This window comes from Bidens hawaiensis, unplaced genomic scaffold (genome assembly GCF_021521415.1).
Source record: "Bidens hawaiensis isolate Kalapana, Puna unplaced genomic scaffold, B.hawaiensis_p1.1 tig00000237_1, whole genome shotgun sequence".
Lineage (NCBI taxonomy): Eukaryota > Viridiplantae > Streptophyta > Magnoliopsida > Asterales > Asteraceae > Bidens > Bidens hawaiensis.
In genome coordinates this window covers 1353019-1425107 of record NW_027491021.1, presented here as the reverse complement: position 1 = coordinate 1425107, position 72089 = coordinate 1353019, and the positions used below count along the sequence as shown (strand labels likewise).

The 72089-nt window shown below is 40.8% G+C and overlaps 1 protein-coding gene across 1 annotated transcript; it reads right to left on the bottom strand.

Annotated features, from left to right (window-relative positions):
* Positions 1-35417: 35417 nt before the first annotated feature.
* LOC143602620 (NADH dehydrogenase [ubiquinone] 1 alpha subcomplex subunit 8-B-like) lies at positions 35418-38852 on the bottom strand. The gene is made up of 3 exons (XM_077079685.1): positions 38772-38852; positions 38410-38628; positions 35418-35693 (listed from the first exon to the last, which is right to left on the bottom strand). Exons 2-3 carry the CDS (start codon positions 38598-38600, stop codon positions 35621-35623), a joined length of 264 nt encoding a protein of 87 aa, XP_076935800.1. The 5' UTR covers positions 38601-38628; positions 38772-38852; the 3' UTR covers positions 35418-35620.
* Between the last annotated feature and the right edge of the window lie 33237 nt (positions 38853-72089).

The window sequence follows — 72089 nt, the reverse complement described above, 5'->3', positions numbered from 1 at the left end:
AGAACGTGATGGACGGATTTATGCGCGATGCAAGAAGAGCCGGCATCCCCGAGCCAATACTTCCGGAGGACAACAAGAATGAAGATTTCTTTATTCAAGACCATCGAATCATAAATGTAGTTCCATACGAAAGTCAACCCATCCATTTTCCTGGCACGGAGCAAATGCCAATTCATATACCAAGTGATCCACCAACTCCCGAATATCATCCTTTTGGTATTCCGGACTACCACCCCTCCAATGAAATGCAAGTTGATAAGCCTATCAAATCAGAGTCTGAGCAAGACACATCCAATTGGATGCAGTGTCATTCCGATCAACGAAGATGGTGTTTTGGAACTCCAACTTATAACCCACTAGATCCTAACAATGATACTTTAGCAGGTCCATAAAGGAGACCTAAGATGAGGGTGATGCAACCTCAAGAAAAGATAAAAATACAAGTGGATTTGAACAAAGATGATGAAGAGATGTGGACTGAGGAAGAAACAGAAGAGGATCCCGAGGAAAAGGAAGAGGAAGAGGAAGATTCCGAAGAAGAAATAAGTACTGAGAAAGAAAACCCTGGTGTGCAAGATACTCCAGAGTGTGATTGTCCACCAAATATTGGTTGCCAACAACCCATGCTTCCTGTGACCTATTACTATACAAATCCAGAATCACCCATTCAGATGCCTTATGGGTATATTCCTCAAGACCCTTATGTTCAAATGTTCCCTCCAAGTTTCCCACCATACCCTGGAATTGTTCCTACTATCTCGGAGTAAGCCAACGAAATAAAGGAAAAAGAAGCAGCCGCGGAAGCTTTTTAAAACTTACCATTTGAAGCAAGTCCCCCATCACCATACCCGAAGAATCACTATGATATTGTTATGATGGGATACCATGATCGACCACCACAATATGGATACCCAAATGTTATACCCCACTCACAAGAGGAGCATCTTGATAGAGCCCTGCATGAAACCGATGACTAGAGGAAGAAGATTGCTACTAGTGGAGGCAAAAAGAAGAAGGTTGGAAATAAATTATTATGAAAATGTAGTAAGATGAAGAAGATAATCAGGGATTACATGAAGGATTAGAAATTTCACTTGTTGGTGTTTGTATCGTTTATTTCGGTTGTAACATCCCGTTTTTCGGGTTTCGGTTAATAAATTAAAATACAAGTTATTATGAGTCGGGCTAGTGTTGGGTTAAATGGATATGGGTTATGGACTTGGGCTATGAAAGAAAGAGGAAAGGACCATGGGCTTAAGCCCATGATCCATAATTATATAAGTCATTAAATGGCCTTTAATCATTCGTTTCACACATTCCATACACCTTCCAAAACAAACACTTAAGCTCTCTCTCTCTCTCTAGACCGAAACCAAGAAGGAAACCAATCCCGACCCAAGGTATGATAGTATTTTATTGTTTGAGCTTAAACCCGTTAGATATAAACACGAAACGACGAGCCGACACCGTTAAACCGTTTAAGTCACTAGATCCGGGTGGAATCGGGTATAAACCGAACCTATGATGAGCTCAGGGGTCACCCTAGGTCCGATCTGGATCGAACGGGACGAAAAACGATGAAAAACGAGTTAAAACTCTTTTTTCCGACGTGTTCGCGGTTTTCCGGCGGCCTTCCGGCAAAGGCGCCGCCGGAAAAGTATGTACGAGGTTAAGGGTTGTCAGGGAATGTTATAACATTCCCTGACCTAACCCTAGTTCTCTAAGGAATAACTAACGAATTAAAGTGATTCGCTAGCTGATTCGCCTAAGTAAACATAACGAACTAACTTCAGTTCGTTAAGGGAAAAGGATAGCGAATTACCCTTAATTCGCTATAGTTAAAAGATAATGAATTGAAAGGTCCAATTCGTTACATAGACTGGTTCGCTATGGACTGATTCGTTAAGGGTCCAGTTCGTTAGAAGGGTTCAATTCGTTAAAATAACAAGTTCGTCATGACAAGTCAATTCGTTAAGGATAAGTAACGAACTAGGAGTTTGGCAGAATGACAAGAACAGTCCCTGGACTTAGAAAGAATGATTTAATTACAAAGAAGCCCTTGGATTTTAAGTAGCAAATTATTTAATGATTCAAAATCCTAATGGAAAATGTGTAAAAGACAGTTAATGAGAATAAAATTTTTTCAAGCTGACCTGGCAGCTTAACCCCAGCCAGGGGCTCTGCCCCTTGGACCCCGATAGAGGTTGCCGCCCCTAGAACCCCGTTGCCAGGGGCGCTGCCCCCGGACCCCCGTTCGTTAAAGGTAATGATTAAAATAGAAAGACGATATGTGTAGTGACAGTTTATTAATACGTATAATTATTATACAGTTAGTCGTGCACAGCTCAAGAAGGGAATAACCGTAAACGGTGAACGCAACCGCATTGAGGCGAGTTCCTAGCCCCACTTCCTTGTTATGTTTTCGGGGCTGTGTGCATACTCGATGTGATAGTTAATACACTTATCTTAAGTGGTAAGTGTATGCCTTGTATGATGTATGTATGATGATTGCTTGACGGTGCGTGAACGATCTTCGGATATCGCATGTACCGTAAGGTGGTAGCTAAAGATGCGATTGCTATGTATGATGTAAGATAAAATGCATGTATGAATATATATGATGTATGCATAATGTACGTATGATATGTTATTGGTACGTGAACGCTCTTCGGAGATTGCACGTATAGTCAGGAAAAGTATGTAAGAACAGGTATGGTATGAAGGATGAAGGGTGACCGGACCCTAATAATATCCGAGGATGAAGGGTGACCGGACCCTAATAATAATGTCCGAGGTATGTAGGTGAAACGCCCTTTATAATGTATGGTTAGATATGAATGTGTATGGACGAATAATGAACATGATATGTATGTAATGCGTACCTTTGGGCACGTATATGTGTACGAAAAGTAAGTTATGTGATTAAATAGAACTCACTTAGCATAGCTGACTTTTAGTATGCACGCAGGCAAATAGGTTGAGGCAGCTCGCGTGACTGAAGACACATGGCATGGAAATCGAAGATACTGGCATCTCGAAGAAATATTGTGATGTTTTAAAGACTATGTTTTGTTTTAATTGACTATGAATGTTTTATAAGACATGATTTGATGGTTATGTAAAATGTTATGGTTGAAGTTTTATTATTCCGCGAAAGTTTTTGTTAACTCTGATATTTAGAACTGCGTTTATGAGTAAATCCAACGTTAAAGTAGGGCTACCGGTAACGGGGCCTTACATCGGTGTCAGTCTTTGTAATATACTCTATCCTTAGGACTCGTAATCGTTGTATGATGCTTTAAGTTATGTTTGTAAGATATTCCACTCATCGATAGAAAAATAAAAATATTTGGTTCTAAATCTATTCCTTATAATTTCAGATGTCAAACCAAAATAATCCTTCACAAAACCAAGAAGCTTCTAACGCAAGAAACAATCGAGCTAGAACCGAACTTGCTCAAGAGATTCCCGAGAATGTAATGATAAGAATGCAAGAAATGATAACACAAGCTATGAATCTATTGATTCAAGATACGAAAGATGGTTCAGTTCATAAAAGTGAAACTCGACAATCCATTAAATCCAAGACATATCCTAACCCTACTCACCAAGCTGAAGGTAGTGACCATGGATCTAATGCTGGTGATAACTTTAACCGAAACTTTAAAAAGAAACTTATGATCGAAGGTTTTCTTTATAAAGATTTCAAGACTTATGGTCCGAAAGAGTTTTATGGCGCAAGGACGCCATTGCTGCTTTAATTTGGTTAGAAGAAATGGAATCAATTGTGATAATTAGCAAGTGTACTTAGAAGGAGAAGATTCAGTATACTTCTCAAATGTTTAAGGGTGAAGCGTTAGAGTGGTGGAACACCCTAATCATGTCTAAAGGAAGAAAACCCATGTACCAATTTACGTGGGAAGAGTTCAAGAAAGTGGTGCATCAGAAGTTTTGTCTGATGCATGAGACGGACATGATCCAAACCAAGTTCCTTAACCACAAGGTAGTTGGGACTAACTTGAAAGACTACAATACTAAGTTTCAAGAGCATTGTAGACTCGTACCTCAGTTGGTAACACCAGAATCGAACAAGGTAACCCGTTACATTTGGGGTTTGCCTAGGGAAATACGAGACATGGTGAGGTATTACTTACCACAAATTGCTGATTCTACCATTGAATTGGCAGGATATTTGATTAATGGTCCTATCCGAAACAAGGAAGAGGATAAGAAAGTTGACATAACAAGTGATAAGAGAGGAAAATGGAATACTTGTTTTAAGGGAAGGAGACTGATAAAAGAACAGGGGGCTTTAATTCTAATATCCCATTGTGCAATATATGTAAGAGGCATAATTTCGGTCGATGTAGGTTTGCAGCATCTACTTCTGCAGTTTGTGGTTCGTACAACAAACCTGGACATGTTGCAGCTGACTGCTGGAAGAAATCTATAACTTGCTTTCACTGCAAAGAAACTGGGCATCTCAGTTTTGAATGCCTCAAAAAGAAAAATGTTGTTGCTAGAGGAGGTGCCGGAGGAAGTGGCACCAAGAATGATGGGAAGGAAGGAAATGCTCTAGTCTTATTACTCAACACCAAGAAGGCTGCAGACATACGAGACACTATCACCGGTACGTTCTTAGTTAATAACGTTTATGCTAGAGTTTTATTTGATTTAGGTGCAAATCAAAGTTTTATAGATTATAACTTTTGTAGTCTATTAAACGAACCTTTAACAAATTAAATAAAACTTTAAAAACGTTGAGGCAGCCAATGGTGAGATAGTTAAGATTTCCGAAACCTTAGAGAATGGAAAGATCATGTTAGTCGGTTATGTCATACCCTTTCAATTATTACCCATGACATTAGCCGGATTTGATATAGTTCTAGGTATGGACTGGTTATATGATAACCATGCCCGTATTATCTGCAATAAGAAAACCATATAACTACAAGCTCCTGATAAACGGACAATACAAATTGCCGGTGACAAGGATGCTGGTCAAGTTAGCCTAATTTCCATGATTAAAGCTAACAAATGTCTAAACCAAGGTTGCTTAGCATTTATGGCATATGTTACCGAAGAACCGAAACCAAAAGAGATAAAAGATGTACCTATAGTTGCCGAATTTTCAGACGTCTTTTCCGATGAGTTACCAGGTATTCCACCTAATCGAGAAGTCGAATTTAGAATAGACTTGATGCCTGGAACTGCGCCAATAGCCAAAGCTTCATATCGCTTAGCTCCGACGGAAATGAAAGAGTTGAAGAAACAATTGGATGAGCTGCTGGAGAAAGGATTTATTCGTCCAAATTCATCGCCTTGGGGAGCTCTAATATTATTCGTCAAGAAGAAAGACGGATCCATGAGAATGTGTATCGATTATAGATCCTTGAACAAAGTAACTATTAAGAATCGATATCCTCTACCTAGAATTGACGACTAATTCGATCAATTGCAAGGAGCAAGTTACTTTTCCAAAATAGACTTACGTTCAGGGTATCATCAATTGAAGTTTCAAGAAGAAGACATTCCGAAGACAACATTTCGCACAAGGTATGGACATTTTGAGTTCACCGTAATGCCATTCGGACTCACTAATGCCCCAGCCGATTTCATGGACATGATGAATAGAATTTGCAAACCCTATTTAGATAAATTTGTAATCATATTCATTGACGATATACTCATTTATTCTAAATCGGAAGAATATCACAAAGTGCACCTTTGGATCTTACTTGAAATACTTAGGAACGAGAAATTATACGCTAAGTTTTCAAAGTGTGAATTCTGGCTTCATGAGGTATAATTTCTTGGTCATGTGGTTAATGTTGAAGGAATTCAAGTCGTCCCTTCCAAAATTGAAGCAATAGCTAAGTGGGAAATTCCAAAATCGCCAACCGATATCCGAAGTTTCTTAGGTTTGGCGGGATACTATCGAAGATTTATTGAAAAATTCTCATGAATAGCCGTTCCTTTAACTTCATTAAATCGAAAGAATGTCAAGTATGAACGGGGAACCAAACAATAAGAAGAATTCGATTTACTTAAACAAAAGCTAACCAACGACCTATACTGGCTTTTCCAGAAGGTACGGAAGATTTCGTTGTGTTTAGTGACGCATCCCATTCGGGTTTGGGTTGTGCATTGATGCAAAGAAATAAAGTTATAGCTTGTGCTTCTCATCAATTAAAAGTACATGAAAAGAATTATACAACTCACGATCTAGAGTTAGGTGCCATAATTTTCTCCTTAAAACTATGGAGGCACTATCTCTATGGAGTTAGATTTATCGTGTACACTGATCATAAAAATTTAAAGTATATCTCTGATCAGAAAAAGCTTAACATGCGTCAAAGAAGATGGATGAAAACCCTAAATGATTATGATTGCGAAATCATCTATCATGAAGGTACAGCCAAAGTAGTGGCTGATGCATTAAGCTGAAAAGAACATGAGAAACCCAAAAGGGTCCGAGCTTTAAGATTAGAACTACAAATAGATCTAATCGAGCAAATTAAGAAATCTCAAGAACAAGCTATAAAAGAAAACAACATCTCTGAAGAAAAACGTAATAGCACAATTGACTCGTTAGTCAAAGGAGAGGATGGAATACTCAGACTTGGAAATAGAATATGGGTACCAATAATCGGAGAACTACGTGAAAAGATAATGAGTGAAGCCCATAAATCAAAATACATGATGCCCCCCGGTAGTGATAAGATGTACCAGAATCTCAAGCCTAACTACTGGTGGAACGGAATGAAGAAAGACATTGCTCTGCATGTACCTAAGTGTCTAACATGTTTACAAGTAAAAGCCGAGCATCAAAAGCCTTCGGGTTTGCTTCAGCAACCCGAACTTCCCGTTTGAAAATGGAGATGATAACCATGGATTTTATAACAAAACTTCCAAAGACTACTCGTCAACATAATGCAATCTGGGTTATCATCGATAGGTTAACCAAATCCACTCATTTCTTACCTATCAACGAGTCATACTCTACGGATAGATTGGCACGAATATATGTAAAAAACATCGTGTCACTACATGGTGTGCCATTGTCTATCATATCCGATCGAGATAGTAGATTTACATCTCATTTTTGGTATAGTTTTCAAAAGGCGTTAGGAACTCAATTAAATCTTAGCACTGCTTATCATCCTCAAACTGATTGGCAGAGCGAAAGAACAATTCAAATGCTTGAAGATACGCTTCGAGCTTGTGTGATCGACTCAGGAGGAAGTTGGGATGATCATCTTCCCCTAATGGAATTCTCGTATACCAATAGTTATCACACAAGTATTCGAACCACGCCGTTCGAAGGTTTGTATGGAAGAAAATGTAGAACGCCAGTATATTGGTCTGGAATTGGAAATAACCAAATGTCTGGACCCAAAATAGTCCAAGAAACCATGGATAAAGTGTTACAAATTTGTGAGTGACTTAAGACGGCTAGAGATCGACAAAAGAGTTATGCTGATGTTCATCGTAAGCCGTTAGAATTTCAAATAGGCGATAAGGTGTTATTGAAAGTACTACCTTGGAGAGGTGTGGTCCGATTCGGAAAGAAAGGAAAACTAAGTCCACGTTTTGTTGGACCCTTCGAAGTGCTTGAGCGAATCGGCACTGTAGCTTATCGCTTACGTTTGCCCGAAGAAATGAATGGAATACACGATGTGTTCCATATTTCTGACCTACGTAAGTGTTTGGCTGAAGAAACTTTAGCTATGCCTTTAAAAGATGTTGAAATCAACGAGAATCTAAAATTTGTAGAGCAACCTCTAAAAGTTGAAGATTCTAAAGTTAAGAATCTTAAAAGGCGAAAACTGAAGTTAGTAAAAATAAGATGGAATTCTCGAAGAGGACCAGAATTTACTTGGGAATTGGAATCGGAGATGAGAAAGAAATACCCACATCTATTTTAACGAATCTCGAGGACGAGATTCATTCCAAGGTGGGGAAGATGTAACATCTCGAAAAATACCATATTTATTTTTGAGTTAAAATGTCAACTTTGAAAATAGAATGACCCAAAAATAATTTAATAAAAGTATGGTAAAGAAATAATATATGGATTAAAATAAGCTAGAAGAATTGATGTTAAAGAAATGGAGGAAAGAATTCCATCCCACATGGAAAGAGGGAAGAAAATGGAATTCCTTTCCATGGGTATAAATAAGGAAAATAAATTCCATCCCACATGGAAAATGAGATAAAATTGGAAATTGTTTATAAGAGATGGTGTTTCCATAGTAATATTCTTTTATGCTTAGCATGCATCAAGTGGTTCTAGAGGAGGGTGCGGACGACACGCACGGGCGAGGATGAGGACGATGGCGAAGGCGACAACGAAGGGCGTTGGGCGAAATGTGGTGCTTTTATGGCGCACTTTGCACTTCGCATGCATCGCCGCAAGCCGCTTGAGAGCCGCCTTATTTTTTTTGGAAAGTGGAAGAAAGACTAGGAAATGACAAGATATGAAAGTACAAGGACTAAAGGTGAAAATTCTGATTTCAAGACCCATCGCGATACGCGATGGATCAAAAGAGTAACCCATCGCGATACGCTATGGGTATATCACAGTGCCCCTGGATGGGCGGTGCTGCGATACGCGATCACCCACCCTAATGGGTCATCGCGCAGGAGAAGCAATCGTGACACGTGTCCAGCCACATGTCCACACGTGGCAGGTCTACTAGGTCACCAATCAAGCCTAGTGGGTGGTGTCGCGATACGCGATAACCGAACCTAAAGTTCCATCGCGATACGCGATGGATCCTTTTTTCGACCCATCGCGTATCGCGATAGGTCACAATCTCAGCCCTATAAATAGGGGTGTCGAGCTCTACATTTTGCATCCCATAGTCAGTTTCACAACTCACTTTCTCAATAATTGTGTCTCGACTCCGTTGTTCCGACGATCCGTTCTCGAAATGCGTGCAAAGCGTAGAAGTGTTGTTAGATCATTCCCTCGATACCGACGAAAAGTAGGAGTTCTGCTTACGTCAAGCTAAGGAACTTCTAGAATTACCAGCCATACAAGGTAGGGGTTCCGCCCGATTATTTTATTATATATGGCTTAGACCCTAGTCGAGGGTATAATATATACCTTGATATTATAATAAGTAAATATAGTTTTCGTAAGACGAGGGTATAGATTATATATTATTTCTTTATAAGTATAAAGATTTTATAATGTTTCTTAAGAAATAAGATACTTGGTATATATGTTTTTTCATAAAGAAGAAACGTAGTGTTTAAAACGATGAAATCTCTTGGACTAAAGGTCCAAGTATTTTATAAAAGTGAAATGATTATCAAGGTAATGATTATGCAAATAGACTAAAGGTCTAAAGCTAGATCACTAATATGGTATTTATAAAAGGTTATTCTCGTACTATAGGTCCGAGGTAACAAGAAGATTACATTAGTGGGTTAAACTGATTATAACAAAGGTGAATATGTCCAACTCCTTACAACTTTATTAATCGAGTCTTATAAATGATTACATGGGATTGCGTATCCCTAAAACATTATAAACAAAGGTAATCAATGGCCCTTAGGCTAACGTATACATTTGTCTGGTTCCTTTCATATGTGGTTAGACGGTGGGCACACCGCACCACACTTGATTATGCCTCCACCACGTTGGGCAGGACCTACGATATTCGTGTGGGGATAATTTTGTGTATATAGGTAGTGGCTACAATCTCGAACGCTGCGGTGTTCGCTGAGCGGTTTCGAGTTGAGCTGGAGTTTGTAAAAGTTATTCAGACTTTCAGAACTTGATTGTTTCCTAAGCCAAGTTGGGCCGAGGCCTACGATGTCTCGAGGGAATATTTAAGTATTAAAAATATTTTGTGTCAACATATTCACCAGCATGCGTTGCTGACGTATTTTAACTATTTTTCAGGTAATCGAGATTAGGTGTTTGGAGATGAAGAATAGCCATTAGACGATCTGATGGCTTAGATGGAGTTTTTATTATAAAATAATGTAAATTATGGTTTTTATGTTTCAAACACTTTTGTACCAACCATCGGGTGTTTAATTCCCGACTTCTGAAATATATTAATATTTTAATTAAAACTTCTGCTTTACAACCTTAAACTCTGATATATTTACAAAACAGGTACCAACTATTGGTCACACGTCTAGGCCCTAAGTTGGGGTGTGACATTTGGAGACTAATTTCTTTGTTTGCTAATTATTGTACTCATGATATACTTTATAAAATATTTTAAAATTTCCTTTATTTTTGTTAGTCTTTGTATGTTTTTGTATTTGATTCAAATAAGTTATGATGTCTTATAATTCATGTAAATTTATCATTTATTTATAAATACAACATTTACACTTCATTATTTATAAATACAACAATGTCATTATAGATATACCATATGATCTTTTGATTGGTGATTCATTTGATCCTATTTCTGATCTTATTGATTTTGTATATCTAGCATCATTGAAACATTTTAAAGATATTTCATATTTACAAGAAAGGTCCAAACCTGCACCTTTAAATGAGATTGTCCAGTACATTAATGACATATTTTTGTCTTTGTTTCTCGGAGAAGAAGTTGAATATCTCAATTCTGATAGTATAGACAAGTCTGATAGTGTTGGTCCTGGTTTCGATCCAGCATTACACTCACCGAATTTTCTAAATAGTTTAAAGATGTCTGGTATGCCTAATCATAGATTGGTTCTAAAAGTTGGTGTGCCAATAATGTTACTAAGGAATATTGATCAGAAGAACGGTTTATACAACGGAACGAGATTACAAGTAATTAACTTGGGGAGGCGTTTTATCAAAGTAAATGTTATTTCATGTACTAACATTGGCTTTCGCACTTACATAACTCGTAGTGGTCTAACTCCTTCAGATAAGAAACTGTCATTCAAATTGAAACGAAGACAGTTTCCTGTTACGGTTTGTTTTGCAGTGACCATTAACAAAAGTCAAGGCCAATCACTAGCAAGAGTTGGCATATACCTACGAGAACTGGTGTTTACACATAGTCAACTATATGTGGCTTTATCACGAGTGAAGAGTAGAGGCGGTGCTTAAATACTTATGTTAGATAAGGAAGGTAAAGTTACAAATAAAAATACAAATGTGGTTTATAAGGAACTATTTAGAAATTTATGAAATTCTCATTTTTAAGTTTTAGTTATCTCTAATAATAGTAAAATGGATGTTATTTTCGTTGAAAGTTATGTTTAATAATCTTTTATTTTGTTACCGGCATTATTAACAATTATATATCATGTTGTCGTCTCCACAAGTATATATATGAAATTATGTTTTCCACTTTTATATTACGTGTAGAAGTTACATGATTTATATTTTTCCACCCGTGGCGCCCACGGGTCAATAACCTAGTATCTAATGTTTAAACTCAATTACATAACAACTAGTTTAGCTTAGTGGCAAAAGGGTATTACTATCAACCAAAAGCTTGTGGGTTGTAGTCTAATTTGAACATGTTTAAGTCTATTTTTATATAAAAGTTTTTTACACAACCCAAAATGTAACCAAGTATACCCGTTTAAAAATTAAATTGTTTAAAGCCAACAAAATACTCATTTTAGTTGAGGCCCAAAATATATTTCACCTTCGGCCTAAAATATTTTTGGCTTCTCAGAGCCGGGCCTGGTTTGATCCTTGAACTGAACGGGTTTAATCTCACCCCATTGTCGTGCTTTCGAAGGAGTGTTCTTGGGCGTTGGCCTTAGGTAAGGCCAACGAATTGGGCCGCAACTCCCATTTGAATAGCAAAGTCAATCCTATACAAACGAAGCTTTGGGACTTATGAGCCGAAAAAGTGCTCATCTGAAGGATTCGTTGCCCGTTATAAAAAGTGAACCATACTAAATTGGTTTGAAAAATAAATTGGTCATTGATAATCTTAATCTTATATGTTCTAAAATAATATACCATAATTGTCGGGTATATACCAGGTAATAACCCGTCAGGCATCGGATATATATATATGTTAGTTTGTTAAAAATTAACAATGAAAATTCTAAAATATATTTCTTATTATTTTATTGTTTATATAAATTTATTACCTGCAAAATTTAGAATATGAAAAATGAAAATAAATGGATTAGTTGATTACCCTGTTATAAATATGGTGAATATATCAACTTGAAAAATATGGGATTTAGATAAAGGGTTTTAAGTAGGGATGAGCAAAATCGATACTGGTACCGGTTGATGCCGGTTTGGCTACCGAAATCTGTACCGATTTGGTACCGTCGGTACCGAATCAGTACCAAAGTTTTGAGTTTCGGTACCAGTACAGTATCCTTACTGGTATTTCCCGAATTTTTACCTTCAATACCGATCCCGAACCTGTACCGGTACCGTACCGAATATTTCGGCACCCGTACCGGTACAAAGAATTCATGATTTTCGGTTCCGATCTCATCCCTAAGACTAAGCACTTAGTTTATCTTCTAAGAGACATACATTGTATAGAATAAGTTTTCAGATGATGTTAGAGAATATAGAGTATTTGGAGTTAGAAACATTTAGTAATCAAAGCACACAAGTTATGTTATTGACAAGTTGATGTACCTTGGCTAGAGCATCCGCTAAGCACGCCAATTATCATTTGTTGAATAAGAACCATTGTGATAGAAGTGTATTCTTAAGTGAATTTTAACATTTTGTTCGCTAAATTAGCTTTGAGCAATGATTCAATGTGTATCGAGAAAGCATGAGTATCAATGATTCCAATAGAGTTGAGAACCGTCTCAATAACCACCTCATTAACTATTTGATGCATATGTAAGAGCATACAAAGGCATCAATTTGTGGAAATGTTTTTTTATAAATAAACAAAGATAAATTTGTAACAAAGTGAATTCCAAAGTGTCCTTCTCATTCCAATCCCCAATCATATATATACAGAGAATGACTATTTCTAAGTAGCAATTTAAGCTCATATAAAAGGAAACAAATAACTATATACAATAAATATTTGACCAAATATTTACAATTAATACACCCCCTCAGTCGGTGCTATAGATGATCGGAGGCATAGACTGGATCGAAAACGTGTGAAAAGTTGTATTGAGAGACCCTTGGTAAAGATATCGGCATATTGAAACTCGGAGGGAACATGTAGAACTCGAAATGCCCCTATACGAACTTTTTCTCGAACAAAATGGATGTCAAGTTATACATGTTTTGTGCGTTGGTGTTGTACTGGATTTTCAGAAAGGCAGCATGCGGAAACATTTTCACAGTATACAATAGTTGCCTTGCGGGTTGGAACAAGCAATTCAAGAAGTAAGTTTCGTAACCAACTTGTTTCGGCAACCGCGTTAGCCACACCGCGATACTCAGCTTCAGCACTTGATCGTGATACGGTCGGTTGGCGTTTAGACGACCATGTAATCAAGTTGTCTCATAGGAAAACACAATATCCCGATGTTGATCTTCGTGAATCAGGACATCCTCCCCAATCGGAATCAGAGTAGGCAATTATTTGGTTCGATTTGGATGGAGAAATGGTCATGCCATAATTGAGAGTGCCTTTGAGGTAACGAAGGACTCGCTTCAGAATCTGTTAATGCGGGTCTCGAGGGACATGCATAAATAAACAAATTTGTTGCACCGCATAGGTGAGATCCGGCCTTGTTATGGTGAGGTATTGAAGGGCCCCGACAAGTTGGCGGTACAAGGTTCCATCAGAAAGTAAATCCCCGTCTAAGGCACTCAATTTAGCGGATGTGTCGACTGGTGTGTGGCACGGTTTGCAATCTGTTATCTTGGCTCGGGATAAGATGTCATTGGCATATGAAGTTTGATCAAGAAATAACTGATTTGTTTTCTTAGTGACTCGTATCCCGAGGAAGTGATGCAAGATACCCAAATCCGACATGGCAAATTCACGTGACAAAGTGTTAATAATGTCCCGGAGAAGTGTGTTATCGGAGGCTGTTAGAATAATGTCGTCTACATACAAAAGTAGATAAGCAATCTTGTCACCTTTGTTGAAGACGAATAATGATGTAACACTAACAGTACTTTGGAACCCACATTTTGTAATGTACCTTGCAAAGCGGTCATACCACGCACGTGGTGATTGTTTCAAACCGTATAGCGATTAAGAAGCCGACAAACATAGTTCGGTTTCGTTGAGTTAGAAAATCCTGGCGGTTGAAACATGTAGACCGTTTCATTCAAGTCTCCATGGAGAAATGCGTTTTTCACATCAAGTTGGTGAATTGGCCAACTTCGTGATACGGCTAAACTCAAAACGGTGCAAATGGTGGTTGGTTTAACCACAGGGCTAAACGTCTTGTCACAGTCAACGCCCACTTGTTGGCTTTTCCCATTATAGACTAATCGAGCCTTGTACCGTTGCAATGTACCATTTGCATCAAATTTATGTCGAAAAAGCCAATGGCATCGGATGATGTTTGTGTTTACAGGTCTCGCTTCAAGTTCCCATGTATTGTTGTCTATTAATGCTCGATATTCTTCGGTCATGGCGGCATGCCAATTAAGATCGGATAGAGCTTTTAAGTGGGAGACGGGAAGCGGTGAGATGGAGGATGTGTGGAGATTTAGAGGTACTCGTGGTTTTGTGATGCCGGCACGAGACCTAGTGACCATCGGATGGTTTGGGGCAGCAAGTGGCGGATTAGATGTGTTTACAGTTTGAGATGGTGATGAGTGTGTGGTTGGTCGTGAGCTTGCATTCGAACCCGATTGGAATGAGTTGGACGTAGCGAAAGCAGTTGATGTGTTGGGCTGTGAGCAGGGGGCTTTGGGAGCTGACTGTGATGTTGTTGTTGGGGTGGAGAATGGAGTTTGGATTGTGTTTGGTAATGGGCTATTGGTCACATGTTGTTGTTGTATAGGTGACAAATTGGTGGTTGAAGAAGGATGAGATTGATATATGATGGGAGAAGGGTCAACGTCCAAGAAGGAATAATTTGATGGTGTAACTGTTGAAGCTTGAGAGTATGGGAAGGTTGACTTGTCAAATGTAACGTGTCGGGACAAGATGACCTTCCCCGTTGACGGGTCGAGACACCGGTAACCGCGAAAGTTTGCAGGATAACCAAGGAATACACACCGGACTGGTCAATTCGCAAGCTTATGCGGTCGAGTGGCGGTTGTATTAGGGTAACACGCGCAACCGAAGACGCGTAAGTGGTCATACGATGGTTGTCGGTGATAAAATGTTGTCATAGGTGTTTGAAAATTTAGGACTTTTGTAGGTAATATGTTATGAAGGTAACACGCGGTGTGTAACGCTTCGACCCAAAGAGTGGAAGGAAGATACGCGGGGGTGAGAAGGATGAGCATGATTTCATTTAATCGGCGTATCATGTGTTCGGATTTCCCGTTTTGTTGGGATGTGTGAGGACACGAAAAACGGAAATGGAGTCCTGTTTTGTCCGCAAAGGATTTAAAGGCGTTGTTGTCAAATTCACCCCCTAAGTCACATTGAAATGCTTTGATAGGTAGGTTGAATTGTGTTTTGATGTATTGATAAAAATTTGAAACTTTTGTGAACGTTTCGGATTTGAATTTTAAAGGAAAAACCCACGTGTATTGTGTAAAGTCATCGATTAATACCATATAGTATTTGTAACCGGTTTTACTCGTTATAGGAGATGTCCATAAATCACAATGGACTATGTCAAATGACATTATAGTTGAAGAAGTAGAACTAGAAAATGGTAGTCGTTTGTGTTTTGAAAGTTGACACGAATTACAAACCAAAGTTCTACTACGTTTATTACAAGAAATGACTCTATCTGAACTCAAATAGTCCAAAACGGCTAAACCGGGATGCCCCAGCCGATCATGCCAAAAATCTTGTGTGGCAGATGCCAAGAACGTTGAGGCGGTGACCGGATAGGTGAGAGGGTAGAGTTGACTTGAGCTATCGTGGCGCAATAGCACTCGTCCACTAGGGTACTCCTCTATAGAGAAACCATACGGGCCAAAATCAACCGAAACATAATTATCAATAGAAAATTTCGAACGGATATGAGTTTTTTAATGATATCCGGTGAGTAAAGGATGTTTTTAAGATGGAGGTCGCGTGCGGGATTTGGTAGGATGCTATTACCTGATCCTAATATTGGCAAGTGAGCTCCGTTTCCTACAAATATAGAGGCTATAGGAAACGATTTCAGTGGGTTGGAAAATATACCTCGATCACTGGTGATATGATCCAAAGCACCCGAGTCCATGAACCATTGATTCTTACCACTGTTCACATTCATGGCTTACATGGTTTCACCAGTTTGTGTGGGTTCAAAAGGGTGAAAAACAACATAATGTGATTTGCCCGTAGGCTGTCCATGTGGTTTTTCGACGGGCCTGCTGTGGAATGTTGTGTTCACGGTTGGAGTGTGATGGCCAAGTTGGATGTGGTTGGTATCAGTAACCCGGATAGGGCGGAGGCATCAAGTAACCTGGCCAGAAGTGTTGTGGTCGTTCGACATTCGGCAGAAGTGATCCTTTCCAAGATCCAGACTGTTTGGCTACATGATTCGGTGCATATTGGAGTTTTTGACTTTTGTTTTTCATGACTCACGATGGAATAACATGGAGTGTAAAAAAAAGAATGTAGAAAATCAAATGGAAAGTAAAATGCAAACCGTGGTTTGCTAAATAAAAGAAAAAAAACGAAGATAAGCTATGGATATTTAGGCTTTGATACCATGTAATAAAGTGAATTCCAAAGTGTCCTTTTCATTCCAATCCCCAATCGTATATATACAGAGAATGACTATTTCTAAGGAGCAATTTAAGCTCATATAAAAGGAAACAAATAATTATATACAATAAATATTTGACCACAAGAATATTTACTATTAATAAAATTAGCATAATTACAATGTGAAAGGAAAATTGCTATACATTGTGGGATACAACTGAAATAAAAAATAAAAAGAAAGAAAGAAAATAATAACAAGAACAGAGAACGATTAATTGGTTGAGGTTTTATGTTCAACATCGCTCTCTTAAAATATACTGTTCATTTTATCTTAGAGAATGAATGTCTTTCGGTGTATATCCAAAGTAATGTGTATAGTCAAATAAGACTATAGCACCACAAATTCTACGTGAAATTGGTAGTAGGAAAGAACTGTGTCCGTTGGAAATTTGCTTTATGTATATTTCAAGTAAAAAAAAGAAGCAAAAGATGTTTTTTTTTTGGTAATTCAATAAAAACCACGATGAAAGGTATCAAAAAGCATGATCGTTATAAAATAATAGTGCGACATACTTGTAGTTATTGTCTTAATGATGGACCATGTGGCTCTACTAGTCTACAACCACCAACATAACCTAAAACTTTAAAAGCAAAATATGAAAGTTAGAAAACAGTTGCATAATAAATATTTCAATTACAGAATGATAAAAAAAATCTCAATCACTAGATGTGGAATAATAAATATGAAGACACGTTTTTGTTATATAAGTAGTCAGCGTCATTAAAAATTAACAGTGTTAACTTTTAGTTACTGGGGAATCACTGGAGAATGATGCGTTTAAAATTCTGACAAAAGATAAAAGTTGGGATATGATATACCCTTATATAATATCTTAAAATGATTAACATGTATAAAGGAAAATAAATTTAAAAAAAAAAACTTAGTTGTTAGGATATGATATACCCTTATATAATGTCTTAAAAAATCATCGACATAGACTATACATGATACACACGTATCAACTTTAACCTTAGGTAGCGTTTGGTATGTAAGAATGGAGGATGGAATGGAATGACTCATTGTGAGGGAATAGAGAAAAGTGTGTTTGGTTGATCAAAGGAATGAAATGACTCATTATCTGGTCCATTCCATTCCCTCTAAAATACCCTAATTTCATTCCCTCCAAACCCCCATGTTTTTTTTCATTCCATTCCCTCCTTCACCCTACACCACCTCCACCACCACCCACCATCAACACCCACCACCACCACCACCTACCATCGCCGTCACCGGCCACCAACCACCACCATCGCCGTCCACCTCAGCCACCACCCACCTCCACCAACCATCGCCATCAGTGCCAGCCACCCAGCACCGCCAGCCGCCCACCGTCACCACTGTCCACTGCCGCCGCCACTGCCACCAACCACCACCATTTGTTTTCCAACCTACCAAACAATGTAAAGTAATGATTCATTTCATTCCCATGTGGTAACCAAACATTTCATTGGAATGACAATAACTCATTCCATTCCTTTGTCCATTCCATTACCACGTTCATTCAATTTCGTCGTCAATTTCATTGCCTCATACCAAACAGACCCTTAGTGTTCTATTTCTTGAACGACTACATTAGATAAGATTTATGCAATACTTCTATGTAGAGACGTAACTGTTGACACGACCCGAAACACAACACATATCTGATGCAAAGGAAAAGGTTTTGGATCAACTAACCTAACCCATTTTAAAAACAAATATAGGAAGTTCATGATTTCCCTTTGCAATTGTAATTGATATCTACCAATATAGACATAAAGCACCAATACAATCAGATATTTTGCAACACCTTGTTTATAAGAAAAAGAATCTTAAGCATTTCAAATTGATTTATGTCTTTTTATATTAATATATTAGATAACAATCCATCAAACATCAAATGTCATATTATTAGATATTTCACATTGGGCCAAACTTAGAGCATTCTCATCTCATTCTCTATCTTCATCTTTATAATTACATTAAAAAACACTACATTTCTTTCTCATATTCAATTAAATAATATTTTTTATACTTTTATCATTACAGTTTTCTCTCTCCTCTACTCACAACCAATCCAACAAATATTAAAAAATAAATAGAGGCAAACAATGTTTCCCAAATGTTTTCCCAAATTTATAAAAAATCACTACATTTCTCTCTCCGTCCTATAATTTACATTTACAATCACTCAAAACCCCACCCCATAATTTACAAAGTCCCCACACATAATTATAGGAGATGGGATGTGAATGCTCTTAAAGCTAAAGTGACTTTCACATTAATAAAAGCATTCCAATTGTGGAAAAGTCTTATGACAGACTCGATTATAAACAATTATAAATAACATTCCATTAATCCATAAGTATAGATCTTTTAAGTTTCTTTTTAACTGAAAAAGCATTTTACGAATTTTTAAATTTAATACCTTCTTTGTAACTTTTTTCTCTCTAAAAAAGTATTCATGATGAAAACCGAATACTTAAATTATACTGGACCTTTAAAAAATTTAATTTTCTTTTATTCTATTTGTTAAATTTAGGTTGAGAAATCTAGTTTGAGCATATGTGATATTTTTAGCTTTTCCATCGTAAGTGTTTCTGCGTAAGCTTTGTTAAAACTTATAGTTATGATGATCATACATAGGCAATAACCAAAACTCGAATGCTTGATATAAAGTTTTGTTTTCTAAAACCTCAATTACTAATCGATTTTGTTAACCTATCAAAAAATTTACTATAAAGGCTCTCTATTTCATTTCACTTTAGGTTTTTAAAAATGCATGTCGGTTTGGTTTAACGTTATTAATTTATTGCAATTAAATTAAAAGGGTAAATAGTATTTATACTAATATACTTCTAATAATATTACCACCACAACGCCCATTGTCCATCATAAGACTCGAACCTTGATCTTCAAGAGAAAGGGCGCTTTATAACACACCAAGATACCATTAAGCTAAATACACTTTAGCCTTTGGTATAAAGAATTTCTACACATCAAATGAATTGACATGGTCAAACATTTTTCCTAGGTAAATAACAATAAGTAAACATATAATTGAACTTTTTTATTATTTAATAAAGGGATATTGGTTTTTAATACTCTCAACTTTCCCTCATTGGTAGATAACACTCCCAACTTTTGATTTGTCACCCATCACTCCCAACTTTCACTCTGTTTTCCTGTACCACTCACCGTCTAAATGAACACTAACCTCGTTAATGTTTTGGACTAAAAATGTCATTCAAATTAGTTGAGGGGGTAAAACAGAAATTTTATTTTTAACACACAACCTCCATTTACGGTGACCTCATTTTTCCGGCGACCTCTTTTTTTTCGGCGAGAGTTTTCCGACTATCTCGTCTTTCAGAAAATGGAGATGGTTCAGAGGTGTAAAAAGGTGATGGAGATAATGAAGATTGTGCACCGGTGGGGATATGATGAAGATGGTGCTCGCCGGAAACCTGCAACTCGATTTTCCGGCACGCAGGCGATCCCGGAAGGTGGCTGGGTGAGACACTGGTGGTGGCGGGGGCGGGGGTTGCGGTTTTGGGGCAGTGGACGGTGAAATGATGGATATGGTGTTCGCCGAACCTGCAACTCGCTGGAAAACTCAAATTCATATGTGAGGCTCGGTGAAATGATGGATATGGTGTTCTGAAAGACGAGATAGTCAAAAAACTCAAATTCACCGAAAAAAAAGAGGTCGCCGGGAAAATGAGGTCACCGGAAATGGAGGTTGTGTGTTAAAAATAAAATTTCTGTTTTATTCCCTCAACTAATTTGAATGACATTTTTAATCCAAAACATTAACGAGGTTAGTGTTCATTTAGACGGGGAGTGGTACAGGAAAATATGGTGAAAGTTGGGAGTGATGGGTGACAAATCGAAAGTTGGGAGTGTTATCTACCAATGAGGGAAAGTTGAAAGTATTAAAAACCAATATCCCTTTAATAAATTGATAATGTTGGTGTTTGTCACAATCATCCAATTTTTTAATATATTCATCAATGTTTAAGTCTTTAATCACGCTCTGTCTTTAATATGAAGTTTGTTATGGTCACATGAGGATACATACATACATACCACATGCATGCCAACTTAAAAGCCGATTAAGAAACAATATTATTATGAAATAAAGTCTGGCAAAACAAATGGATTAGTCAGTCATGTAACAGATCACATCGGGTTCGGATCCAAAAACACCAAATGACCAAAATTTTGGTATCAATCTAGAATTAAACAAGAATCAACACCTTATTTTAGAGCATAGCTCTTTGTTAGTGACAAGGTGTTGACTGAAACTCGCACATCTAACAACAATCAATCCAACTCTTGGTGTTCAACACATTATATGTAACCAAACATCAAGTAAACTGATTTAATCATTGCACTAATTTAAATTGTTTAATGTATCTAATTAATAATACTGAACTAGAAAAATAACATAAATTATACGTAGCTTTTAAGCTTAATTTACTTATTACGAGTGAATAATTTTTAAAATACAATTGTAAGGTGACGTTTCCCCACACTTATTTTTATATCATCATGTTGCTTTTATGTTATATACGTTTTTTAACAATTTAATAATAACAAAAGGATATAATTCAAATTGGTAACAGCTACCGATAATATTAAAAACTAATCAGAATATTTGGATCTACTGAAAAAATATAATATGATCAAGATCAACTTTTTAATGAGAATAAAATGATCAAATAAGACTGACCATTAAATTATTCGCCATCAACTAAATATAATAGTAAGTGTATCATATCATATGGTGGAGTTTTTAAAGGCCATTACTTTGAATATTGAATTGAAGGGTGTTCGCTATACAAACTGACATTATGGCCATACATGGTTGGACAAAAAGTCTTCAAATGGTTTATCATACGGCCCATATAACAATAGTTAAAATTGGTCATATGATGTCCAAAATCATTGACCTCGTGTCATTTTTCTACTCACAAACAAACGACTGATGTCATTAACAAAGCCATATTCCACAGTGGGCGGGCGGATAAGGGGTGGCTTAAAGGAGCTTTGAAGCCCCAAACACCATTGAAGAGGTATGTACCCGCCTCAACACCGAGCAAGGCGGGTCAACCCACAAGATATAGACAAGAGGCTTGAAATCAAGGCATTACGAAGTCACAAAGCCAAAACATATGCGCATGGCGCACATCACATGCTCAGGCATCATATGCCCAGGCACCACACATGCTCAGGCATCATATGCCCAGGCACACATATGCTCGCGCATCACATATGTTCACGCATATCACATATGCGCGTGGCGCATCAGCGCGCGGCGCATATCACATGCTCGTGCATATCACATCTGCGCATGAAACATCTGCGCGTGAGAATAAAGAGAAGACCTCGCGCATCCTCAGGATTGGCGCATATCACACATGCACATAATCAACCTCGTCCTTATCCAAATCAGGATTAGGGCAACCTTGATTGTGCACGTCAGACAACCTTCCAGAAGGTATCTTTTTAAGGAATAAGAATATGCTGATGTTGACAGCTGCCAAATGAAAGGTGGACAACTCAGCATAACCCATGTGCTACCACGTGATTATAACCAATGAGAAAGCACCAGGTGTCCCAGAGGACATGTGGCGCAGAGCAATTGGAGGAGGCCAACAAGGCTGAGCCCAATCAGTGGAAACCCTAGCACTATAAATACAGCATCAACTCCACAAGGAGAGACATTCATTCACATTCATTCACATTCAATCATATTCAATTACATTCAATCACAGACAGTTACAGCCAGTAACATACACAATCATATTGAATCACAGAGTATTCAGCTATTAAGCAATACTCTCCAGATTTCCTTACTCTGATATTATTATCTTCTCCCACAAATACTTATTCTCACACCGGAGGGTTACCCCAAAGAGGACCCCTCTGTCCCTTTCTGAGGGGTAAGTTGACGGTGCTGTTCATTTTGTAGGTGGAAGAACCCAGATCCAAGAGAAACCATCGGTGAAGTAGCATAATCACACCCGAGGAAAGTAGATCGTCTACCAGTGAGTCGATCCACGTTTCTTCATTGGCGCCATCCACTGTTACAACGGCAATCAGATCTCATCAGATCTATATATAAAAAAATCACCATGGTTTTTGGCGTTCGTAACGTTGATCAAGTTCTGGAGGATATTGAACGTGAGGATGTTAATGAGGGACAACAGTTTCTGAGGGCGCCGCGTGATTCTAGGCGCGCCACCAGTAACTGTCCTTTCATCACAACTCCTCATGGCCAGACTGAAACTCCTCCAGACGATCTTACGTTACAAAATCTTGCCGGCGCGAAACAAAAAGGACCAATGGGTCCAGAAGATGAAACTAATGACCCCAACGAATGGCTCATAAACGAGCAGCGGCGTCTAATGGACAAGTACAATGAGATGGTCAAACAGAAAAAGCTAGCCGACTTAACACAAAGGCAAGCGTTTGATAAGCAAACTGTTCATGGAACAAAAAGGCCGCGCGCGCCGGAAGAAGGACATTCTATTCACACTGCACACACTGAGTTCAGTGACGAAGAAGTGCACAGCATGAGGAAGACGCGAGATACTCATGCAGGAGGCTCACAGCTCCGCGCGCCTGTGAACATGGCGCCTGGAGCCAGAGCCGATCTGGATCTGCAAATACCGTATAGCCCACCAGTTAGAGGGCAAGTGGACGTAACCACACCGTACAGACCAGCCATCTTGGTGAAACATTCAAAGTTCACTGAGCGCATCGCGAAGGCTCCCATCCAGCACAAAACCAAGATGCCAAGTGGTTTGGGCAAATATGACGGCACAACAGATCCAGACGATTTCTTGCAAGGTTTTTACAACACGGGAAACCTAGAGAGCTGGACGATGCCAACATGGTGTCACATGTTTGCTCGCTGCCTCACGGGCGCGGCGCGTGTCTGGTTCGAGAGCTTGCCGACTGGGCAAATTGATGGGTTCGAGAAACTATTGGAAAAGTTCCAAGCCCACTTCGTACAGCAGCGCAGACACACGCGCGACCCTGATGACATCATGCACTGCGTGCGCAGGAATGATGAAACGATTGAAGACTACATCACTCGTTTCAATCAGGAGTCTCTGGCAATCGGAGGCATCACTGAGCAACTATTGCGCGTGGCCTTTATACAAGGCGCGCGCAGTGATCAACTCCGCCGAGCTCTCGTAAGCAGAGATGGCATGCCCACCACGTGGGCCAAGTTAATGGAAGCATCGCGAGTTTTCGCGAGAAATGAAAAACAAATTGCCCAAGATAGGGCAAGAGAAAGAGCGCATCAAGCTGAGTCACCGCGCAGCAAAGAAAAAAGGGGCAAACAGAACTCTGTATGGTCCAGGTTGCAACCAACCAGTTTTTCTACCGCAGAAAAACAGGCGCAACCAAGCTCACCTCAGCCCCAAAAAGACATTCGTAATCGCGGGGAAGGTGATAAGAGGGAAGGCGGCAGAGATCCTAGCAGACCTCTGCCAAGAATATGGACTCCCCTCACTAAAACGCCTTCACAGGTGTTAAGTACTGAGAATGTCCAATTCAAAAGCCCCAAGCCACTACACTACAAGGGACCATCAGACAGTGGCAAGTACTGTGAGTTTCACAAGTCCACAGGACACAACACTGATGCATGCCACCACTTGAAGGATGCAATTGAGAAGGATGTGAAATCAGGCAAGCTGGCTCACCTGGTAAAAAACTCAAAACCAGAAAATGAACAATCAGGAGCCTCAGCCAGCAAAAAGTACAAAAGAATCTGTGTAGCTGAGGGAGGAAGGCAAGGGCAAATATCAAGAAAGAGAAGCGCGCAAATCCAAGGAGATTGGCGCGAACAACAAGTAATCTTCCCAAGAATCAGGGGAGGCCCTTCAATTAGCAGTCCTCTGGTCATCACTACACACATTGCTCATTACGAAGTGTCAAAAGTCCTGGTGGACACTGGCAGCGAGTCAGACATCATGTATGAGCAATGTTTCAGGAAACTGGATCCGGCAGACCAAGCAAGGCTTGAAATTGTGAATGCACCAATCTCTGGTGTTTCAAATGAAATCATTCATCCCCTAGGTCAAATACAATTTGAGCTAACTATGGGGGATGAAAAACACAAGCGAGCCGAAGTTGTCAACTTCTTGGTCTTGCCCACCACTTCATGCCACAATATGATCTTGGGTAGGGAAACGATTGCCCAATTCAACGCCATACCGTCGCCAGCGCATGGCGCATTGGGGTTCCCAACACCAATAGGTGTAACTTTTGTATACTGAGATCATTTGTGCGCAGTGACAAGTACTCCGCGGGAGGGGATAATGAAACTTCCAATGGCAGACAACACGCCAGAGGAATGGATTCTCAACCCAAAATTCCCGGAGCAGAAAATCACAATTGGCGCTACGATATCAGACGACACGAGGTTGAGAATGAAAAGGTTGCTCACAGCCTATATGTCGGTCTTCGTGTGGCAACACTCTGATATGACTGGGGTTCCGCGAGACCGGGCGCAACATTCTCTCAACACGTTCAAGTCTATAGAGCCAATTGCTCAAAAGAAGAGAGTCATGGGGGATGAGAAGGCGAGGGCCATGAATGAGCAGGTTGAGGATCTATTGCGCGCAAACATCATCCGCCCGATACGATACCAGACATGGGTAGCCAATCCTGTGATGGTAAAGAAAAGTAACGGGTCGTGGAGGATGTGCATTGACTTCAAGGACCTCAACAAAGCGTGCCCAAAGGATTGTTATCCCCTCCCAAACATCGACGCAAAGGTGGACTCCGTGGCGCCATTCAAACTTAAATGTTTCCTGGATGCCTACAAGGGCTATCACCAGATTCAAATGGCACCACAAGATGAGGACAAGACCGCCTTCAGAACCGACAAGGGTGTTTTTTGTTACACAAAAATGCCCTTTGGTTTGAAGAATGCGGGCGCAACCTACCAAAGACTTATGGATGCCGTTTTCAACGAGCAAATTGGAAGAAACCTAGAAGTCTATGTGGATGATTTGGTGATCAAAATCAGGGAGGAAAAACAGATGCTCAAAGACATCGAGGAAACCCTTGGGCGCCTAAAGGAAGTTAACATGAAGCTCAATCCGAGCAAATGCACTTTCGGCGTGCAAGAGGGAAAATTTCTGGGTGTAATGGTCACCAAGGATGGTTTTAAGGTGAACCCTGAGAAGGTGGAGGCCATCCTTGACATGCCCTCACCATCCACCATGAAAGAAGTCCAGAAGCTGAATGGTAGATTGGTTTCAATCAACAGGTTCCTAGCGAACCATGCAAGCAAATCTACCCCATTTGTCAATACATTGAGAAACTGCTTAAAGAAAAGCCAGTTCAAATGGACTCCTGAGGCCGAGCAAGCTTTCAGTGAGATAAAAGAATGTTTGATAAATTTGCCCGCGCTCACAGCTCCACTTCCTGGTAAAACATTGACATTATACCTATCAGCAGGAGAGCGCGCCATCGGCGCAGTATTATTGGTGGATCGCAAGGGAATCCAAATGCCAATATACTATGTGAGTCGGGTGCTGACAGATCCTGAGACGCGCTACTCCATCATGGAAAAGTTAGTTTTGTCACTAACACACGCGTCGCGCAAGCTTCATAGATATTTCAATGGTCATCCCATTGAAGTTCTGACTGGTTACAACATCCAGCAAGTCTTGCGGCGCCCCGCGCTCTCGGGAAGGCTGACAAAGTGGGCGCTGGAATTAGGTGAGCACACGATCGCCTATAAGCCCCGTCCAGCAATAAAGGGATAAGTCTTGGCTGATTTCATTGCAGAAGTCCCTGAAGAAAAAATTGAAGAGGCTCAGCGCGAGGTAGAACCTCCGCGAGCCAATGATGAAGAAAATGTTTGGAGTTTGTTCACTGACGGAGCTTCAAACAACGAAGGGTCTGGCGCAGGCCTCAAGCTGGTGGATCCAGAGAATCATGAATATACTTACGCCATCAGGTTGGACTTCAAGAGCACCAACAATGAGGCTGAGTATGAAGCCCTGCTGGCTGGGCTGCGCATCGCGCACAAATTTGGAGTCAAAAAGCTAGAGGCCCATGTTGATTCATACTTGGTAGCAGCACAGGTCAATGGCCTTTATGATGCCAAGGAGAACACCATGCCTCTGTATCTGGAGCAGGCGAAAAAGCTCATCGAGCAATTTGACGGCTTCAGAATCATTCATATTCCGCGCAGTGAAAACAAATCTGCTGACGCGCTGAGCAAGATGGCATCAACCAGTTTTGATCACTTTGGCAAAGATGTCAGGGTAGAAGTAATTAGCAACCCGTCGGTGATAGCGAAGTCTGTCCTGGTAACTCATACAACCCCTTCATCATGGATAACTCCAATAATGGAATTCTTGAAGGAGGGAAAGGTACCAGATGATCGCGCGCAAGCGAGGAAGATAAGACACAAGGCGCAGAACTATGAACTGCTTGATGGTACATTATATCGACTCTCTTATCTTGGGCCGCTCATGAAATGCCTAGATGCTGAGGAAGCAAGCTATGTGATCAGAGAGATACATGAAGGAATCTGTGGAATACATGCTGGCCCGCGCATGGTGGTTGCCAAGGCAATGAGCGCAGGTTACTATTGGCCTGGCATGTACTTGGACGCTCTAAAAGAGATCCAAAAATGCAAAGCATGTCAGAGCTATGCGCCAAACACCATGCGGCCAAAGAACAACTTGATTCCGGTGACCTCCGCATGGCCTTTCCACAAATGGGCAATCGACATTGTGGGTCCCCTACCGCAAGCGCCTGGGCGAGTAAAATTTTTGGTAGTGGCAGTAGATTATTTTACAAAATGGGTTGAAGCCAAGCCACTAGCAAAAATAACAGCCGAAGCGATGAAGCAGTTTATCTGGAGCCACATCATATGCCGTTTTGGCTTGCCCATGGAAATTGTGAGCGATAATGGCAAACAATTCACTGACAAGAAGATATCCAGCTGGCTCAAGGAATTGCGCATCAACCAAATCTTCACTTCCGTATACCACCCTCAGGGGAATGGCCAAGTGGAGCGCGCGAACCAAAGCTTGCTGAATGGGCTGAAGAAAAGATTAGAGGGAGAATCCCATTCTTGGGTCGAAGAGCTACCTAATGTCCTGTGGGCACACAGGACATTAAGCAAAACCAGCAATGGCGAATCCCCGTTCAGCCTAACCTATGGAACAGAGGCAATGATTCCAGCGGAAATTGGATGCCCATCCCATAGAGTGCTCATGATGAGCAAGATTGATAACGAGCGCGAAAGAAGGTTGGATCTCAACTTACTCGAAGGGCGCAGAGAGGCGGCTATCATCAGTGAAGCCAAGTACAAGAAAAAGCTGGAAAAATATTACAACCAGCGCGTGAAAGAATGCCACTTCAAGAAAAATGATTTTGTCCTTCGCAACAATGAAGCTAGCCGCGCGATACCACCGGGAAAAATGTCCCCCAATTGGGAGGGACCTTATCAAGTCTCGGAAGAATTGGGAAAAGGCGCATACGCTTTAAAAGATTTGAATGGAAAGAAGATCCCGCGCGCATGGAACGCGGCACAGCTTAGAAAATGTTTCATGTAAAAAATATCAAGTTTGTAGTCAAGGCTTTTTAAGCCATTATGAATAATGATACGCGCTATCTTCTCTTAATGTGGATTCTATTACCTTTTGCATACATGTTTCACACTTCCCTTTATTAATTTTGAGCAATATGACAACATTGTATTGACATCAAAACAAAATAAAACGAAGTAAAACATACATGCGCGAGCAACAAGCTCAAACGCGTTAACGAGTCTTAACTCTAAAACGTCAGGGCCTTAGCCCAATTCTATTACCTTTTGCATACATGTTTCACACTTCCCTTTATTAATTTTGAGCAATATGACAACATTGTATTGACATCAAAACAAAATAAAACGAAGTAAAACATACATGCGCGAGCAACAAGCTCAAACGCGTTAACGAGTCTTAACTCTAAAACGTCAGGGCCTTAGCCCAATAATGTGAGCCTTAGCTCAAATCATTCACAACGTCCATCCTACATGCTGCGCAGACTGACCATAAAAATACCTAAGCACAACTAAGGCAAAGCGAATGCCAAAACATAGTTGTTAAGGTCTCAGGTCAAGGTCGCGCATGAAATTGTAATGGATATCTGAGTAACACATATTGACACGTAAAGGCTAAAAAACTCATAATTCCATACGCGATAACGTCGCGCAAAAGAGGAATAATGAAAACGCCAAGACACGTGTCAACAATATCAAGATATGGCAAAATCACTTACAATATGACAAGGGTTAAGTATAATAAATTCCTTACAACCTTGTTCTTATTCCAACGTGCAAGCATATCTTATATTCAACAAGCAAACATTCAATATAAAGAGATGAATGGGGAATGCGCAAGATGCGAAGAAGGGAAAAACAGAATTTCATTCAAAAGCATTGAAATTTACAAGTTTTCAAGATGAGATACAAATTACAAATAAAAATAAAAACATGAAGGGCTTCTCAAGTCTCCACGTCGACGTCAGCCTCTTCATAATCCTCATCATCGCCCTCAGCATCTGGCGCAGCCTGCTCCTCGTCATCTCCAAACTGACCATAGTCAAGTTGTTCATCTTGAATGGAGTCTTCTAGCACAACAGTGTCAGGAGCGGATCCTTTGGCCACGCCAGAGCCGCTAGCAACGCCAGCATTCCCCGCGCCATCATCGCCGCTACCAGCCCCTTCGCACTCGTCAAGTAATTTCTTTAGCGCGCCGAGGTCGGGCTGGTCAGCAAGCGCAGATATCTGTAAATCATAAGCAAAAATATGAGTACAAAAAGACTTAGAAAATAAGTCAAGGTAATCTCATTAAGGTTAAAATACCTGCGCAAGGATGGGAATGGGAGTATTCATATACTTCTCCCCCATCGCGGTCATTTCCGCGCAGGCAGCGTCGCTCTGATAAGGGTACTCGGATGGGTTCTTCTTCAACATGCCATATTCATAACCATCCGTGAACCCTTCAGCTCGGCCCACCAAGCGCGCGGCAGCGTTGCAATCCATCACCAGGGCCTGAAACTCGCCTGAGTATTTCATCGCGTAAGCGCAACGAGTCATGCCCTGTGAGATCAGCCATTGGCGATCCTGCGCGAGGCCAGCAACAGACGTCTTGAGGGCAGGAACCTGAGAGTTTAATAACTCAACAGTTTCCTTAGTCTTTTTTAGCTCCTCTTTGTCGGACGCTGCTGCCGCCAAGATTTCTTCTTTTTCCGCCCGCGCAGCATCAAGTGCTTCCTGGCTAGACGCTGCCGTCGCCAAGGCTTCATCTTTATCGGCCTGCGCGGCCGCCAGCTCCTTCTTCAGGCGCGCAACCTCACTCTCCAGTGATGATTTTTCAGTGATAGACTGGACAAGAGCCTGGTCACGCGCCTCCGCCTCCAGCTCCAAGTCGCGCGCTCTGCGCGCGTACTTGTCCGCGTCTGCCTCCGCCGCCTGCAGCTTCTCCCGCGCAGCCTGAAGCTCATGACCGCGCTTCACGAAGGCGCTGTTGGCACTTGCTCTGTTCTCACTGAGCTCTGCTTGGAGCTTCTCAGCTCTCTCGCGAGCATCAGAAAGATGCCAAGCAGACACCTTAGCCTCTTGCTTGGCTTCCGCAAGAGCATCACGTACTTTTACGTAATCATTGCGAAGCTCTTGGGAGGCAGCAAAGAAGGCCGACCCAGCAAACATATGATCGCTGAGCAAGTCGTCGCGAGCGCGGTCCTCCTGGAACCTCCTTTCAGATGGAGGCACAGCATGAGCCCAGAATTCCGCACACACACCCATGGACTGAAATGTGCTTTCTTCAGTAATATTCCATCTCGGGCTGTAAATGTGATCGGCTTCCTGCAAAAACAAAGTAATTATCTAAGTTATCAAAACACTAAGATGGAAGTCCGCGCAGCGGAACAAAAAATAACCTATACCTGCGGGGATGAAGCAGAAAAGTCATCGCCAGCCCTACGAGAAGGCTCCGCCGCGAAACCTCGTGGCGCTGCAGGGCTGGCGCGGGCGCCAGCGGGGTCTTCAACTTAAAACTCCTCATCCTCCTCTGAAATAGGCCTCTTCTCCTGCGACCTAGAATCAAAATCGGTCTCGCAAGGAGGGCTGTGCGCAGGAGGAGGTGAGGGAGGTCTCGACGCCGCCAGGTCGGCGCGCAAAACGGCCTCCTGCTCCTTAGTAATCCCGATGAGGGGAGATTCATCGCTTGCAGGAGCAGGAGCAGAGCCAACGGCGCTGGCACCGGCGCCAGGAGTACCGCCAGCAGCTTGTACGCCAGCTACGGCTTCTATGAAAAAATCAACAAAAAGAAATGGTTCATGACTTGATCTAAAAGAAAGTCAGAAAATAAGAGCGCAATACGTACCTTGGCGCAACTGCGTTCGCGAAGCAAACATCGCCATGAAGTCCATTCTACCATTCTTTGAGGGTAAAACGGGGGACTTCGAAGCGACCTCCGGCGCAGCCTCGGCATCTTGTTGCGCTGTCGCCGGCTCTACAATCATTTGAGTGAGCAAAGATTCATTAGTAATTCTATCAGAATCGCGCTCGTAGAGACATAAAGGATAAGCAAAGTATACCTGTCAAAGGCGCAACACCGCTTCCCTTTTCCACAGCGCGAAGGGAGGAGGTAGTGGCACCATGCCTCAGGTGGACAGGAGGTCTGCCCACTTTTTGAGGCAGGGAAGACAAGGAAACCTTGGTGGTAAACTCCTGGGTTTTCCCAAATCCCCCCGCCTGGGTAGGAGGATCCTGAACAACAGGGGCAACATCTTTCTTCTGTTTCTTACTGGCCCCCGCGCCAGTTTTCCCTTTAGCTTTACGCTTTAGTTGGGGCGCCTCCTCCTCCTCCTCCTCTTCCGCGAGCTCCAGCTCGTAGTTTTCGAGCGCATCTACAATACACGCAACAGAAGTGTTAGCAAAATTTGGTATTATAAAGGAAAATGCATAAGTACAAAGGCTTACCAGGCGCATCGCTGTCGAAGACAAATCCCAGATCAACAGGGATGAACATGTCATCGAAGCGATCGGGGAAACCAACCTCCCCAGCGCCGAGCGCGACGGAGCCACCCTCCATATGCTCATCATATGCGGCGTGGATATACTCCTTGGTGACTGCACAAAACAAGTTGAATGATATCAGCAAAAAGAATTATATTCGCGCAGAAGTAAAGAAATGAGATAAACTTACACAAGCCGTCGACTTGGATAACGGGCTCAAGCGCGCTGTCCGCCCACCTCTTGCTCATACCAACCCCCATCAGCGCCTCCTCACAAATGTTCTTTGCGGGGGATGGTTCAGCGGTCAACTTATTAACCCAGGCGCCAGTTGGGTTCTTGAGGACACCCACATCCGCAGGCGCAGAAGAAATCGCGCGCATGGTCATGCGGATGGGGATCACACCAGCCCTTATATAGAAAAACCTCTCAGACCAGTCATGAAGGCCCTTGAATGAAACAGTGGAGCACTTCACCTTCTGACTGCGAGGAATAAATGAGAACCAAGAATCTTGGATCTTGGGCTTGTAAAAAACTGAAAGCGCCGAGGTGTGGGCTCCTCGCGCTGGGATTTGCACATGAACTCAAAGTGAGTCATGCGCACAAGTCCAAACGGATGGACTTGGGATATATGAATCCCATAAAACTTAAGCAGCGCACCCACAAACCTTGTCATCGGGAGACGAAGGTTGCAGTGGGTGAAAAAGTGGCTATAAAGGGATATATAGCCGGTGGGCGGGTCCGCCGCCGTTTGCCCGGCCACAGGCAACATGCAGCCAAACAGAGGGGGAAAACCCTGAGAGGCGATGAGGCTGTCAAGATCGGCCTGCCTCAATTTGCAGGGGATTTCATTCCACCTCTTCACGGCCTTGGTCCTCCCTACCTCCTCCGATGAGCCCTCAGCAGCCTTCTTCCCCTTGCCGGTCTTCTTCAATGTAGACATTACTAACGATTTTCTACGGCAATGGATGGGGGAGATTGTGTTGTCTGAGCTATCAGACATACAACTGTGACAACGAGCAAAGGATGATCTGAAGAACAGAGACCTGGAAGACAAGTAATCGGAATAGAAAGAAAGAAAGAAAAGAGATCAGAAGAATAAACAAGAAGATGAAGGATAAAAAAACTCTAAGGGCTGGCTTTTATAGGCCCAGGAGAGAGAAATTTTGGTGCTGAACGGACTTCACGCGCCACCACTCGCAGGAACGGACCAACGCGAGCGCGACACGTGTCCCTGACAGCATGTGAGGGGACACGAAAGGCAACTGTAGCACCTCGAGCACACGAAAGGCCTGACACGTCTCCATCACTGGCCCACGTCAGCAACAACCAACCACGTACAGGGACGATTCGTTTGCAACCAAAAGGATAGAATTTCGCGCAACGGTGAATAATAAGAAGAAAAAGACAAACCCCTACTAAAAGAACAAACTGTTAAGTCTAATATCTATCTTGCCTCGCTCGCGCGAGACAAGACACACATTAGACTGGGGGGCTTGAAGAGGTATGTACCCGCCTCAACACCGAGCAAGGCGGGTCAACCCACAAGATATAGACAAGAGGCTTGAAATCAAGGCATTACGAAGTCACAAAGCCAAAACATATGCGCATGGCGCACATCACATGCTCAGGCATCATATGCCCAGGCACCACACATGCTCAGGCATCATATGCCCAGGCACCACACATGCTCAGGCATCATATGCCCAGGCACACATATGCTCGCGCATCACATATGTTCACGCATATCACATATGCGCGTGGCGCATCAGCGCGCGGCGCATATCACATGCTCGTGCATATCACATCTGCGCGTGAGAATAAAGAGAAGACCTCGCGCATCCTCAGGATTGGCGCATATCACACATGCACATAATCAACCTCGTCCTTATCCAAATCAGGATTAGGGCAACCTTGATTGTGCACGTCAGACAACCTTCCAGAAGGTATCTTTTTAAGGAATAAGAATATGCTGATGTTGACAGCTGCCAAATGAAAGGTGGACAACTTAGCATAACCCATGTGCTACCACGTGATTATAACCAATGAGAAAGCACCAGGTGTCCCAGAGGACACGTGGCGCAGAGCAATTGGAGGAGGCCAACAAGGCTGAGCCCAATCAGTGGAAACCCTAGCACTATAAATACAGCATCAACTCCACAAGGAGAGACATTCATTCACATTCATTCACATTCATTCACATTCAATCATATTCAATTACATTCAATCACAGACAGTTACAGCCAGTAACATACACAATCATATTGAATCACAGAGTATTCAGCTATTAAGCAATACTCTCCAGATTTCCTTACTCTGATATTATTATCTTCTCCCACAAATACTTATTCTCACACCGGAGGGTTACCCCAAAGAGGACCCCTCTGTCCCTTTCTGAGGGGTAAGTTGACGGTGCTGTTCATTTTGTAGGTGGAAGAACCCAGATCCAAGAGAAACCATCGGTGAAGTAGCATAATCACACCCGAGGAAAGTAGATTGTCTACCAGTGAGTCGATCCACGTTTCTTCAACCATCAAGGGTAGGGCCGTCCAAACCGCTCATCGCTCGAACTCGCTCGCCGTTCGCTCGAAAAATGCTTGCTCGTTTTTTCGCTAGATTGAAAACGAGCCGCTCTGCTCGGTTCGGTTTGTAAACGAGCCAAGCAACAAGCAAGGGTCTGCTCGGTTCGGTTCGGCTCGAATATTTTTAATTATATTTATATATAATTATATATGAACAAATATATAAATATAAGCTTACAATTATTTTTACCCCTTTAAATTTTTCATATTCCTTCAATTTTATAGTTTTATTTGTTCGATTCAACTTTTTAGAATATTAAAAGTTTGTTTACATGATCATTATATCTCACTCTAAACTTACTTTTAATAAAAATCTACATTATATTACATTTTGTCTAAAAACTACTAATTTATTTATAAAATATATTATTTACAACCTTCAAATTTGTTTCTTATTGAAAATTTTAAATTGAAAAATAAATAAATAATGCTCGAAATCGCTCGATGTTCGATCGAAAAATGCTCGATTCAATTTTGCGGTTTTCGCTCGGTTCGAATTTCAGCCGTTCGGTTCGGTTCGGTTGTAAATGAGCAACCCTTCGCTCGGTTCGGCTCGGCTCGTGAACAACCCTAATCAAGGGGCGGCTTGGGTTGAGGCTGCACACATACATACACACACACACACATACATACACACACATCATATATGAACATGGTAAAAGGGCTTTAAACCACATCGTGCTACTATAGACAAGGGCTTCGAAGCCCATTTTCCTACATGACGGGACGGCGGAGCCCCTCCACAGTGAACAGTCTGAACTTTTTCTGCCCAATTGTACAACCTGTATGATATGACATGTAAGTTGGTCTACACTTTTGATAGTGATGTACGCGTAGCGAAGAAAAGGTTGAATTCTTAAACCTCAACAATATCATAGATCAAACAAACGTGACCGCTTGTATTAGAACGACCCATTTCAACGGAAACTGAAAACTCATTTTAAGTTGCAGCAATTTTGCTTTGGTGAGAAAGTATGAAAGCTATTCAAGTGCGATGAAGATTACAACAAATTCAAACACAATGTATAACCCCAATATAAAAATGCAACTCAAGCAAAGTACAAGATCTTATATGTCAAATAGCATCAGATGCGTTTGCACAAAAAAGGCTCAAATAAATTGTCACGCTCGATAAACGGGCCAGAATTATTACGATCGGTTTGAACTTAGCATATTTCCGCTTAATTTAAAGGGCACGCTTTCTCAAACTCCTTTTGCTCATTGCGACATCGTTCAAATTCTAAGTGTTGTAATACATGCAGCCCGCATAAGCATCCATCTCTTTTGTGCACTTCTGATGAAGATCTTTCAACCTGAATGAAAACCAAGTTAGTGAAGTTTTGACCCGTTTAGTTATAAATATGTGGTTCCAGAATATGATTTATTCTATCCGGTCAAACTGACATAAAAAGTTATGCAATTTAAATTAATAATAGCATAAAAGAATCTAGTTTACACATTGGAGTTCAAAGTTTTAGAGTTGTAAAGCTTAGGCTACCACATCAAAGTGTTGTAAAGTTTTAGTTTTACAGAAATTATTATTTAGAATGAAAAATTAGCACCTCAACCATAGAAGATTGAGGGAGTAGTAACTAGGACTGTAAACGAACCAAACGTTTAGTGAACAACTCTTGAACCGTTCGGGGGAAGTTTGTTTATTGAATAACAAGTAAACATGAACACAAAACTTTGTTCGTTAAAATAAACGAACGGACACGAACTCATGTCTCATTCGTTAACTCATGTTCGATCATGTTCGCTAGCTTACGTTCATTTATGTTTGTTTGTTTAAGTTTGTCCATTTACATTTGTTTAAGTTCGTCCGTTTGCATTCATTAATGTATACATTAAAAGTTGTTTGTCTATGACAACTTACTCTAGTTACAAAAACTTCTTAGGTCCAACACATTGTTCTTCACATTACTTATAACTGGTTTTAGCTCAGTTATGTCCGTTCATCTATGTTATGTTCATTAGTTTACGTTATTTACACTGCTAACCAGCGAATATTAAAGAACACAAATATGCTCATTTTCTTAACGACCGAACACAAAAACCCTGTTCTTTCAATTGTTTGTTTTTGATCGTTTGTTCGGTTGAAGTTAAACAAACGAACATGAGCATGCTCCATTAAGTTCGTTTACAAGCTTATATTAAACAATTAATGAATAAATATGATTCAATTTAGTTCATAGTTTCATGGATTTTAGTTAGAATATTGTGTTTTAGCTTCAACTACAGTAAGAATGTAATAAACTAAACTAAATGTTTAATTGACACTTTGACCAGACTTCTTCTCCAAAATAAGTTTAAATACTTTAAGGTTAAACTTATAGTGACAAAAAGTCTCAATAATTCTAAAGGGAAATTGTCATATATAAAACTTATTAGTCACAGGGGCTGTATGGTAGCTTTTTAATGATTCCATCAAGATGCTACCTCAAAGGAAGAGTTTGTTTGATTCACTTAAAAAACACCCCTTAACGGTTCATCGAGCCTTTTAACGGGTAAGTTTTAGAGACATTTTAACCGATTCAGAGGCTACCTCTTAAGCGGTCAAGCCTCTTTAATGGCTCAGCACAAAGTTACCAAACACCCCCTCAATGTTCCACATTCTATTCTATATTTCTATTATTAAACTTGGTAAAAGTAATACACTTTCAACATTTTTTTAATTATATGGTGACCAGTGTGGGACATTCAGAAGCTTCGCTATAATTAACTGATAGAAGTATAGAACATGAAGCACAATGAGGAACATCGAGCAAGTACATTGTTCTTCTATGACTGTTCTTCTATGACATTACCCCGTATAAAAGTAATAACTAAATTACATCCAAAAGTGCAACTATGGTTATTCTCCCAAAAGCAAAAGCACTTTTTTACCTTCAAAATACATTATACGTGTTTTTGTAGTAGGTATCCGTTGAAAATAGTGCTATGGATGTTGATAGCAGTAAGCTTAGTCAAGATTTTAGCTATATATAGAATATGTAAAGCATAGATAGACTTGTTCAATACTGATAATAAACTACAGTCACACCATGCCATCTCTTATCTCCTAAGGGTGTGTAGATTAACAATCTTCAAGAACTATTTCCCACTTATGGTTCTACTAGACACTTTATAAGGTAAGTAACCATTTGCTACCAATCTCAAACACGAATTATAACTTGTTTGCGAGATCTAGAATTGCAAATACTAAAACATTGGTATCAAAGCAATCTTGCAAAATTCTAGAAACCAATGTACAACTTTAAAATTCTAGATCTCACAAACAAGAGTTGGTGTTTGAGAATGATAATCAGTGATTAATCACCTCATTAAGCGTCTAGAAAAACCACTAATGAGAAACTGTTCTTAAAGATTGCTATTCTACACACACTTAGAAAAGAAGAGGGCAAATGGAGTAAATGTAACTTCTAATCAGCTATGATCAAGCCTATATATTCATTACATCTTCTATTTATACCAAAACATTTGACAAACAACTTAACCACTATTAACAACTATAGCTCGATTTTCAACTAACTAACTACAAAACAGACACGTATCAGTACACTAATAACTTTACAAGGATTACAGTAGCAAACTTGAAAACTGTTGTGATCTTTAGATTCTGAAAAGATTTTAAGATAGAATTGGTGGTTTGAGACTTAAACTTATTAAAGAACCAAAGACTGGAGAATAGTTCTTGATGTCTGCTAATCACACACAGTTAAGAGGAAACGAGAGGAGTTTATTATCAATCTAAATCCGAATGCTCTAATGTTCACATTACATCTTCTATTTATACCTAAACAATACACCTGCTGCTATTAACTATCTATCTTCTACTAACAACCCTAACTAATGGCATGTATCAAAAAACATATAGTTATATACTATATCATACGTATAACTAATTCCGAGCGTGCATACAGATGGTTAACACCAAGGAGTAACCTAATGGAACATAACTCCCAATTTCCACTGCAAAATCACACCAAATTTAACCTAATTATAGAAACGAAAGAGATGCATACTCACAGTGACAAAACACAGCGAGTGACTTGTCGGCCTTTATCAAGGCACTTCTCCGGATTCGGATCCTCCTTCTTACACTTAAGGAAGGCAACATTCTCACCTCGGCATCCGATGGCGATGTGCTTCGAAGCTGACATCAGCACCGCAGACGTCGGAACCGGTTCGCCGGAAGCTTCTACAGAACTACTCGCCATTGCAATTTATTGATCTGAATCTCAAACCCTAATTAAGTAACAACATAACAATAATAATCCACATCGTTATTTGTTAGCTTTTGAATCCTATATCCGAACATACATTTGATAAGAAATTAGATATTAAATTGAAGTAGATTATGGATTATTATGAAATTAGGGTTTACGCACCTTCGTTGTGTTGTTGAGGTTGCACCTGAAATGGACCAGGTGAGAGGAATAGCTACCGACTATTGAAAAGAGGTACCGGTCTAAAACTCAAAACCTGTTGGTTTGGTTTGATTAACAAAAGTCAAAACAGGTTTATGATCGGTTTCAGTTTGGAATTTGTCCGGTTACGTCGGTTAACTAGTTTGAAACAGGTTTTGGTGAAGAAAATTACAAACCGGTTTCTACATAATCGGTTTCAAACCAATTATCAAATTGTTTTGGTTCTGGTTCGATTTTTGGTCAATTTGGTTAACCCGTTTATATGACCACCTCTACTAACGAATTTCAGTACCTCAATTGCCTAAGATGTCCTCTACCATCTCTTGATATCCGCAACACTAACATATTTTTTTCACAAACTCATTTTACCCCAACTCTACCAAATTCATTCCCACATACAAACACATATATTATATTTTGCATAAGAGATAAATATGATTTGCCCCCCTCGGTAATACGGAGGGATACTCTTGCCCTCTGATTCTTAAAGCACGTATCAAACCCATGTCGTTTTCAGAATGCCAATATGAGTCACTGCTGTTAGTTGACCAAGCGTTGATTGTTAGATGGCAAGAGCATTATGATAATCTCTCAACAACAACAACATTGATAATAACAATTATAAATAAGAATAATAATAACAACAAAATCATCATCATCATCATCAAGAACACCATATCCTCGTGAACACAATCTCCACCACCCAAACAAACCCTCCACCCCACACCACCTTCATATTCCCCGTCACCGGCTTTAAGCACCTCACCCGAGCACCACTGTCTCTGTCACCCGAGCACCATCGTAGAACCATCTCAACCGCCGACACTCGTTTTTTCGAGGACCCAAAGCACACATCTTCTCTCTGACCCCTAACATCTGCCGCCATGTCCGGCGACCCAAAGCACTTGTTTTTCGGCCATCTTGTTTTTCCGGCATTATTGGATGTGACTGGTGATGGACAGAGCTTCTCTGCTGCCACGAAAAGAGGCGATAAACCTTTGACTATTGTAGAAACATGAAATGAATCTGACCTGATCCATGACGATGTTCCCCGGTCTTCGAGATGAACGAACCACGACTCGATCTTCTTCTCCGGTAGCTTAAGATCTGCAATGGTTTTTGGGGGTGTGGAGGTGACTGCTAAGAAATCTCAAGGATCTCTTGTTTAAAGACACAAAAATGGTTATGGTGCTGGCTCTTATTGAGAACAACCAACCCTTAATAAGGAGGTGGAGACCTCCTTATATAGGGAGCCTCATGGCCACCATCATGGTACCCTAATGGGCCTAGCCCAGTTAGGGTTACCTCCACAAAACCCCCTCAGCCCAATAATATTGTATTAGTCCATATAATAAAATAAGCCAGACATAATAAATTAAGGTCGTAAGCCGGGTTTAGTACCATACCCCTACAAGCCCCCCAAGTCCAGTGTTGCTCCTAGGCGTGCAAGCGTTTAGGTGGAGCGCTGGACTTCATATGGTGTGTTAGGATATGAGGCGGTTTTTTCCTCTTTCTTCGGCCTTGTCTTTATTGTCCTTGAGTTTTGAGAGGTTTCCTCCATGATGGTGAAATGTTGTGATCCTTATGATAATAATGGTGCACTGGCATGAATAAGATATAGCACGCATCATAACAGTAGTGGCGCGGGGCCTGATAAAAGATAGAGTGCGCATCTCGATAATAATGTAATGCAACTTGCGCGCGAGGCAGCTTACGAGCTATAAAAATAATGAAGCTTGCGCGCGAGGCGACTTACGAGCTATAAAATAACGAAGCATGCGCGAGTTGCGGCTTATGAGCTATAATATGATGATAATGACTGGCCCACAAGGGCCTCTTCTACGCAGGATGACTATCCCGGCTTGTCTTCAAAATAATAATGGAGGCACAAACGGCCAGATAATAATAATAATGTCATATGTGCTTGTGCGACTCATAGCCGAACCTGCAAAAACATATCAACTAAAAGTGGATGTATTACAAGGTTCCCATCCTCGGGCAAATTATGAGGTGTGCCCAACCTACGTTGGCGCGTGGCCGTTTGGGATATTATTAGGCTCCCGACCTTTATGTTTGGCGCGTGGCCATGTGGGATATTATTAGGCTCCCGACCTTTATGTTTGGCGCGTGGCCATGTGGGATATTATTAGGCTCCCGACCTTTATGTTTGGCGCGTGGCCATGTGGGATATTATTGGGCTCCCGACCTTTATGTTTGGCGCGTGGCCGTTTGGGATATTATTAGGCTCCCGACCTTTATGTTTGGCGCGTGGCCGTTTGGGATATTATTAGGCTCAAGACCTTTATGTTTGGCGCGTGGCCATGTGGGATATTATTAGGCTCCCGACCTTTATGTTTGGCGCGTGGCCATGTGGGATATTATTAGGCTCCCGACCTTTATGTTTGGCGCGTGGCCGTTTGGGATATTATTAGGCTCCCGACCTTTATGTTTGGCGCGTGGCCGTTTGGGATATTATTAGGCTAACATACGCTATGCGAGAGCTTTCGGTGCATGTATGGTGAAGGGTTGAGCGCGCATTCATGGCGGAGGGTTGAGCGCGCATTCATGGCGGAGGGTTGAGCGCGCATGCATCGCGGGGAGTTGAGCGCGCATGCATGGCGGGGGTTGAGCGCGCATGCATGGCGGGGGTTGAGCGCGCATGCATGGCGGAGTTGAGCGCGCATGCATGGCGAAGGGTTGAGCGCGCATGCATGGCGAAGGGTTAAGCGCGCATGCATGGCGGGGTTGAGCGCGCATGCATGGCGGGAGTTGAGCGCGCATGCATGGCGGAGGGTTGAGCGCGCATGCATGGCGAGGTTGAGCGCGCATGCATGGCGAGGTAGAGCGCGCATGCATGGCGGCGTTGAGCGCGCATGCATGGCGGGGTTGAGCGCGCATGCATGGCGGGGAGTTGAGCGCGCATGCATGGCGGGGTTGAGCGCGCATGCATGGCGGGGTTGAGCGCGCATGCATGGCGGGGAGTTGAGCGCGCATGCATGGCGGGGGTTGAGCGCGCATGCATGGCGGGGTTGAGCGCGCATGCATGGCGGGGAGTTGAGCGCGCATGCATGGCGGAGTGTTGAGCGCGCATGCATGGCGGGGTTGAGCGCGCATGCATGGCGGGGTTGAGCGCGCATGCATGGCGGGGTTGAGCACGCATGCATGGCGGGGAGTTGAGCGCGCATGCATGGCGGGGTTGAGCGCGTATGCATGGCGGGGTTGAGCGCGCGTGGAACAGATCTGAATATCCACATCAGGTAGGTTTTATGTAAAAACCAACAGATCTGAAAGGATTTATAGATCTATTAATATGAAAGGTGATTATTGCTCAAACGAACCCAGATCTGAAAAAATCATAACTAGATCTGGTATATTTCACTTATAAAACACACAGATCTAAGGGTTTTCCCCAAAGTTTGGTGGTATTTCTTCTTGTATATTTCCGGATCTAGAAATATTTTCAGATCTACGGATTTTTGGACTTCCATAGAATAGATCTGAAAGAAAAAATCGTAGAACCTAGAGTATTTGATGAACAGATTGGAGGACCGAGACGAAAAACAAGACGTGGTTCGTTGCCGGTCCCACGGATGGCGCCAATGTAGAAACATGAAATGAATAGCTCCGCCATCGGAGATAAAACGTCGAACGACGATGAATGCCCCACGATGTCGGAATCTGGGGACAACTAATGACGGCCGGAATGTAGGGAATCTTGCACCCATAATCATCATCACCGGCCCCACATAGGTTCTTGTTGGTATCTTAATGTTGTTCTTAGTAGAGCAGCAACTTTTGTCTTTGTTATTTAGTTACTTATAAAAGGTCGGTGATGACAGTTAATTAGAATGTGTGTACAAGTAAAGAAGTTTTGCTTATGATGGGGATCAATCTTAGGAGCTTTAGATGAAGTGTTTAAGGAGAATATGAAACCCTGATTGGAAATTGGGAAGACGAAGTTTTGAAGGTAGTATTATATATTTCATATGATGCAATAGGGGCATTTACATATTTATACTTCCTAAGTTTCTTAATAACATATTTCCTCAACTTAAAAATACTTATTAATTACCTATTTTCCTTCCCTTAAACATATAAAACACATATTTACCCATTTCATTAAAATTAAATACTAAATGACCATGTTACCACCACAAACTTTTAATTAAAAATTGATTAAATTTCAAAATCTAAAATCTCACGATCTGTATGATTTTCGTTCCATGTTCATCTCTTACCTAACCCTCCCCATTTTCATTTCATGTGAAACTCATCTATTATCTCCCACCCTCACCATTTTATGACTAAATTGGCCTCAAAGAACACTCAATCGCCCATTTGAGAACCCTAATCGGAAACTTAAAACCATAATCGACACCAGAGGAACCCTAATCCTACACGGAACGAAAACTCATGTTCAAAATGAAGTCGTCGCCATGGGAGAGGGTCTACGGTGACAAGTAAATACAAAACAAATAAATCTAAATATGTCACACTGTTAGGATTAAACGCACACACGAAACCGAACACGACACGAAAGCAATAAACGAACACGAGGATTTAACGTGGTTCGGTCTAAACTGACCTACGTCCACGGGTGGCAACTAGGTATATCTTTATTGAGTGTCCAATATTACAAGTACATAATGTTGTTTATATAGAGACTGAACTAGGGTTAGTAAATTATTATGCAAGAAATCTAAACCGGGCCGGGCTTGGGCCCGACCGCCCACACCTGTCTCCTCTTTTGACTTCATATAATAAACCGGGCCAACAAGGCCTACGAACCCAACAATCTCCCACTCGGAGGCCTTGAGTACTCTCGTCTGCACTCCTGATTGTACTTCTGTAATCTGAACATTAAACTTCTTCTAGTTGCCACCGCCTTCTCATCAATTAACCTGAAGGCCCGTTGAAGCTCCCCGGAGTTCCAACACGTCAGTCATGGCTGAAACTGCCCCTGACCCATTCTCTGTCCCTACCGGCTCCCACTGTAACGAACTACCGGATCCTGAGATAACCTGAGAACAAACACTCTCCATATTCAGCAAGTAATTCATTGGAGAGACTTTTACAGCTGGAATACTGGTTTTCTTAATCCACTGTCGACCTGGAACTGTAACTGAAACACGACCTGTGCTCCCACTGTCACGATGTCCCCCAACTGATTTAACCTTCCTAGCTCGTTCATCCTGAATCTTCACTTTGGCTCTGGGTTTGTTACTTGCAAAACGAACCTTCTTCTGCCCACGAGATTCTGTGAACCGGATTTTGTCTTTCACCAAAACTGGATCCACTCCTTTCGATGACATATCGACCATATACAACGAACCCATTTTCTTGCCACGAGCAACAACGAGATTCCCTTTGACTACTTTCCACTGCCCATTCCCGAACTTAACATCGTGCCCCTGGTCATCCAACTGCCCAACTGAAATCAAACGTTTCTTCAAACTTGGAATAACCCTCACGTCTTTCAAAGTCCAAGAAGTACCGGCTGAAGTTATCAAATCAACGTCTCCCATACCCGTAACCTCTAAAATATCATCATTCGCTAGTCGAACCTTTCCAAAATCCCTAAATTTAAGATTCTTCATCGTTTCACTACAGTGAGTGGCATGAAACGATGCACCAGAATCCATCACCCAAGCATCAACGCTACTCTCAACACTACAAACCAAAGACTCATCACTACTGACCCCGTCATCTGTGTCGTCTTCTGTAACGTTCACCTCTTTCTTACCATTCGGACACTGATTCCTGAAGTGTCCTTTCTCTTTACAACCCCAACATTCAATATCCTTACGAGTCTTAGACTGACTCCTCTTCCTGCTCCCACTGCCTCGCTGTTTTCCCCTACCTCTACCTTCTGTGACTAGCATATTGCCTGATGATTCACCTGAACTTCTGCGTCTTGAATCTTCTCCCAGAATCAGATCTCGAATCCCATCGAAAGTAATATTTGTAGACGAACTACAAACTGCAGTCACTGTTTGCGACCAACTGTCGGGCAAAGAGGATAATAACAAGAGGCCTTGAACTTCATCATCAAACTTAATGTCAACTGACACTAAGCGGGACAAGATCGAATTAAGATTATTGATATGAGTTGTAACTGACCCACCCTCTTTCATTCGAGTTGTCACTAGCTCTCTGATAAGATAGACCTTATTCGCTGCCGAAGGCTTCTCATACATGTTGGATAGTGCGTCCATCATACCACGGGCTGTGGTTTCTTTCATGACGTTAAACGCCACATCTTCCGACAACGACAATGTAATACAAGCCCTAGCTTTCTTGTCTAACTTCTTCCAATCTGCTTCTGACAACTTTTCTGGTTTTTCATCCTCAAACACTACATCCAAGTCTTTCTGACAAAGTAGTGCCTCAATCTGCATCTTCCACCAACCGAACTTCTGTCCGTCAAACTTCTGTATCGAAACCTTTCCGTCTTCTGCCATAACAATGACTAAAACGAAAAACTGAATAAAAACAGAGACAGACACAACAATGGCACGAGCCTGAACTTAACGGCTGTTCAACTGAACTCTGTTAAACAATCAACCTATTTATACGCAGCGGAATATCGAACTGAAAATCAGAAACCGAAACTTTAAACTGAAACGATAAACCTGACAAAAGCGGTTGGCACTGGTTCTCCATTTCTTTAACGCTTCTTCTGACTTGACAACGATTTTTCAATGAAAAATAGAATCCTGATTCAACTTGTTCTTGGTTTGGTTAGGCTGATCAGCGATAACAGGTAATCAGGCCGGCTTCACTGCTCGGCTACCACACTTATACTTCGACCACAAACCCGTAACGGCAGCTGGTTACTCAGTTCTGTCGGCTAGACTGCTCGACACGACTTTTAGCGGTTGATGCTTCTTGAATGACGATCGAACAAATCGGTAATAGGGTGGCGGCGCTACTGCTGGCAAACCCTAATCGAACTGATGACCAACAAGACGAACCCAGTGACCGCTGGGTTAATTTGGCGGCTGCCAAAAAACGAAACCCTAGATCAACCCTATCTTCTGCAACTCAAAAAACAACAAGCGTTTGCTTACGGTGGTGTATGGCGGTGGACTGAACCCTAGTCGCGATCGTCGGGCTGGGTTTAGTGGCGGCGAAACAGCGGCGGCGTAAACCCTAACGACAATCGGAGAACCGTAGCGGCGGCGGAACCCTAGCGCAGTAGGGTGGCGGCGGCTGGATGGTTTGGCGGCGACTCGGCTGGTTCAACGTGTTCTTCGTGTGATCTGAACCTAAGCTCTAGATACCACTTGTTAGGTTTAAACGCACACACGAAACCGAACACGACACGAAAGCAATAAACGAACACGAGGATTTAACGTGGTTCGGTCTAAACTGACCTACGTCCACGGGTGGCAACTAGGTATATCTTTATTGAGTGTCCAATATTACAAGTACATAATGTTGTTTATATAGAGACTGAACTAGGGTTAGTAAATTATTATGCAAGAAATCTAAACCGGGCCGGGCTTGGGCCCGACCGCCCACACCTGTCTCCTCTTTTGACTTCATATAATAAACCGGGCCAACAAGGCCTACGAACCCAACACACACCCCCCATCTTAGGCCTAGGCGTGTGACCAACAGTTGGTACCGTTTTTGAAAATAAATCGAAGTTATGGGTTAATGCGGAAATATTTGCGTGGATTAAAATATTAATATTTACTTATCAAAATACGGGATTATAAAATACCCGTTTAATGTTTAACAAAAGATTCATTGTTAATATAGAACCACCATTCAAGTTTAATATTTAACAAATATGATCTGAGTCATCAGATCGCCTAGTGACGACTTCGATTATTTAAGCACCTATCATTTGTTACCTGTAAAACAGTTTGAAAGTATGTCAACAACACATGCTGGTGAATAAGTTGACGCATAAAATATTTTATTTACTTAATTACCCCTCAAGACATAACTTAGGTCTCGACCCTTCGTGGCTTAGGAATAATCAAGTTACAAATTAACACAATTATTAACTTAAGCTCAACTCGAAACCGCTCAGCAAACACTGTAGCGTTCGAGGTTACTTAGCTACCATCAGCATACACATAATTATGTCCTAAGACATAACTTAGGTCCGGCCCGTCATGGCGGAGGCATAAGCAGGTGTGGTGCGGTGTGCCCACCGTCTAACCATATATGTAAGGATCCAAACAAACGTACATGACAGCCTGAGGGCCAGCGATTTCTTTTGTTCATAATGTTGTAGAGATACGTAATCTCATGAAATCAATTTAATTTGACTCGATTTAACAAGTTATAAAAGTTTAGGGCGTATTCACCTTTTTAAATGATCAGCTTCACTTTACTAATTGAGCTGTCTTTCTTGTTATCTCGGACCTATAGTACGAGTATAACCCTTTGTTATTACTAGATCAATAATCCAGCTTTAGACATTTAGTCTATTTTGTATAATCATTACCTCGATTATATTTTCTATTTGACCTTTAGTTCAAAAAATATTTTCTTTATTTAACAAGTTTAAACCTTTAGTTCTACTTATTTACTTTTCTAAACACTACGTTTCTTCTTCTTGAAAAAAAGGTATACTTTATTTCTTTACTTATTATTTAAGAAACTTAAATAATATTTTCATTATTAACAAAGAATTATTATGTATCCATATCTCTTATTTATATTTTATTTGTTACATTTTCTTTGTTTATTCTCGAGGTATCGAGTATACCCACGAAAAGGGTTTAAGCCTTTTTAATATTATATTAAAATTATATTCAAGCGTACCCCCTACCTTCTTTGGCTTATATTTTTCTAAATTCTCGGGCAGCACTTCCATGCTGGCACGTTTATCGAGAAATCTTGATCAAGACTTCTTGGCACGCAAATCGAGGTACACCGGTCTTCGATGCTCGTTGGCACGCACTTCAAGGCAGGGTGTTGATTCGTCTATGATGGCGCGTACTTCGAGGTAACGTCGGTATTTGGGCACGGTTTACGATGTATGATTATCAGATCTGTGGCACGCTTATCGAGGTAGTGAGATATAGTGTGTTTTAGAGAGAGAGAGAGAGAAAGGAATTTAAGTTGTGAAGAATGAATGGGCTAATGGCCCTATTTATAGAGCTGAAAAACCACGCGATGGGTCTTGAAAATGATCCATCGCGTATCGCGATGGATCTGGTGGAAGATTTATTAATAAAATATTCAATCGCGATAAGTGATGGGCCCTTGGTAGGCCATCGTGTATCGCGACTAACCTTGTCGCGTAACCACTAGCTTTGCCACGTGTGCCATGTTGCTGGACACGCGATGCCACGTGAGGACACGTGGCGGGGCACATGTCACTGCTGTGAGTCCTCGTAATCGCAATAGGCGATGACGATTGGGTTTTGGGGTATCGCGTATCGCAACCCCTCCCTTTCTTGGGCTTTGTGAAAAGCCATCGCAATACGCGGTGGGTTGTTTTTTTATCCATCGCGTATCGCGTTGGGTCAAGAATACAGATTTTCAACTTTGGTCCTTACACTTTGAATACTTGGCATTTTTGGTCCGAGATTTTCATGATGTTACATCCTCCACTCCTTGGAATGAATCTCGTCCACGAGATTCGCTTTCTAAAATAATGGGGGCACTTTTTCTTCATTTCGGATTCAAACTCCCAAGTATATTCGGGGCCTCTTCGAGAGTCCCATTTTACTTTGACCAATTTTAGATTACGCCTCTTAAGTTTCTTTATTTTAAAATCTTCAATTTGTAGAGGTCGTTCTACAAACTTAAGATTTTCATTTATTTCGACATCTCTTAAGGGCGTTGACAAGGATTCGTCGACTATACATTTACACATTATAGAGACGTGCAATACATCATGTATTCCTTTCATTTCTTCGGGTAGTCGCAGATGGTAAGAGATAGTACCGATTCGTTCGAGTACTTCAAATGGTTCAACAAAGCATGGACTTAACTTTTCTTTCTTACCGAAGCGCACAATGCCTTTCCAAGGTGAAACTTTCAATAAGACTCTATCTCCTACATCGATTTCTAACAGCTTACGACAGATATCAACGTACCTATCTTGTCGGTCTCGCACCGTCTTAAGGCGTTCATGGATTTGTAATATTTTATCGGTGGTTTCTTGGACTATTTCGGGTCTAGACATTTGATTGTCTCCAATTTCAGACCTGCATACCGGCGTTCTACATTTTCGACCGTATAACGCTTCGAATGGTGTGGCTTTAATAGTTGTGTGATAACTTTGTTATATGAAAACTCCATGAGAGGAAGATGGTCGTCCCAACTTCCACCTAGGTCCATCACATAAGCGCGGAGCATATCTTCAAGCGTTTTAATTGTTCTTTCGCTTTACCCATCGGTTTAAGGATGATAGGCAGTGCTAAGATTTAGTTGGATTCCTAACGCTTATTGGAAACTTTTCCAAAAGTGAGACGTGAATCTGCTGTCTCGATCAGAAATGATAGACAGAGGCACTCCATGCAATGCAGCAATGTTGCATACATAGATTCGTGCCATTCTATCCATCGAATACGTGTCGTTAATAGGTATAAAATGAGCGGATTTGGTTAACCTATCGACGATAACCCAGATCGCATTATGTTGACGAGTGGTTTTCGGGAGTTTCGTGATGAAGTCCATGGTTATCATTTCCCACTTCCAAATGGGAAGTTCGGGTTGCTGAAGCAATCCCGAGGGTTTTTGATGTTCAGCTTTGACTTTCAAACACGTCAAATATTTTGCAACATGCAAAGCGGTATCTTTTTTCATTCCGTACCACCAGTAGTTTTGAGATTATGATACATTTTGTCACTACTGGGGTGCATCGTATATTTGGATTTATGGGTTTCACTCATTATCTTTTCACGTAATTCCCCAACAATCGGTACCCAAATCCTGTTTCCAAGTCTGAGTATATCGTCATCACCTTTGACTAACGTGTTAATGGCGCCGTTACATTTTTCTTCGTAAAACTTTTTTTCTTCGACTACTTGGTATTGGGCTAACTAGATATGCTTGACTAGAACTACTTGGAGTTCTAGTTATAGCACTCGAACTATTTTGGGTTTTGCGTGTTCCTTACGACTCAGGGCATCAGCCACGACGTTGGCCTTCCCTTCGTGACAAACGATTTCACAGTCGTAATCATTCAACGTTTCCATCCATCTTCGTTGTCGCATGTTGAGTTCTTTTTGTTCAAAGATGTGTTTCAAACTTTTGTGATCGGTGTACACAATGTATTTAACTCCATAGAGATAGTGCCTCCATAAATTTAAGGCAAAGATTATGGCGTCTAACTCTAGATTGTGAGTTGTGTAGTTCTTTTCGTGTACTTTGAGTTGTTGAGAAGCATAAGCAATTACTTTCTTTCATTACATTAGTACGCAACGCAAACCGGATTGGGATGCGTTGCTAAAGACAAAGAAATCCTCAGTACCTTCTAGCAAGGACATTATTGGTGCATTGGTGAGTTTTTGTTTAAACAAATCGAACGCTTCTTGTTGTTTGGTTCCCCATTCATACTTGCTATTCTTACGTGTTAATGAGGTTAAAGGAACGGCTATTTGAGAGAAATTCTCAATGAATTTTCGATAGTAGCCAGCCAATCCTAAGAAACTTCGGATCTCGGTTGGCGATTTTAAAATCTCCCACTTTGAGATGGCTTATATTTTTGTGGGATCTACTTGAATTCCGTTTATGTTTATGATGTGACCAAGAAATTGCACTTTGTGAAGCCAAAATTCGCATTTCAAGAATTTGGCGTACAGCTTCTCGTTTTTAAGCAATTTAAGCAAGATTCTGAGATGTACTTCATGGTCTTCTCTTGACTTAGAATAGATAAGCATGTCGTCGATGAATACGATAACAAATTTATCCAAGTAAGGTTTACAGATTCGGTTCATCATGTCCATGAATGCGGCTAGAGCATTAGTGAGACTGGACGACATGACCGTGAACTCATACTGTCCATACCTCATTCGGAACGCGGTTTTCGGAATGTCTTCGGCTTGAACTTTAAATTGGTAATAGCCTGAACGTAAGTCTATTTTTGAGAAATGACTTGCTCCTTGCAATTGGTCGAACAAGTCATCAATTCAAGGTAATGGGTATCGATTCTTGATGGTTAGTTGGTTACCTTGTTCAGGGATCGATAATCGATGCACATTCGGATTGACCCATCCTTCTTTTTGACGAAGAGAAATGGAGCTCCCCACGGTGATGAACTTGGACGAATGAATCCTTTTTCGAGTAATTCTTCTAATTGTTTCTTCAACTCCTTCATATCTGTCGACGCTAAGCGATAAGGGGCTTTGGAAATTGGTACGATTCCAGCCATGATGTCAATTCTAAATTCTACTTCTCGATCGGGTGGAATACCTGGTAGCTCATCAAGAAAGACGCCAGAAAATTCAGAGACAATAGGCACGTCCTTTATCTCATTTGGTTTCGATTCTTTGATGAAGTAGGCCATGAATGCTAAACATCCTTGGTTCAAACATTTGTTAGCTATAATCATGGAGATTATGCTAACTTGGCCAGCGTCCTTGTCCCATTCGATTCGAATGGTTCATTTGTCCGGGGCTCGAAGTTCTATAGTTTTGTTATTGCAAATGATACGAGCATGATTATCGGATAACCAGTCCATACCAAATACTATATCAAAACCCGCAAGAGTCATGGGTAATAATTGGATAGGTAAGATGTAACCAGCCAAAAAGATTTTCCCATTTTCTAAGGATTCAAAAATTTTAACTACTTCACCACTAGCGGTCTCGACACTTAAAGTTTAATTTTTAATTTCTTTAGAGGTTCGTTTAATTGACTACAAAAGCTATAATCTATGAAACTTAGATTGGCACCTGAATCGAATAAAACTCTAGCATACGTGTCGTTAACTAAGAATGTACCGGTAATGGTTTCCGGCATGTCGGCCGTTTACTTGGTGTCAAGGACTAAGACTCTTGCGTTTCCCTTTTTCGGCTCGTTCTTGTGGCCGCTTCCTCCCGCGCCTCCAGCAGTGGGTTTGTTCTTGGGGGCCCTTGAAACTGAGATGTTCCATCTCCTTGCAGTTATAGCAAGTCATTAATTTCTTCCAGCAGTCGGCTGTCGCGTGTCCCGATTGTGACACGAATCACAAACAGTTGTTGCAGATGTAGGGAAGTGGCAACGACCCTTATGATACTTCTTGCAGGTTTTACATTAAGTGTAGTTAGAGTTGGATCCAACTTTTCTTTGCTTTACACCCTTTCCCTTGAATAAGGCATTTCCCAACTTCTTGTGGTCACTTGTTGGCACCACCTTATTATTTTCCTCCTTGTTACGGACTAAGCCGTTCATCAAGTAACCAGCCAATTCCATGGCAGAATCATCGGTTTGGGGTAAGTGAGACCTTACCATGTCGCTAATTTCTCGCGGAAGTCCCCAGATGTATCGGGTCACCTTGCTGGATTCTGGCGTTACCAGCTGGGGCACGAGTCTACAATACTCTTGGAATTTGGTATTATATTCTCACAAATTGGTTCCAACCACCTTGTGGTTAAGAAACTTTGATCGGATCATGTCGGTTTCATGCATCGGGTTAAACTTTGCCAGTACCATTTCCTTGAATTCTTCCCATCGGAATTGATACAATAGTTCTCTCTCCTTACTCATAATCAGAGTGTTCCACCACTCCAAAGCTTCTCTCTTGAACATTTGCGCTGTATGTCGAATCTTTTCTTGTTTGGCACCTTTGCTAATTATCACTATCGATTCCATCTCCTCTAGCCACCAAAGTGTCGCAATGGCGCCTTTATCGCCATAGAATTCCTTGGGGCTAAAGTTCTTGAAGTCTTTGAATGAACATCCCGCGATCTTCAATTTCTTAAACTTACGATTGAAATCACCACCTACGTTTGATTCATGGAAGCTTTCTTCAGAATGAGATGGGTTAGGGTGTGATTTAGATTTTATTGATTTTTGAGTTTGGTTAGTGTGATGGGTTTGCCTGGATTCACTTTTTCGATTCGACTCTTCTCTCACTGCTTTTGTTATCATTTCTTGAATTTGTTTCATATATTGCTTGGGAATTTGTTGATTATTTTCATTTTGAACACGGTTTCCTTCTCTTTCTTGAGAAGCTTCCGTATTGTGAGAATTTTCTTGGTTCGATATTCTGAAATAAAAAAATTCCTTTTTAAAACACACATTTTTATTCATCACACACACACACACACACATATATATATTATTCGTACACATGTTACACATAAATATATATATATATAGAAAATGGTTAAAATAAAAAGACATAGTTTTATAGAAAGAGTATGAATGACATAAAATTTAGCGTTAGGAAACTATGTGGCCTAAATCCTAGATCCTAAGAAACTATTTGGTAGTTTAAAAACTACCAATCTAAACCACTAGATCATAGATCCAAGGACTTAGATTTATTCTTACTATTCCTAGAAAACTATTGCTTTTTATTATAACCCACCCCAATATATATATATATATATATATATATATATATATATATATATATATATATATATATATATATATATATATATATATATGTTATTTTGTATGAACGATCAACGCTCATATTTTTAGTACATACTTAACACATTTTGAAACACACAACGTTTTGGATGATGTCAAAGAGGTTCCTACTCCTTCATGTAACCTTTGATCATTGATGTAACACAAAGTGTACACCTTTAGTATCAAATTATCCTCTTATTTTTGTAAAACTCCATGCAAATTCGTTGTATTCGTTACTTATTTGAGTTATTTATGAATTTGCAGGTCCGGGCGCCCGCCCGACGAAGAAACGATGAGAAGATGGCGTTTTTGGACAAAAATCAAGAATCTTCCAAAAGTGCATGACCATGCTAAGAAAGTGCATGACCATGCAGAGAGCAGGTGCATGACCATGCTAAGGAAGTGTATGGCCATGCTGAGCAACTGCACCATCATGCACTTTATGGGTATGATGGTGCACCTTTATCGGAACCCGTGCACATCTGATACCGTGCCAAAGTGCATGACCATGCTAGGAAAGTGCATGACCATGCTTTTAAACGGCACCATCATGCGCCTTATGTGCATGACAGAGCCACTTTATTGGAACCCGTGCACATCTACTATCGTGCCAAAAGTGAAACTGCACCGTCATGCACTTTTTGTGCACCATCATGCACTTCCGAGGGCACAAGCCCGTGCACTATCCGATGCCGAGGACAAGACACATTAATTTTGAAAGTGCACTAGCTAGTGCCGAAAATGCACAACCATGCACTTTTTGTGCATGACCGTGCACTTTTTTGGAACCTGCAACTCTGAGCCGCCGAAAGTGAAAGTTTGACTTACCCAAAATAGTGCACGACCATGCACGTTTTGTGCATGAACGTGCACTTTGTCCAGAAGCTTATAAACACTCATTTTAACTTCATTTTGGTGTGTGGAGCCTTGGTGATTCTCTCTCAACCCTTGAAAATTAGTTTATGTGTTCCTTGAGAGTTTGAAGGCTTCCACCATCCTCAAGATCCATCATTCCATTCTTCAATCCTTGCTTGATCTTAGTTTTCATTCCTTTGTTCTTGAACATGTTTTGTAAGCTTATTTCTAGTTTGATTGTAGTTGTATTAAGCCTTATGGGCTAGTTACTTTTGCTATCTAGACAATGTTGAAACTCTTATTAATGTGATATATTATCTATGCATGATTTTGGTAAAGTGGTTTTCTTTCAAGAATATGGTTGAATTTATAAGTTGATATTGATGGTGTTCATGCTTGTTATGTTACCTAACCTTGTTAGTTTTGCAAATGTTTAGGCATTCATGTTGGAAAACTATGTTCTAGATGTTTGTTTGTAAACTTTGAATGTTCATGAAATCTTTGTTTACATTACTAAGTTAGTAATGACTTGTAAAAATTAACTTGATTATATAATTATTGATGAGTATGAAACCCTACACTTAATATTGGAAAATTGATGAGTGTTGTTATGATTCTTGACTTGGTGATGACTTGCTAGTTAAAGTTTCATAAGTTTATATTAATTTCATGAATTTGGCTACTTTAGTGTAATATTAGGTGGTTAGAATGTTGTTCATGCTAGCTTTCCTTTGATTATGAGACTTTGTTGTTTTGACAAACAAGTTAGTCTATGTTTATCTCTTGATTGAAAACCCATCATGATGATTATTTGCTAGTATTAGGTTGCTTTATTGTAATCTAGTATTTATGTTTAGATTCATGATGTTTTACCATATTATTGCTATTTTATCATATAAGTAGAGTGGATTCATGTCTAGGCAGTTTGTTGGATTGATTATATTCTTAAGTTTTTACTTGCTTATTTTCATTGTATGCAAATTTTGTTAATTAAAAATTCAACTTAAGATTTACTTGTTCGGTTGGTCATTTACAAAGATTTAGTACTAGAAATTTGTCGTGTCCATGGATTGATACTCGGTTCTTACCGACACTTTATTACAAACGATAGGTACACTTGCCTTTCGTGTGTAGTTTAGTTGTAGGTGAAAACCTATTTTAAAACTTGATTTGTATGGAACTTTTACTTAAATTTTTATATATATATTCACACACGTCAATCATCTTCTTCATCTTGTTGCATTTGTGGAGAAGTTTATCTCTAATCGTTTTCTTCTTGATTCCTTCCGTAGCAACCTTCTTTCTCAATTCATCGGTTTCATGCAGAGCTCGATCCAGGTGTTCTTCTTGGGATTGCGGCATGATGTTTGGGTATCCATATTGTGGCAGCGGGTCACGGTAACCCATCATCATGATGTTGTAACGATTCTTTGGATATGGTGATGATGTTGCCTCAAATGGATGATTAAAGAAATTTTCAGCTGCCGCTTCTTGTTGACGGATTTCGTTTGCTTGCTCAGAGATTGAAGGGATTTTTCCTTGAAAAGGAGGGAAATCCGGTGGAAACCTGATCTTGATTCCTTGAATGTATGGAACATAAGGGTCTTCAGGATCATATCATGGAGTCATGTGGAAGAATGGATGTTGACATCCTTCATCTGGTGGACAGTCACACTTTGAATGTGTTGAAGGCTCTTCCTTTGGTGTACTTACTTCTTCAGAAATCTCTTCATCTTCTTACGGGTCTTCTTCCACTTCTTCCATGGCCATCGTTTTATTAGTTACTTCAGGGTCGAGTTGGTATCTTTCATATGGCTGAAGGACTCTCATCTTTGGTCTTCGGGAAGGTCCATCATAGGAGTTGGAGTGTGAATCGGTGGAATTATAAAAGGGTGTTTCGAAATGCCATTGTCTTTGGTCAGAATGACATTGCATCCAACTTGATGAGTCAGACTCGGGTTCAACCTTGATTTGTTTGTTTGCTAGCATTTCATTGGACGGTTGGTACGTCGGGATGTCAGAAGGGTGATAATCGGAAATGTTTGATAGATGATAATTCGGAATATTTAAGGGATGATACTTTAACGTTGGAGAATTGCTTGGTACATTGATTGGTAGTTGTTCAGTTCTGGGAAAGTATACTGGTGTGGGCAACCGGATGATCTTGGTTAAAGAAGTCTTCATAGTAGTCTTCACTCCTGTTGTCTTCCGGGATTATCGGTTTGGAGAGACCAACTTTTCTTGCATCACGTATAAAGTTGTCTATCACTTTCTTGAACGACATCTATGGGTAGTTTAGATTGAGGAGGGGTAGAAGGGGTTACCAGCCTATCTTATCCCTAATTATATAAAACAAATAATAATAGAAATTCTTATTCACTTGGATCGAAACTTAGGTATAATTAGTTAATACCTACGCTAAAATCGATGGCTCTAATACCAACCTGTCACACCCCCATCTTAGGCCTAGGCGTGTGACCAACAGTTGGTACCGTTTTTGTAAATAAATCAGAGTTATGGGTTAATGTGAAAATATTTGCGTGGATTAAAATATTAATATTTAATTATCAAAATATGGGATTATAAAATACATGTTTTATGTTTAACAAAAGATTCATTGTTTATATAAAAACACTATTCAATTTTAATATTAAACAAAATGATCTGAGCCATCAGATCGCCCAGTGACGACTTCGATTCTTCAAGCGCCTATCCTATGTTACCTGTAAAACAATTTGAAAATACGTCAACAACACATGCTGGTGAATAAGCTGACACATAAAATATTTTATTTACTTAATTACCCCTCAAGACATAACTTAGGTCTCGGCCCATCGTGGCTTAGGAATAATCAAGTTAAAAGTTAACACATTTATAAACTTAAGCTCAACTCGAAACCGCTCAGCAAACACCGCAGTGTTTGAGGTTACTTAGCTACCATCAGAATACACATGATTACCCTCTCTCGGACATAACTTAGGTCCGACCCGTCATGGCGGAGGCATAACCAGGTGGGGCGCGGTGTGCCCATGTAGGTTCCCAGCCGGATCTACACGGAATATCTCGTTCTACGTAGGTGCGGAATCCCTACGTAAGACGATACGAGCGTAGAAGACGATACACGTTAACACAATCAAACACACGTTACAATAAACAAAGACATGTTGTATTGCAACAGGAAACACGTGATTCACTGATCACCGATTACAAAAACTCTGAACAACTTATAAACTGATTCCCCTAAATCAGCCGTAACCTAGCCGTATATAACAGAAGACAACTTCGCCTAACATGTTTAGGCGAAGTTGTCATTAACTTCGCTTGTTCCACAAGTTCGCCTATATAAGCGAACTTGTGAGCTAACTTCGCTTAATACAAAATACAAATCCAACTAACTCGATTACAGACACTAGACACTGAACTACTGACATCATGTACCAACAGACTCCCCCTTGGCAGTAGCTTCATATCTCTATCTTCAAACACGTGTCTTGTAATCCCAAAAATCTTGTATCTTTCATCTTCAAGCATGAACGCCTTCTTGTACACAAACCGAAACAACTCTTTGATACTTCTTTGCTTCTTCTTTCTAAGCAGGAATATAAAATATCTTTTTCTCATTCAGCACCTGCAGATCAGCTTGAGACAGATTCACTAGATGCATAGTATCATAAACTCTCATCAGCTCTTGTTCATCTTCATCATCCATTACTGCTTCAGCTGTTTCACAATCCACATACCACCACTTTAGATCTTTGAGCACATCCTTGGGCATTTGTTTCATCGGCACTTCTTTTAAACACCGGATCGGCTTATACTTCATGATCATCCAAGGCTTGCCATCTGCTCTCATTCCTCTGTCTTTGTCTTCAACAAGCTTTCCTTTCTGTGGTTTCAACAGCTCGAACTTTTTCTCCTTTATGCTTTCCTTCCAGACTATCTTCCCAATGACCCTAGCCATGTTATCATTACTCCTGTTTATCAACCCCAACCTGGCTAAGTCCTTCACTTCACACTCAAGCAACGTATTCAACGATCTCAACAGCCTCTTGAAATACTGAACCCCATCATACCTTTTAATCACAAAAAGCCTCAACTGCTCATCATATAACCAGCATATAATCCCCTTTTTCGATTCAGCATAACCCCTGATGTTGTAACTTTTCTTGAACATATTAGGGACCGCCGGTTTCTTAGTCTTTACGAACCACTGAGCGTAGCCTTCTTTCCATCTTGGCTGCTCCTCTCATTCCGTCTCATCGCTTCCCATATCTTGACCCATATCTGCCTTATCAACTTCCGGAATCTCGTGCTCAACATTCTCCTCCACAATCTCTCCTTCTTCAATCTCACTATCAATGACAATCTCAGCCCCTATCTTCTCTATCTCCTCCATCGGTAACACATCCTCATCACCTATATCATCATCTAACACCTCCTCAGCATCCACAACCACTACATCATCACCCCCTGAACCGCCAGCTGCACTCGTTGACTCCCCCTGAGATGTGGAAGTCCCAAGAGCTTGTTCAGTTCTTGGCAACTCTCCACCTGCACCTTTCGATGCATTGGGATCATCGTCTCGATCATTAGGCTTCTTTGTCCTCAGCTCATCACCCTTACAGCCCGTCTCCCCCTGAGATGCCAAGAACTGTTTCAAGGCATCAATTATTTTACCATGCTCGATCAGGAGGGACGACTGAATCTGATTCTCCGCAACGAGGCGCTGAATAGCATGAGTCTGGATAAGATTTACCCTGAATTGTTCTGCCACGACCCTTTCTAGCGCTGCTATTCTTTCCGAATCGGATAAGGTTGCATCGAAATCAAACCTCATATATGATATGTCTTGAGCGTACGGAGGAGGGATTCCCAATGTAACCGGCACCTCAGAAACAGGTGGAAACGTAACCGCAGGTGGTATCGTAACCGACAACCCTGCAGTAGCAACAACTGTCGACTCAACAAACCTTGCTACGACCTCCGTTGGAGTAAGAATTGGAGGTGGCAGGGACACAATCTCCGGAGCCGAGAGCTGGAATGTAGTGGGTGGGATGCCGAAGGAAGATGAGGTAGTCACCACGGGAACATCCGTGGCGATTGGCCCTGTAACTTGCAATGGTGTAGGGACTATAGTCATACCAGACAGTGCGGGTGGAGTGAAACGAACCACCCTTGAGCTCTCACCAGCTCCCGAACCTGCACCTGCCCGTTCCCTTCTCGATCTATGGACCAACTGATGTAAATCTTCCTCAAAATCCGACTCACTGTCATCATTGTCTCTCTTCCTCTTCCCATGAATCCTTTCTTGTGTAACCAAAATCCGTCTAGCTTCAGCCACATCATCATCTGAAGAATCAGAATCAGCCTCAGTCGTAGCTGCCCTAGCAACATCCACAATAGTAACCCGGGCTACCGAGACCTGTACCTCTTCCTCAGGGTCAACACGATCCATATCAAAAAATCCTTGACCGCCAAACGCAGCTTCAAGGTCTACATTTCCCTCCGGTGCCACAACAGGAGCAGCAGGTAAAGCTTGTTGTACCTCAGGTGGTGGTTGAGGTGCTCCAGCCTGTTGTGGTGCCGGATCCCGAAACTCGTCCCCACGAGCTGGAACATACTCTGGGTTGATCAAGTACCCAAATAATGGAGTATGTCGAGGACGGAGCTCAGGCTTGCTTCTTGCACTTGATGATCTACACTGAGCGAAGATCCTCTTGCTTACACTCTCCACATATCTAATCGGGCGGTGCTGAGGTAACGTGGGAGCAACATGATTCAAGATCATTTGAAGGAACCTTGGATACATCAGAAATCTCTCACGCGCCACCGCTCTTCTTTGACGGTCTATCTCGTAGAATACCATCTGACTAAAGCTATAACGCTTATTGTAAGTCGGTGCAGTCATCGCCGACTGCATGGTCGCACCCATTCCATCCGTACCAGCCTTTCTCCCTGACATACACACGATCATCACGTGCATAAGAAATCGCCATTGGTCTAACAAGAATCCATTTCGTCTTTGAGTATCTCCCAATGGACCAGAATATCCCATCCTCAGAAAAGCACCATCTCTGAATGGAGCCACGAAGTCTGTAGGATCGTCTCTCGTTTCATCCCCAAACTGTAAAGCCACCCTGATCTGTTCAGACGAGAACTGTACTATCTGATTGTTAACCGTTGCACGCATAACCGGGGGCTCGACTCGACATACATATTCCACTGTCTGCCAGAAATCTTCTATGTTTGGCAATGAGATAGGCAGTGTTGTAGTAATAGCGTGGAAGATACGCGAGCGGAGTAGAAATGTGATGATCTCGCGGAAATCATCAACACCGCTCGCATCCGGGTCCAATGTGATGTACATGTTATGCCACGGGAAAAACTGTCGATGGTTATCTCCTCCTTCGTCACCACCTGCACCACCTGCTCCAGCTACAGCTGCCATTTCTACAACAAAAACAGACTAAGTTAGAGAATCGTCGAGGCAAATCACAAGTTCGCCTGTTACCATGAGCGAAGTTATGATTTATTCTGTATAGGCGAAGTTAGAGGTGGGGCGAAGTTGGGAACAACTTTGCCTCAACTTCAACTTTGTCTGATCAATGTTAAGTAAAAAGGGCCAGGCGAAGTTAATGATAACTTCGCCTACCACAACTTCGCCTCATGTACTGTTACATAATTAATTATCAGGCGAAGTTAACCCTCAGGCGAAGTTAAGGATAACTTCGCCTAAACTGTAAGTTCGCTTGAATATGAATCGGCAACAGTTTAGTTGTTCAAACGAATTGATTTGGTCAATTTGGAGATTGCGGACTGTTAAACACATGTTTTTATGGAGATCTAGACGATCAATATGATTACGACCACGTGAAAATAAGTTTGAAAATTGGGTGTTGGATGTTTGAAAGAACGAGGTCACTAAACGGGTCGAAACGACCTTTGATTAACGCCAATGACATAGATTAAAAGATGCAACAACCCTACACACCTTTAACACGGAATGAACTCGAGAAAAAATAACACAGATTGATCGAGATATAACTTCGCTTAGGGTTACTGGGAATAAGTTCGCCGGATTTTGAAAAACAATACTGAGCATTTGACCAAAAACTTCTTTATATAGGGTCAAGGTTATACAGGCGAAGTTATGGATAACTTCGCCTATTGCAGGCGAAGTTGGGATAACTTCGCCGATGTTAAAATTTACAAAACAAACCCCTATAATTTGAACAATTTGCAATTAAGTTTTAAAACATCCTTTAAAGAGTTAAATGATACGATCAAGACCAAGTAACCAGGTATAAAATCATACAACTACATAAGTAGGATAAAACTTAGAAATAAGGTACACGGGATCAAATTTCAGTCTCGACAGGGACTACCACGTTTTAGAAAAGATCCGAACAGGAATCATACTAATTACGTGACTGTCACATAGATTTATATTCAGCTGTATTATGACATAAAGAGACAGGTTGTAAGCAGGTAAATAACTTAAAATGGTTTTCATCGCTTCTGTGATACGGGTTAGGTTCAATTAAGCTCAAAATTTAAATGGGCAACACATCAGAGATTGTGATGTCTCCTATCTATTCTCAAAGCGTATTTGGCTTTCCCCAAGTCACCCAAAGTTGACCTCGACCCGTAGTGTCTGATTAAATAATAAGTACTCTTCGATCTTTAGACTCTTCTTCCCGTTCTCTTTCTTGCATCTTGATTGAGAAGTATTAACATTATAAGCTCTAGAATGTCTCAGTTTTTTTTTTTTTTTTTTTTTTTTTTACAATAACAAGATTTACACAGTTTCAGAGACGTAAACAACTGCAAGTCCCGAATCTGGATCACTGCAGTTTCTTGACACGCTATTTTCACGGAAATCAGAACACTCACGGGCTCGTGTATGAATGGGTAATCGCTTTTCTGCCTATCATTCGGAAAGATATATATGGAGACATGCACAATTCTTAAGGAGTTTCCACGTAAAATCGAGGAGATTTAGTTTGTATCACTTCTATTTTTACGCACCATAAAAAGCTACCATGACATATAATGACTGTTCTAAAGTCTTTTAGGCCTAATAACTTCACTAATTAAGCACACAGAATCAGTTTGTCTATCACTTTCCAAGGTTGGATCAATTTTCTTTTAAACATAGTAAAGAAACTTCTTACGAAGTAGTAGACTTGAAAAATAATTTCATCTCCCTAAAAAAAATTTAACTTCTATCGCCCCGGTCAATTTGAAGTCTTCAGGTAAACGGCTATCCTGAAGATCCAATGGATCAGCTGGACCGACCACATACGAGTATGTGTCCTTCTAACTAAGTATGAACGACTAATTTTCAGCGAAAAATAAAAACACATCATAAACCGCCTCGGTCACTTTCAGTCATCTGGTTAATGGCTATCCTCATACTCTACAGGTAGAAATGAGGACCAAACATATCCGAAGATATGTCCTTCAAACTGAAGCAACCGACATAATTCAAAGCGATAGTGATGTTTTTTTTTTTTTTTACAAATACTCAAAAACGAAAAACACGGTTACTTGAGATTGATCATCCCATTTAGCTCAACAAGGTTTTGAAAACGAGTTTTGTCAAACGCTTTAGTAAACAAATCAGCGAAATTATCTAACGAATCAACCTTTTCGAGCACAATCAATTTCTTCTCAGCACAATCCCGTATAAAATGATGACGGATGTCAATGTGTTTAGTTTTGCTATGCTTTACGGGATTGTTAGTTACTGAGATAGCAGCAGTGTTATCTATGCAAATAGAAGTATGAGTGAAATTCAGACCACTGCTTCACAGGTAGAAATGGCGACTGAGGTCTGCTTCTTGCATTGCCATGACACTAATCTGCCTCCAAGAAACTGACATCCACCTGTTGTTGACTTCCGATTCTGATTGCATCCTCCATAATCAGAATCTGTGTAGGTGACTAACTCCAAGTCTCCTCCTTTCGTGTACCACAACCCTAGCTTAGGCTTGCCTTTGAGATATCGCAATATCCTCTTCACACCCTTCATGTGAGATTCCTTTGGGTTTGCCTGAAAGCGAGCACAAAGACAAACTGCAAACATAATATCAGGTCTAGATGCAGTTAAGTACATTAAAGAACCTATGATTGCCCGATATTGGGTGGGGTCCACGTCTGTATCACTGTCTGAATCAGCACCCAGTTTATGGTTGACGCAAACTGGAGTATCAAATGGTGTGCTGTCCTCCATCTTGAAGCGTTTGAGAATGTCTTGGACATATTTAGTCTGATGAATGAACATCCCATCTTTCTTCTAATCAACCTGCAGTCCTAAAAAGAAAGTTAGTTCACCCATATCAATCATTTCAAACTTCTTTTTCATGACGGCTTCAAATTCCTGACACATGGCGACTTTTGATGCAGCAAAGATGATGTCGTCCACGTAGACTTGAACCAGAAGAAAGTCTCTTCCATTTCTCTTAACGAACAGTGTGCTATCGATCTTTCCCCTTTCAAATTCATTCTCAAGCACGTAATCGGATAGAGTTGAGTACCAGGCACGAGGGGCCTGATGTAGCCCATATAGCGCTTTACTTAGCTTGTACACGTGATCAGGAAAGTCTGGGTCAGGAAAACCCGGAGGTTGCTCAACGTACACAACCTCATCGACTTTACCGTTAAGAAACGCACTTTTCACGTCTAACTGGAACACCTTCATCTCCTTGTGTGCCGCAAATGCCAAAAACAATCGAATCGCTTCTAATCTCGCCACAGGAGCAAACACTTCATTGTAGTCGATCCCCTCTTGCTGATTAAAACCTTTTACAACCAGCCTCGCCTTGTTCCTGATAATTATCCCTTTTTCATCTCTCTTGCATTTGAAAACCCATTTTGTGCCAATCGCATGCACATTTTTCGGTTTTGCAACCAAATTCCAAACCTCCATCTTCTTGAACTGGGCTAACTCTTCTTGCATGGCTTCAACCCACGAGCTGTCCTTGAGAGCCATTTGATAATTCTTTGGTTCAATCTGGCTTATGAAGCAGGTGTACAAGCATTCGTTAATGATGCCTGTATCTTTAATGCTTGTGTAAACACAAGTGTGCTCATTCAAGCTTCGTCTTGTTTGTACACAGTCGGACAGATCACCTATCACGTTCTCCAAAGGGTGATTTTTGTGAACACTCGTAGTCGGAACCGAACTGACTTGCAGATTGTCTTCCAGGTTCGAAGATAGCTCATCAATGGGTGATTGTTGTTGAGAGTGAAACGGATTGAAGAATTCCTCTTCTGTAGAGGCAGCAGGGGTATCGACAGCATTTTACGAGGAAGGTTGACATTCATCGTACTGCGGTCGTTGAACAAGAGTTTCTTCCTCATCATAAAGCATCTTCGTAGCAATTCTCTCATCAACTTCTGCACAATCCAGGTAAGGCAAATTAAAAGATTTAAAAAGCCTATCATAGTCGAAAGTAGAGATGGTCAAAAAAACCGGTTGGGGAACCGGTTTTTACGAAAACCGGTTTTTTAAAAACCGGTTTGACCGGTTTACAAACCGCCGGTTCGTATTTCGGTTACAAGTTTTAGATCCAAAACCGGTTAACGAACTGGTTAATGGAAAAACCGGTTTTTTTTAAAACCGGTTATTATGAAAAAAACCGGTTATTAACCGGTTATTTTAAAAAAAAAAACGGTTAACCGGTTATCAACCGGTTCTAACCGGTTTCTAAACCGGTCCTAACCGGTTAGACCGGTTAGGGTTTTGACATACAAAAACCGGTTATTAACCGGTCCGGTTATTAACCGAACCGGTTTTTTTCCGGGCAAAAAAACCGGTCCGGTTAATAACCGAACCGGTTTTTTTAAAAAAACCGATTTGTGCACCTCTAGTCGAAAGCCCCAGCGGGTCCCGTGCTTGGTATTGGTGATTTGTAACTTGTGATATCAGTGTTACACACCACCTCAACCCTGCTGGTCGATAGATTAAAGACTCGTCTGTTGGGAGTCCCAACAACATATCCTACTAGAATACCTTCGTCGGCTATTTCACCAAATTTTGAGTTTGTCTTTAATATCGAACACGGGGACCCGAATGGTTCGAGACCACTCAAGTTAGGCTTTCTCCCATGCATAAGTTCATAACATGTTTTATTCAATCTTTTAACAGTTAAAACTCTATTAAGGATATAACAGGCTGTTGCAACAGCTTCAGCCCAGAACACCACAGAAAGTTTAGAATCAGCCAGCATGGTTCTGGCTCCTTCAATTAGCGTTCTGTTCTTCCTCTCAGCCACCCCATTTTGTTGCGGAGTATACGGAGCGCTGTACTGGTGGTCTATCCCTTTATGTAAGCAGAATATCTCCATCTGATAGTTTTTGAACTCTGTCCCATTGTCCGTCCTGATGTATTTAACCTTCTTCCCCATAATATTCTCAACCTTGGTAATCAAATTTATTACCAACTGCACCGTTTCATCATTTGTCTTCAGGAAATATACCCAAGAATATCGAGAGAAATCATCAGTTATCACCAAGCAGTATGATGTTCCACCTAGGCTTTTTACATTCACGGGACCGAAGAGATCCATGTGAAGTAGGTCTAGGGTACTGACTATTGAATTAACATTCTTGGTGTGATGAGATTTCTTGTGTTGCTTTCCCTTTTTGCACGATAAGCATTGGTCTTCAAAGTTGAAATTTATCAAGGGAACACCCAGCACCAGCCCATTCTTGACAATGTAGTTCATTTTCTGAAGATGAATATGCCCCATTCTTCGATGCCATAACTCGGACTCCGATTCAGTTGCTTTTGACAGAAGACACGATTCTTCTGTTGCCATCTCAGTCGACCTCATGTCCATAATATATGTATTCTTTTCCCTTGGAGCCTTCATTACTATCCATTCCTCTGGTATCTTGAAACCAGGATACAGTACGATCGCTTCATCTTTGGTAAAGTGCACAGTGTACTCTTTGTCACAGATCTGAGATACACTCAGCAGATTATGCTTCAGTTCTTCAACGAAATTCACCTTTTCTAACTTCATTTTGCCATTAGTCACTGTCCCAATTCCAGTAATCCTTCCACCACTCTCTCCAGCAAAACTAACTCTTCCTCCCTGAACAGGTTTCCACTCGTGTAACAAATTCTTGTTACCCGTCATGCACCGGGAACAGCCGCTATCCACAACCCATAGATTGTTTGCAGCCCTGTTCAACTGTTCCTGCACGATCAAAGCAAATGATTAAAATCTGGGGACCCAAGACCTATTAGTCTTGGGTCGATTAAATCTGTTAAAATGCATCCCGTACTTTGGCTGTCCAAAGTTAGTATTAGACTGATTTCTGTAAGTCCCAAAAGGATACCTTCTAGTAGATTGACTATGAGGCCATCCAAACCTTCGTGAGTTAAATGAATTATTACTAATGGTTTGGTTGTTAACTGGAAAAAAATGAGGTCGACTTCTTTGAAAACCTGGATTAGTCCAACATCTGAACTTTGATGAGTTTTCATTTTTACCATTATAGAAATTACTGTTAGTTCTATTCTCAGTTTTTGAAGGCCTCATACCTCTGAATCTTTGCTTCAGAGGGCAATCAGCAATCAGGTGTCCTATTTGATTGCATCTGAAACAACTCCTGTGTTCAACTTTCGTCTCAATAGTTGTTTTAGATGATGAGGCTGCATTACTGCCCGTTAGTCTAACATATGGTGGGACATACGGGTTTAGTGGAGAATTCTTTTCAGTTGATTTATGTTCCTCTCCACGTTTTAGTAACACTTCCTCTTCTTCTGTCTCACTAGACTCAGATGTCTTGTCCGAATTTGATGAGACAGAACTAGGAACAGAAATCTTAACATTCGAAACAGGCTTACTCGTTTCGCCTTTACTAACTTATGGATCTTTAATCGTAACCTTAACAGGAACTGTCTGACCAATTTCAACATCAATAGATTTCTGATTACTAGGATCAAAAGTATAGTTATGATTATAAGGTGGTGGAACTTCATTATATCCAATTCCTCCCCTTTTAACTGGGGAACGTTGATCACTTATGAGGTGATCAAGTATTGCGGAGGAATTTCTAAATTGCTCAAGCTTTCTGTTTAGTTCCACCATTTTCACCTGGTGATCAGCTATCTGTTTATCCCTTTCAGTAATTAGTTTGGTTTTCTCTTCTAACACTTCATAGCTAAGATCAATTACTTGTATTTTTTCAGCTAGACTTGCTTTAAGACTTCTGATATCTTTCTCACTAGCTTTTATTTTTACCTTGTAACTGTTTTCTCTAGTTTTAGTGTAATAATGATCTTCTTTTAATGTTCTGAATTGAGCATCCAAACTAACAAACTGATCAGTTATTGTTTTCAACTGTTCAGACAGATTTTCACATTTCGTACAAGGGAGTTTAGGACTTACCTCAGAAATCTGATCGTTCACTTCTGCCATGTAGGCTTGATTTTCTTTTGTCTCTCTGGGTTTTTCTTCAGTTTCGATGTTAACCAAGTTGGCCTGTTCGAACACTTCCTCAACTTGTAGATTCCAGTTGTATCCCCCGTTCTGTCTGGATATCATCGCCATATTCTCACTACCACCACCACTCTGTTGTGTAAACCTGTTTTGACTGCGTTCTACTCTTTCATTTGTGCATTCTTTAGCAAAGTGGCCATTCTGTTGACAGTTATAACACCGAACCTTTGACTTGTCAAAACCTGGTCTTTCACCAACGAATTTTCTACCGGTTTTCTTCATAAACCTTTTAACTCTTCATACAATCATTGCCATCTGCCACTGCAGATCCATCTCCTTAAGATCATCAGCATCGATCTGATCATAGTCTTCGTCTAAAGTTGTAAGATCAACGATTTTACCTTTAATGTAATTTTCGTAAGAAGCAATGAAAGATGCATAGAGAGCAAACTGCTGTTCAGCAGATTTAAAACTCATGGGCATCTGAGAGTAGTTGATGTTCGGAACACTTGAAGAAAAACTACCCTTTGTTGTTTGAGGTTTAGAAGAATTTGTTCCACCAGCTACGAAACACACATCACCGTCCATGTTGAGAGAAACATGACCATCATGAGTTGAGTTAGAGCTCGAGTCTCCCTTTGAGTAGTAAGCAGATGATTCTGACTTCGAACTTGAACTTGAATTAACTTTCGCACCATACATTCCCGGATCCTGAACCTGATCAGTTGGTGTATCTTTTCGAACCATGTTAAGTTCAAAAGTTCGTAGTTTGTTGACTGCTGTTTCCAAGTCATAGTCGGCAAACTCTTTATCTTCTCTCATCAAGACAGTGTACATCTCCCATTTCGGTGGGAGAGCATCAAGAAGTTTTTCCACAATCTCCTCTTCTTTGTAAGCAATGGAATAATTGCTGAGTTCGGTCATCGGGTGATAATATCTCGTGATGATATCATCAAGTGATTCATTCTTCAAATACTTGAACACCGAGAATTGGGTTTTGAGTAGTTTAATCTTGGATGCACGTATCCCCACATTACCTTCAAATCGGTTTTCAAGTGCTTCCCATAACTCTCTAGCGGTTTTATACTTCCTGAAGGTGTGAAAAATCTCTTGTGGAAGAGCCATTGTTATCGCAGCATGAGCTTTGCTTTCAGCCTCATACATCTTCTTTTCTTCCTCTTCCATCTTGTTGTATTTCTTAATTTGTTCACGACCCTCATACAAAGCAGTTGGTGGAATGTATCCATCTTGAATGCACACCCACATCTTAGCATCTTGATATTTAACATACTGCTCAAACCGATCTTTCCACGCCACGAAATCGGTACCCTTAAGCATTTTCGGTGCCTTAGTAGCTGAACCCGCTTCCACCTCCATTTTTACCAATTCTGTAATATTTATGAAAGTCATCTTTCATGAAATGAAAACACAAAGAAACCCGAAAAAATAAAAATTTTATTCTGAACAGTACTGTAGGCGAAGTTAAAGTTAACTTCGCTTAAGTCTTATCTTCTCTTGATTTCTCAACTTCGCCTGATTAAGTTAAGCGAACTTGTGAGGTAGGCGAAGTTGTGGATAACTTCGCTTGAGATAAGCGAACTTGTGAGGTGGGCGAAGTTGTGGATAACTTCGCTTAACCTTATATCTTCGCCTAAACCCTACAAACAGTAGCGGCAACTTCGCCTGATGAACACGAGGATTTTGCAGGTTTGATTTTGACGTTTTGTGAGGTATGCGAAGGTGTAATGGGTTGTTTATTATGGTGGGAGGTGAGTAGGACACAAAAATTCGGTAAACTCGTCCCGCGAATAGTCGAACGGAACGATTTCTACACCCGCGTGATAATCCCGAACCACACAATCACGAGCAAAAGCTCTGATACCAATTGTAGGTTCCCAGCCGGATCTACACGGAATATCTCGTTCTACGTAGGTGCGGAATCCCTACGTAAGACGATACGAGCGTAGAAGACGATACACGTTAACACAATCAAACACACGTTACAATAAACAAAGACACGTTGTATTGCAACTGGAAACACGTGATTCACTGATCACCGATTACAAAAACTCTGAACAACTCATAAACTGATTCCCCTAAATCAGCCGTAACCTAGCCGTATATAACAGACGACAACTTCGCCTAACATGTTTAGGCGAAGTTGTCACTAACTTCGCTTGTTCCACAAGTTCGCTTATATAAGCGAACTTGTGAGCTAACTTCGCTTAATACAAAATACAAATCCAACTAACTCGATTACAGACACTAGACACTGAACTACTGACATCATGTACCAACAGCCCACCGTCTAACCTCATATGTAAGGATCCAAACAAACGTACACGACAGCCTGAGGCCAGCGATTACTTTTATTCATAATGTTTTAGAGATACGTAATCTCATGTAATAAATTTAATTTGACTCGATTTAACAAGTTATAAAAGTTTGGGGCGTATTTACCTTTTTAAATGATCAGCTTCACTTCACTGATCGAGCTGTCTTTCTTGTTATCTCAGACATATAGTTCGAGATAACCCTTTGTTATTACTAGATCAATAATCTAGCTTTAGACATTAAGTCTATTTTTTATAATCATTACCTCGATTATATTTCTATTTGACCTTTAGTTCAAAATATCTTTTCTTTATTTAACAAGTTAAAACCTTTAGTTCTACTTGTTTACTTTTATAAACTCTACGTTTCTTTTTATTGAAGAAACGTATACTTTATTTCTTTACTTATTTCATTATTAACAAAGCATTATTATATATCCATATCTCTTATTTATATTTTCTTTGTTATATTTTCTTTGTTTATGCTCGAGGTATCGAGTATACCCTCGACTAGGGTCTAAGCCTTTTTAATATTATGTTAATATTTTATTCAGGCGTACTCCCTACCTTGTTTGGATTATATTTTTCTAAATTCTCAGACAACACTTCCACGTTGGCACGTTTATCGAGAAATATTGATCAGCACTTATTGGCACGCAAATCGAGGTACACCGGTCTTCGATGCTCGTTGGCACGCACTTCGAGGCGGGGTGTTGATTCATCTATGGTGGCACGTACTTCGAGGTAACGTCGGTATTTGGGCACGGTTTACGAGGTATGGTTATCAGATCTGTGGCACGCTTATTGAGGTAGCGAGATAGTGTGTGTTTTATAGAGAGAGAGAGAGAGAGAGAGAGAGAGAGAAAGAGAGGAATTTGAGTTGTGAAGAATGGATGGGCTAATGGCCCTATTTATAGAGCTGAAAAACCACGCGATGGGTCTTGAAAATGATCCATCGCGTATCGCGATGGATCTGGCGGCAGATTTATTAATAAAATATTCAATCGCGATACGCATTGGGTTCTTGGTAGGCCATCGCGTATCGCGACTAGCCTTGTCGCGTAACCACTAGCTTTGCCACGTGTGCCATGTGGCTGGACACACGGTGCCACGTGGGGACATGTGGCGAGGCACGTGTCACTGCTGTCAGACCTCGTCATCGCGATATGCGATGACGAGTGGGTTTCGGGGTATCACGTATCGCGACCCCTCCCTTTTCTTGGACTTTGTGACAAACCCATCGCAATACGCGATGGGTTGCTTTCTTATCCATCGCGTATCGCGTTGGGTCAAGAAAACAGATTTTCAACTTTGGTCCTTATACTTTGAATACTTGGCATTTTTGGTCCAAATTTTTCATGATGTTACAAAATAGACCCTAACTGTCGTTTTCTTCACCAACACACTCATCGGACTACGAAAGGACTTGCCGGCAAATCGTTTCAAGCATTATCAGGGTTTTCTCACCTCTCTTTTTTTACCAGATGTTGTTTTAAGAAATGTAGATAAATACATGGGTTATTTGTTTGGTGATCTGATTTGGTTTCGGTTCATTTTTTACTGGTTGGGAGAGACGAATCTTATCAGAAAATCTTGGGATTGAGTGTCAGAGATCGAGAGGTTTTTAGGCAATAAGATGGTGATGTCTAAAGGACCGCAGTTTGGCTTTAATAATCGAGTTTTCTTAGCCAAAAAGATGAAATCGATTGGAACCGGCGAAAGAGAGTCGGTGTTCTGGTAAACGGTAGTGGCTATCATGGAGATAATTTTGATTACAGAGGAGAAGAAGATGCAAATTAAAATGAATGGGCAAATAGGTAATTTAGTAAGAAAAGGGGAAATATGTAATTTGATTTTAAGACTTGGGTATATATGTAATAAGTAGGCTTAGTAAGGGAATATATGTAATTCTCCCTATGTAATAATACTAAAGGACCAGCTTAGTTCACATGGTTGGCTCTATGTGTTGGTGAATCGGAAGTCTAGGGTTCGAATCCCAACATCTACATAATTTTGGATAATTATTTTTAAACTGAATTAAAGGCTTATGGATAAAAAGGTAATTCAATCAATTTTTAACGGGTTAAAGGACGTTT

What these genes read in the sequence shown, in the direction of transcription:
- LOC143602620 (XM_077079685.1), bottom strand. Translation starts at nt 38,600, where the DNA reads ATGGCGAGTAGTTCTGTAGAAGCTTCCGGCGAACCGGTTCCGACGTCT. An exon ending in ACTCGCTGTGTTTTGTCACT is followed by an intron (nt 35,694 to 38,409) that starts GTGAGTATGCAT and finishes GTTTTCATTCAG; the next exon opens with GTTGAAAGATCTTCATCAGA.